The sequence below is a fragment of the Dermacentor silvarum genome, chromosome 1, assembly GCF_013339745.2.
Source record: "Dermacentor silvarum isolate Dsil-2018 chromosome 1, BIME_Dsil_1.4, whole genome shotgun sequence".
NCBI classification, from domain to species: Eukaryota; Metazoa; Arthropoda; class Arachnida; order Ixodida; family Ixodidae; genus Dermacentor; species Dermacentor silvarum.
Genome location: NC_051154.1, coordinates 125,197,387 through 125,269,475, shown reverse-complemented (window position 1 = coordinate 125,269,475; position 72,089 = coordinate 125,197,387). Strand labels below are relative to the sequence as shown.

The 72,089-nt window shown below is 46.4% G+C and overlaps 1 protein-coding gene across 1 annotated transcript; it reads left to right on the top strand.

Moving 5' to 3' along the window:
* The first annotated feature begins 27,113 nt into the window (after positions 1-27,113).
* Positions 27,114-40,836, top strand: LOC119435999 (transcription initiation factor TFIID subunit 3). Its single transcript, XM_037702717.2, has 4 exons — positions 27,114-27,231; positions 32,675-33,758; positions 37,222-37,394; positions 40,697-40,836. Exons 2-4 carry the CDS (start codon positions 32,786-32,788, stop codon positions 40,781-40,783), a joined length of 1,233 nt encoding a protein of 410 aa, XP_037558645.1. The 5' UTR covers positions 27,114-27,231; positions 32,675-32,785; the 3' UTR covers positions 40,784-40,836.
* Positions 40,837-72,089: the final 31,253 nt, after the last annotated feature.

Here is a 72,089-nt window from a genome sequence, read left to right as displayed (position 1 = left end):
GCCTCTGTGTTTAACTTTGTTTTCCACTTTTTCTTGTAATCTCCAGAACAATTTATGAATGTCTAAAGTGCTGTTAGAAAGGAAAGTGTGACCATACTATACAATATGCTAATAACCTTGTGTTGATTTGTCTTGCCTTTGTTATATGCTAATAAAAACATGTTTCATATTGTTTGAAATGTATTTTGTATTGAAGTTTTCGTTGAATCATCATAATGGCTGGCAATATTTGAGACAGCCGCTGCTGGTAGTGTGCCAACACTTTGCTGTTTCCATCGCCCAGGGAATAGTTGGGGGCAGGTGAAGGAACAAGTGTGCGTCCATTTCTCTCATGTGAACCAAAGTGGCTGTTTCAGATGCAATAAGCGCCAACAAAGTGGTGGCCGCCAAGAAAACTTATTGGAGAGAAGCCGTAATTGAACCTCGACTCATAGGAAGGAAGCTCAGAAGAAAAATAAAATTGAAAAGATGAACTGCTCAGTCTCACAACTTCAGATAACATAAGTTTCATGACATTGAACCAGGCTGCCATTTTGTAGTGAGGCCTTTTCCAGTGCTATTCCTTCTCGCGCTACATGCTACGTCAGTGGTCAGAGTAACTGCTTTAATAATGGGATCAGCTGGTCGTTAACGGTAGATGATAACAGTGGCATAGAATCGAGCGGAAGGTATCGCTACAAAATCATGGCCCAGTTTCAGGAGTTATAAATGAATGCTCCTGGAGCAAATCAGTTGGTTGCTATATGTGTATGAACGCCTGGAGAGCACTTTCTGCGCAAATTATGTGCTGATTTATAGAGAACCGGAAGACTGGAAAATTCTCGTGACACTGCCCAGGTGGTGCGTCGGAGCAAGAACTATCAATGCCTCATGTGGCAAGTTGAGTCAACATTGGCATAAAGGAACCGGTCACGACCAGATTTTCTCTCTCACACCTGCTTGTACTCGCGCCTACGCACAAACGGCTGGCAATTCCTGAAATGAGGCACTCGTGGGGCTGGACTGCCTGCATTGTTCTATCATCGAAACTGCATGCGCGCTCTTGCATAGAGCAGCGAATATGACACAAATTTTGCTTTGCGATTTAAAGCAAAATTATTCGCTTCCACCAACAACAAATGTTGTACGCTGCTTAACGCGTTCCTGGCATAAAAGAATGTGTCTTTTTCTTTTCTTTTTTGTGCTGGAGTAGCAACATTCGAAGAGATGGAAACACACACAAAGTGTTTCTTTGGATGTCACCACGCCGTATATGAAGTTATGCTTTGACATAGCAATTCAATAGAGTCTGTGAGGACGACTTGGCTAGGTATTCAAGTAGCTCGCTATTTCATGGCATTGCTTAGACGTTCTTGCGAGCCCTCAATTTTTGCTCACTTTAGCGTGCTCAAAGTGATTAGCTGCTTCTCTAGCTAATGCATAGAGGTAATGATGAAAGTGTGCCCATTATATTCATGCTACAGAAATGCCACTGTATTTCGCTGGATCACTGCTACTGCGGCCAAACATTGAAGAGAGCTAAATGGAAAAAGCTGGCAGATCCCACGCCCTGTGGGAATCGATGTTATGCAAAGCAGTGTGCGGGCAGCCTACCAAGTTAACGAAACGACCATGAGAGCAAGATATCTTGTAGGCGACTGTTTCATGACCTACATGACACGCATGCCATGACATTCATGTCATGCGTCCTCAGGAGTCCCTTTAGCTACGCCTGAGAGACATTAAGGCGAAAGCCTTAGTCATGCTCATGACTGTGTCACGGCTGTTGATCGACGGGGTATACAAGCTGGTTGGTCGTCCCGTACTCACGTGAACACAGTGAAAGAGTCAGAGTTGGGAATAAACAAAAAAAGAAACAAGATAGTTATCGACTGACAACGATACACAAATTAATAACATAAAATAATAATAAAAAAACGCAACTTAATATAGCTCAATGATGACGACAAAGAAATATGACGAGCAATTATCAGTGGATTTAAAAATGAAACGGTGCGGATCAAATATACAAGAATACACTTGAACAGTAGTTCACTAAAACAAAGTTCAAAAGAAAAATGATGCCATACGCATTGTCGAGCAGCAGCAGCAAGTCCATAAACCTTGTGAAGTCGGCGCGCAAAGCTTTCCCGAAGAATGCCGGCGAGCCGATCTTGTTGAGGTGGATGCGATTGCTGGGCTGGGTTTCCCGGGAGTCTAGATCTGACGACTTCCCTCAAGCAGGTTGAGCTAACTTGAGGCGAACTACCGTGAGCTTCGTTGCAGATGCTGGTTTATCGTCTCGTACGTCAACTGGTTACTCGGAGTTCCGACGCGGCTAGGCGGCCCAGGCGATACTGGATGGCACTAGCCCCCCGACTGCTTCTCAGCAGATTACAGGTTCAGCTTCTAGATTGATTAGCAGGGCCTAAAACCTGCGCTTAAATAGCCTCTCCTTTCCCTAGTTCCCTATGTTGGGGAACTGCAGGTATGCAGAGTTCACCTAATTATTTCATGACTCCTCCCAAAAGTCTTGGTCGCACCCCTTTTAATCAGGGGCGAGGGAACGGTTGATTCCCCCATCGCTGTCCGAGGTCGCGCCGCCCGCACTGCACCACACAGACACACACGCACACTCGGGTTCGTTGACCAGCACAGAAGCAACAGTGGCCGCCGGCCATACGGCGCCCGTTAATCGGTGTGTCACTTGACAGTTTTAGCAGAGCACCGCTTACGCTCCGCTCCACTCAGATTTCACGTTCTGAGATACTGCAGGGAACTGCCTAGATTTTGCATTTGATAAGCGCGTCTTGCCGAGACGCGAGCGACGCGCTATCAACTCGGCTGCAAAACGACGAAGAGGCCAAGTAAACGCTGTCACGCTCCGCTCAGTCGGCTTTGTAGCGGAGCGAGGGATGCGGTCTTCGTTCCGCTGCCAGTATGAGCGTTGTGCGCAAGCGCAATTTCGTTCCCGCTAAGCGGTTGTGTGGCATTTGCTAGGATATGAGCCAGTCTAAGCGGAGCGGACAGCAAGCGCTCAGCTAAAACACTCTACTATCTCGAAACTATATGAGTATGCCGCACTGTGAGACCACCACGTTTTTGATGCCCGTTAATCGGTGTGTCGCTATCTCGAAACTATATGCCGCACCGTGAGACCACGACGTTTTTGGTGCCCGTTAATCGGCGTGTTGATGACTCGAAAATATATGCCGCTCCGTGACACTATGACTTCGACCGGGGGTTTACCCAGAATTTCAATTTTTTGGGGGGGGGGGGGGGTGTTACCAGAACGCGGGTGGGTGTTGATACAAAGTTATTGGTTATTTCTTTTTTGAGCGAAAGGCGGGGGGGGGGGGGGGTGTCAAGGTGCTAGCGTTCTTTTTGCCACATTGTTTTATTTAATTAAGGCTGGACGCTTTTTTTCAGCAAATAGTTACGGAAAAGCTGCTATTTAGCAGAAGTACACTAATGAACCTTTTAAGCAAGCATTTTAAGCCACATGTTACAAGGGAGTTTATCCTTGGTGGTGCATGTCGAGATGATGATGTTGCGAAAAAAATACAACAAAGGTGGAGACAGGCATACAGACAGGCAGGCACGAACAAACGCTGTATAGAAGGCCAAAATCTGTGCCTCGCTTTGCGGGATTATAAATTCAATACTATATTTAAACACCCATGTCATTCTGTCACGTTTGAAAATTGCTGCATAAAGGACAGTGTTTCGAGTTTTCATTTGATTGCACGAAGTTTATTCTTTTTTTTCTATGCAGAAAAAAGTGAAATAAGTTCTTAATCAGCAAGTCTTGATAAAACAAAGTGCAGACATTTTCAAAACGAAGTACAATTTCATTTTGCACAAGAAAAAAACTAAGAACAAAAAGTATATATGCGCATCATGTCCGCTACAATCCAGTACATACAGTATCCAAACAAACTACTAGGTCCACCGTGGCTGCCGCATACACGAAATATTAATAAAAGAAAAAACTGGGACTACACAAGCTATACCGTGCCAAATAGTTGCACCGTGTCAACTCGCACGTATTTTCAATACCCGACGTGGTTTCTTGCCCCACATCATGCTGGCTCAGTCCACAAACCGCAAATATTCCTCCTTTTCTTCTTTCATTTCTAATATTGGAGAGACTTCGGATAGTGTATTTAAAAAATTTTTTTACCAGGATGAGTGCCTGTCGTTAAGAGGGGGGGAGGGGTTGGTTCAGAATAATTTTTGGGGGGTGTTGGGATCCTCCTGGGGGAGTGTTAGGGAGGCGTTGGGGGGGGGGTTGTATAAATGCCTGACTTCGACCATCAACCTTTAGCCGTTTCCTTCACTTCACTTAGTACCACATCCGAACCCATTCCATTGTTTTTTGAGTGTTAATATTTTTTTGCTGAGTCCTTGTCATTTTTGCTGAGTCATGGTCATGACCATGACTTTTACCATCATCCTTTAGTATTTCCTTCACTTAGTGCCCACGTCCGAACTCATTTCAGTGGTTTTTGAGTGTTAATCATTTTTCGCTGGGTCTTTCTCATTTTAGGTGGCTGTTTCATGACCTATATGACACGCATGTCATGACCTATCATTTATGTTGGTCATACACTCTTGTCATACTACGTCAGTTTTGGTACATACCAAGTTAACGAAACGACCATGGGAGCACCAAGACGGAGGCGGATAGATATAGATAGATAGATAGATAGATAGATAGACAGACAGATACTGTCAAAGTGGCAAATGTTCGCTAAGAAATGCTTCGCATTTAAAACTAAGATTTAGGGGAGCGTTAAGGTAGACATAAATCCGGATTTTGTAATAGAGGCCGCCCTACGGTGAACCTCTGGATTGGGCAGCACCCGTGTATGGGCTACACCCCCAACTTAGCAGCCCAAAATTTGGGAGAAAAAAAAATTTCAACGGAGAAGCAATAACGTTTGGTGCCCCGATGCCGCGTGCACGCATTGGCGAATTTTCGCACGCTGCATACTTGTGCATGCCGCTTCTAGATGGCGAGTAGTGGCAGCTAGTACCTAGAGCCATCTAGTAGCGGCCCTTACACAGGACCGAACCAAAAGGTTTGGTCCTGTGTAAGGGCTGCACCTTGTTAGAATTATGAAAAAAAAAAGTCCGACTCTTTCACGGGTCTTTACGGTATTATGCATTGCAGCGCTATCTCAAGTTGGTGACAGGTATCACGCTAACCCAAGGTAATTGAAAAATATGAATGGAATTACCTCATCTCGAGTTTCAAATCAGACTGAATCGGTCCGGTTAGCCAGACACCTCCACTCCATGTGAAACGGTACCTCCCAGCTGCAGGCGCATACCTTCACCGGATGCTGAACAGCAGCATGCCATGACCATCAGTGCGAGATGTGATAAAGCCTATGAAGCATCGGCGGGGGAATTGAGTGAGGCATCTGATCGGCCGGAGCAATCATCTAGAGAAGACATGTATTTTACTTTAATCTCGGCTTATCAAACAATTTTCTCGCCCTAACATGGCAACGAGGACAGGATGAACAGGACATCCTAAACAAGCCTCTACGGACAGGCAAAAGAATGACCGTCCTGCGATGCCATTAGGAATGTCGACATATGAGCACCGAAAATCCAGTCGCCGGGGAACAAGGCCCACGACACGGAACGGAAAGCGTAAGCGTCGGCTCACGTGTTTCTAAAACATTGTGTTATTGAACATGCCAATACCATGCTGTGCCCCGACCAGTTTCAAAGCTGCGAACTGCGCTGTCTTACTGCGCTGCCTATATATTCCCCATCCGTCCCATAGTTGCGCTTCTGCTGCGACATGTGGCGGGGCAAATTAGCCCTGGCTGGCAAACTAGCCCTGGCCGGCAAACTAACAGAAGCACATCTATAATGGAATGTGAAGGGATTCACCCAGTGAAACCGTAACACGTGCGTTTCATAGAGCAGCAGTGACCGTAGGTAATGTACACCTTCCAGGGGCGCTTGTATTTAAAGTGGACAGAAGCGTCAATCGGTCAGCAGTCGAGATAAGCAAGACATTGGAGTATTGGTGGGAAACAATCAGCGAAGAGATTGGTACGACCGGTACGACCGGATGGTACGAACGAATTTCTGCCTACGCCACAAGCAGTGGCGTAGGCAGAAATTTATTTCGGGGGGGTTCTCTGCCGACAACAACCGTGCCTCACCCTCTCGCTCGCTTTCTCTCTCTCTCTCTCTCTCTCTCTATATATATATATATATATATGCTGAGCAACTAACCCTGAGAGTGTTAGTGGTGGCGCTGGCTAACACTCCCAGGTGGTTAGTTGTAGCAGTGAGGCCGGCGCTGGGTGAACGCGCGTGGCAGCAGCGGAGTCCAAGTGGAGTTCGCTGCTGCCACGCAATGACGTCACCAAAAAGAAAGCAGTTTAATAGAAGACATGAAATGCTAATATTATCGTTTTGTTTTTATATACACTATGTCTAAATATATAGCGTATTTGATTTAATGCCGCATTTCCGGCGCCCAACGGATGGCGGTACGATGCGCCGCTGCATAAAGCCCTTGGAAAACCGCTACAGTTGCTTTTGGTGAAGTGGCATTGACCGTTTGGGCATCTCGTGGCATCCCATGGTGCAGTTTTTGCAAGTTTCGCGAGCCAGCAAAACCAGCGCAGCACTACGCGATAACGGAACTACTGAAAAGCACAAGCGCGGGCAACGGAGAGTCGAGCAAAAACGAAACCTTTCGACCGCCTGCGTTGTTGTCAACGCTGTAATGTGAATGAGTTCTTTTAAGCGTCCTCCAATTCTTATGGTGTTTTGTTGTATACAGTAAAAGCTCGATGATACGAATCTCACGGGGTCACGAAAAATATTCGTATTAGCCGAAATTCGTATCATCGAAACACAGTTAAAACTACTGTCGAATCTCGATAATTCGAACTCGAAGGGGCCCGAAGAATTAAAAGGACGTATTTTTTGAAGTATTCGTGCACCATAGCACGATGCACGAACGGTTCGAGTCGTGAAATATCGCGGCGCGCAAGCGCATAGCAAGCGCGGGCCACGAAACTGCCCACGCCGGCTAACGGTCGCTTCCCGATAACGACAGAAAACGAAGCTTCAGGGAGCGAGCGGGCGGCGCCGGCACACTGGTGCGCGCGGAGACCGTCGAAGGTGAGGGAGGAGGGCGGCAGGGAAGCGGATTTCGCCGCGTCAACTCCGCCGCTTCGGTGGCTCCCCTCGCCCTCCCTCTCATCTCCCTCGTAGCTCTCTCACCTTCGACTCCGTGCGCACATCTCCGTGCGCGCCCGCCGCCGTGCTGGCGCCAGCTTATTTTAGCCGCCCCCTGAAGTTTCGTTTTCTGCCGTTATCGGGAAGCGAGCGTTTGCGGGCGTGGCAGTTTCGTTGGCCCGACTGTGCCTCCGCCGCTGCTTCCCTCTGCGCTGCTGCCGCAGCGTGCAAGGTCAACATGTGACTAGAAAATAGAGGAGAAGTGTTCACTGCCATTTTATCCGCGTGGCTGAGACGTCGGCACTAGTGTGTGCTAGAATACGGTTGTCTAGAACACTCTAGTCGGCACGTACACGCTTGTTCCGGCGCGATGCAGAAACGGCGACCTTGCAATTTGAGAGAGAGGGAAATTTCCGCCGCGGGTTCTTTTTTTTCCCCCCATTTGAGGGTTCTCTCCTGAGCTTTTGCTCTATGGCGGTGTCGGAGCAATGCCGGTCGGAGGCGCCGCCGCGTTATTTGGCGCGCTGCTAAGAGCATTGTCGGTACGCGGTATGTTCGAAGTAAGCGTGTTCGAATTAACGAGATTCGACTGTAGCTAAATTAAAGAGTCAGAGGTGAACTCACTCAGGCACATGTACGTAAAAAGCATTTATTTCTTGAAGCGCCACCGCTTCAAACTCTTCGCGCCCAGTCGCGGAGTCCGCGCTGTCCGGCGCCGCGCCTCCGCACCAAAAGAGGAGAGAAAGCGCGTGACCGCACGCTTGTTCTCTTTCGCGGCCGTCGGTGGGGCGGCGTTTATTCGTATCAACCGACGCAGGCTGAAAATCGATTCGTAACAACCGTTCTCTAGCCCGTTGCAAAGTAATGGGGCTCGGCCGGGACCACAGAAAAATTCGTATCATCTGGAAATTTGTATTAGCCGTGATCGTATCATCGAGCTTTTACTTACTTTGATTCTAGGTAACATTGAGGGGAATGTTGAAAACCGAGCCTTTTTAAATTTTCATCGGGCCCCATGTCGCAGAAAATACGGTGTCGGTGTTGGTGTCAGCCATAGAGTTTCTCACTATAACACCTAGAGGGTAATCTGGCGCCACCGTCTATGCAAGTTTCTTAAAGGGCGCCGTGCCGTCATGGGAATGACGAGATATGTGTCTGCGAGGCTTGTGTTGGCTGGTGTTGTACGAGGCTTCGTCTAAAATGTGGATACGGCTACACAAATCACGCGTTCTAAACATACAATTTACATAAAAGGGTTTCATTCACCCATATTACATCTCTCAATAAATTTTACTCACCTACAATTCAGAATCAAGCAAAGAAAAGCAAGAACAAACGACAAGTTGTACCAAAGCGAGCGAGAATCTTCTCGTCTGTCCTCCAACTTCGGCGGCCAGCTGATACTTTTTACGTTTAATATAATCGTACATACAATAATAAGTCCTCAAAATGAAACAAAACATGTTTTTGTGTAATAATAAAGCTAGAACAGCTTTTTACGTGCTGTTTTAGCAGGAAATTAATCATTGTGACAGACGGAACGGTGCTAGCCAGGCGCGTCTTCAAGGCTTCCTTGGCTCTCCGAGAACGATGCCAATCCGAAGTCACAATATACCGGCATTCCCAAGCATGGAGGAAGAAAAATACTAGGAGGGAGCGTCACATGATTCCTCTAGCCTCGGCAAGCCAACCTCCTCTGAAGCCACCCCTCCCTCTCTCGGGGGCCCTGTGCACGGTGCCTTTTTGGTAGAGTGTACTCTTCTAGTACACTGTACTTTTTGGGTAGGAATAGGCCCACAAGGTTGCCGGAGCATTCGTGATTGTTTGGTAGGCGGTAACGTTTAGTGGCGCCTGCCGTCACAGGCTTGGAGGCCCGTATGCGAGTGGTAGCTTTCTGCTACTGCGCACGTCGTTCTTCGCTTCAAATGCGATGCCTTGAAACGTGGAGCAAGATTGCCTCATGAAGACAGAAAATTTCCAAGGCGTCACTTGCGGTTACCAAAGCGGTTAGTGGAGTTGCCAGCGCTCGCGGCTGGAAAGCCGTCCAGAACGCCCGAGTGTGGTCTATTTTTCCCACGTATTCCTTATTAAGTTTCCTCAAATCAGCCGTTTTGCACCTTAAGCTGCTGTGCGGATTATCTTGCTAATTTTTGTCCCGTTGTCTTGCACCTAGGAAGAAACGAGATGTTTTGAGGGACACTTTTTTTGTCCCATTTTCGGTTAATAAAAGGCTCTGGTGTGCGTCTTTCATTTTGAGAGAAATAAAAAACATTAGCCTGCATTCTAAATGCCAAAGTCGTCGCTGTTTATTCACATTTACGTGCACTGTTTTGTAAGATTGTGTGGTGTGACGACGCTGTTGAGTCACGCCTCGGGGATCCATTTTCCTTATATAATAAAGCAAATGGACCGAATTTGTGCATTATCTAGAGTTTATTCAGCTGTTTTCGAGTGCAAGTATAGCTTCGCAGCAAAATTATGTCCTAGAGATAAACACTGCCAGGGGGACCATTCTTCCTCTGATAGTGTGAAACGGCCTGAAAACTGAATACATGGCGGCAAGGAAAAAATGTCAGCATTCATTTGCACTTGTGGATTCATTGTGTTGCTGGTGTACTTGTACTATGGAAAGCACATTTTTATGACAACATTAATTGTTTGATTCTTTATTCAATATTTATTGCACCTATAGAAGCCAGAAGTTTCCACACAAATGCAGAAGGAAGCCACATTTATAATTTAAATGAACTACGTTGCAAAGATTATACGTAAAAGAAAATTATAAACAGCAAGTAGGGAAACTTATTGTGCCACTGCTCTATGGTATCAGTATTAGCATACTTGTATGCCACAGGACATTTGTATAATAATGTTATACAAAGTAAACTATATCACACGTAGTATTGATACCTTTAATAAAACTGGTCAATAGGATTAGGAGGGGTATTCTGTAAGAGACCACCTGGTGGACTGACCACTTTGGCTGTCGCCATTGGCTGCCGCTTCACGAACATGAAGGTGCCAGCCAGTCTCCTTCGCGCTTGTGAAGTGGGAGCCAATAGCGACAGCCGAAGTGGACAGTCCACTATGTGGACTCTTATAGAATAACCCCCCCCAGCTATCCTTGAATGTAGCTGCAGTTTTGCTTACAATGCCTTGTATGCAACGCCTTCACCACAGGGCTATAATTGTATAATATTTATATCTGCGCTGTACTCACAAATAGCGCGAGGCTTCGGTAATTGTACTTGTCAGAAAAATACACAATTCATTTGCAGAAATCGAAAAAAAAAAAGAGTGGTAGTTCACATAGTCAAAGTTGAAAGAATTAATGTGAAGTCAGACCCACAAACTAAGTATATGTCAACTTTAAAATACAATGCATTTTGCTGCAAGTAAAATGTACAAAAAAAGCTTATGTTGTATCACATACCTAGAAAAATATTAGCACTGTCCAAGCTGAGCCAACACACAGCAAAATTAAGAGGTGACGGCTCTATTACACTGTGAACTTGAAATAAATGCATATTTCACGGTATTTAAAACCCTCATTGAGTGGTACACACCAAATGTTCGTGGTTACAGTGAATCTGGCATCATAAAAGGCTATTGTGAAGCGAATGAACACAGGGAGCAGATTAAATTATTTCGGAAATAGTAAAACCAACAGTATTCCAGGTGACAGAGGCAAATTTGCACGAAGGTCAGGTAAAAGACATACAGGATCCAACTTTAAAAAAATACATTTTCATTCTCAAGATTATACTTAGTTTATGCATAATGCATTGAGAGCATTCACAGCATGTCCATGTCATCACACAGTTTGCTCTAGTGAAAGGTAGGTCAGCTAGCCTACCATCATTGTCATGGTCCTGGACATGGTCATGGACCGTCATGCTCCTCCCGGGTTGTTGGGCGCAATGCCGGTTAAGCGACGCCTTCGTTCGCAACAGCCTTGGCGCCTGTCGGCTAATTAAGCGGCGAGACTCAACTGCTTCACACACTTGAATTCTTTCACTAACCTCGGCGCGCGTTTGCCACACCGACTATGTGCGCATATTCCAAAACCCCCACAGCAGACGAAACCAAAGCCACCGAAGCGAGCTGAGTAGAATCTACCGCTTGCCTATTACTTGAGGGCCTATTTCCCATCATCCTATTCCTCTAAATTTTTTATGACTAGGCTTCAAGATTGTCACGTGATGCTCCCTCCTAGTTTTTTTCCTTCCTCCATGTTCCCAAGCATACCACAGCGCAGCAGCGCCAGATTTCCCTCTAGGTAATATAGTGAGAAACTCTATGACGTCAACGGTGTCCCATAACGCTATTGCGTTCCACTCTTAAAGGTGAAGCTTTAGCGTACTCCAAGTTTTTTATGAAGTTTTAAAGCTACAAGGAAGGCCTCATCAAGTAAAAACAATTGTTCTGTTAGCGCAACATTTTGCAAAACTGGCCGGCTAAATTCGGGGCCATTAAGAAGGAAGGATCTGGCCACATTACACCACGCTTGAAATACGTAGAAGCCGAGAGTCTATTGTGGATAAATAAAAATAATAGGAGTTGGGCGTCCATGCTGCGTACCGCCGGCCGGCGCCGACGCCAAAAATCCGTTGAAAATCGGTTCCTTGTGGTTGGGCCTTAAGGGCACCGAGACTTATGCTCCGCCTTTTGTCAAAAATTTAACCTAGAAGTTTTATGAGTTTAGCTGATCTCTGCATGGATGGCCCCACAAGGTACCAAGCTGCTCAAGCGGCTTTTCTAGCATAGTTACGTAATCTCATAGAGTTACTATGTGTAGTCTGCTTGAATTGTGAACCAAAGGTAGTTACGGCAGCAAACTCGACCGGCGTTTCCGACAGGACGCCATTCCTAAAATTGAATCTAAGGGTACGCCGGCGGTTTTAAACCTTTTTCGCTTTATTCTTGTCACAAAACGTTGCATGCGCTGATTTCTCCCGTGAAAGCCAAGTGCACCGCGCTCTCGTCATGCATATGGTCGGAAGACCTAGCTGTCCGGCCAGACGGGAAATTTCATCATTGATCTTAAAACGCCCAGAGAATTGTTATCAGCATGAGTCCTGGTTTTTCGTCTTGTACCCAAGTGAATTGAGATTGAACGCTATGCAATTATATAAAGCTGATGGTATTTCACAATGTATCTTGCAGTTCCCGATGAACACAACACGTCTGAAGGACGACATTGCTGTGGGGAAGCTCAAGCTTATCTCCAAAGCAGCAAAGAAAACTGATGTGTGGAATAGGTTCTGCCAGATTGTCGACGCCAGTACCCTTTCACCTTCAGGATATGAGCAATGCAAAAGCTGCAAAAGGGCTTCTTCTGTTATGACGCGAGGAAAACTGGACGTCGCATTTAAGTCGTCACGAATTTAAACCGAAGGCCGAATGCAGCAGTATCACATCTTCCTTCCCGGAAAAGAAGTCGGCAGTTCCTGCTAGTGTCAAAGAAACCATGACGACTGCTAGTGTCCGTTGGTGCACGAAGAATATGAGGCCGACGTCGTATCCGGCTTCTTGAAGCTTGCGGATGACCTGGTTGCTGTTGGTGCAAAATATGGAAGCATAAGTGCGAAATATTTGCTTCCATACCCGACAACAGTATCCCGAAAGGCAGCCGAAGTGGCAAGGGCCCTCCGAGAAACAATGAAGCCAGCCGTCAGGGCTGCAGTAGAGGAATGTCGCTGTTCTATGACTGTTGACATGTGGACAGACGATTACAAACAAAAAAGTCAGTAGCCCCCCCCCCCCCCCCCCCCTGTCGAGGAAATGGGGGTAAGCGAAGTTTGTCGTTTCGTCGGTGTTCCTCGGAACGAATTGCACTGACGAGGACCACGTTGTGCTCGAACCACAACTGGTCACACGCACTGCAGCTGGCTCCGAAGTTCCGGTTGAGAAACTCGCGTTGAAACCTGGCCGTCACACCGGGGAAGTTGGCGCTAGCGTTGCCAAGGCGTGCATCACCGTTGTCGATTTCCTGCAGGGTTAGACGACGCTGACGTTTGGCCTCAACATCGCGCTCCCGCAACTCGGGATCCGTGGCTTCCTTCCTTCCCTTTCCCTCCCCGCGACACACCAAACGAACCTGATTAGGTCGCTCACGTCACATGATCCGGTGCTGACGCAGCTTTCCCCGCACCTGCTCTTCCTTTCTATCTTTCTTGTTCCTGGCTCATACCCGCATATGCAATGCGGGCATGCGTCACACGCGAGTTTTTGTGTGACTACGACGCCATCAAAACTTGTGAGCCAATACAAGCTTCGCTTGAAAAAGTATCGTACATAACTGCAACAGCTCACTACGTTGATGACAGCCGGGAGTTACAAAGTGTGGTCATGTTCACGAGTGAATTTTCAGCGGCCGAGAAAAAGACCGGAGAAAACATCGAGAGAGAATTACTGCGGAAAAGCTCAAAGATGGGACTTGATGAAAACATCTTCAGAAACGTAGTATTTGTGACCGACAAAGGTGCTAATATTATCAATGCACTTCGTTCTTACAAAAGACTGAACTGCAGCGCACACATGCTGAACACCGTTCTCCGGCATACATTTGATGAGGTGTATCTTACTGGAAACCTGCCTGATCTCCACGACCACCTTCAGAAAGTCAAGGCGGTTGTTACCTACATGAAGCAAAGTGGTCTCGCCAGTCGTTTGCCTCATGGGGTCTGCCAAGTAGTAAGCACACGAATGAACTCGAAACTGACAATGCTTAAGTCCGTGTACACACAATTCGACGAAAATGAAAGTCTTCTTGAAGAAAGGGGAAGTGGAGTCATGGAGAACCTAAGTAAGGTCTCCATGAAAGACATCACTGACTTGCTGGAGCCATTCAAAGAGGCTACCAAGAAGTTAGAGCAGTACAAGCAGCCAACGTTGCCTCTGGTCCTCTTGTACAACACAAAGTTGAAAAAACACCTCGCTGCTGCGCCCACAGACTCACCGACAGTTGTGGCTTTGAAAAGGAGAGCTACACAATTTTTGCGAAGCAAATTACAGCTTGACGAAGTGCACACTGCTGCCACGCTTCTGAGTCCGCCATTATGTCATCTGCGTGCGCTTGATGAAACAGAGCAGTGCGCAGCGTATAAATCAGTCAGGGAAAAGATGTTGAATCTGCTCGCACCTTCTACTCCTGTTGAAAGCGATGAGTGTGCCTCCACAGTGGCCAAAAAAAAAGAAAAAAAAAAAAGCAAGATGGTGTTTGAAGGAAGAATTTCAAGAGTGGCAAGAGGTTGCAGAGCCACAACAAAATGAAGACGAATTAGACAGATATTTGCATTGCTATGAAAATGAAGAGATGGCAAATGTGCTTGAATTTTCCAAGAGCCGTAAACATGCCTAAAAGCAGAGTCGTTGGACAATCTTTGGTTCCTGCACAAAAACATGTAGTATTTTGCCAGTATAGTGAAAATATGCCGCCCTGCGTTGCCTTGCCCGATTTCATTTTAATGCAAGAATAAAAATAAATTTTAATTGTTGCCTTAGAGTATTTGAACACTTCATTACCGTAGCAGCAAGTAAATTTCGTAATAATCATTCAGAAATTCAAGTGCGTGCTAAGCCATTGTGCAAATCGCTACTGGCTTTCAGTTAGTTTCTTCCTTCTTTATTCAAGCAACTTGAGCAATGTGCTGCAGTTTATCGCATAATTAGCGGGATGTCAAACCAAACCCGAAACGAAAATCCTATGCGAAAGGGAGCTTTGGCAAGAACCGAACCCGAACCGATATTCCTGAATGTGCCTGAACCATGCAGAACCGAACTGAGCCAAAAAAAGTCGGTTTTGTCCGAAAGGCGAAGCATCAATTGCGATAGCAAATTAGTAGAGAGCTATACGGAGTAAGGATAGTAATTTTATCGGCTTTATAAACTTGGACACATTCGCTTACTAACTGAATTAACAAGCATGGTGTCAGCGCGCACAAGCAAACACTCGACGATCCCACTTGAGGACCGCAGACAACCGCTGTCAAAACGTTGGCGTGAGCAAGCGCAGCAGCAGCAGCGAGCGGAGGCTCGTGGGGTGTATCGCTTCAACGGAAACTGAGTGGCGAAAGCACAGCGCATACAAAGCTATGAGCCGTCTGCAGATCGCTTTCAAGATACGGTGCGGGTGACCGGCCGCAGCCGCTAAAAGTACAAGTGCGCAGTTGCGGGCAGAGTGGAAGATGCACCCTCTCCCTCTCGCGTTGCCTTCCCGCTTTCCTCCTTTCGCGTGCGAAAGTGAGTCGCCAGTTCGCCAGTTCCAGCACGACGTCGCCCCCCCCCCCCCTCTCTCCATCCCACTCCCATTCTCCCACAGCCTTTCGTGTGACGGTCGCATTTGCTCTCCGCCGTGCGTTCGCTCTCCGTGAAAGCACGCGTCGCTCGCGCGCTTTCTCTCGCACATACGGCGCGCGGCGACGATTTTATCGCCCTTGGACTTTACACGGAACCTCACGGCGACGACGACGGCAGAAATACGCTTGGAGTGTCTATATGCTATCGCAATAAAATAATGACGGTTGCTGTCTTGCCACGCAACGGTTCAAGCATATGGGGTGACACTGTCGCTAAATAGCTTCGTGATTCTTCGAAATAAATACTTCAGTATTTCAGTTTTACTCTGGCTGCGGCTGCTAATGGGACGGCCGCGTACGGTCGCGCGGGCCCTATATATCTTGAAAGCGATCTGCAGTGCAGTGGGTACAGAGTCTATGCGCGCCGAGGGCTGACGGCTTCGTGTGCGCTGTGTTCTCGCCACTTCGCGCTGAAGCGAGGGGCAACACGAGAGGGCACGGCGGGACCTTCATGAACATAGCAATCAATCCATTGCTCCTTTTTGTACAGGTCACGCTGTGTGCTGCGTCCATACCAGTGCGCGATGCATCGGATATCGCGACAACGATAACCGACGCTCAAGACCACGTGTTCACCTACGGAAGACGGGCTTTCATGATGAGGTCAGACCAGCCAGACGTGACATCAGCGCCGCCACTGGGATATATAAGCCACGCCGACGGGGACCACATCAGAGGGCACGGCGGGACCTTCGTGAACACAGCAATGAATCCGTTGTTCCTTTTTGTACAGGTCACGCTGTGTGCTGCGTCCACACCAGTTGCCGATGCATCGGATATCGCGACAACGATAACCGACGCTCAAGACCACGTGTTCACCTACGGAAGACGGGCTTTCATGACGAGGTCAGACCAGCCAGACTAGAGTTACTGTATATGCTACCGTAGGGAGCATATACAGTAACTCTAAGCCAGACGTGACATCAGCGCCGCCTCTGGGATATATAAGCCACGCCGACGGGGACCACATCAGAGGGCATGGCGGGACCTTCGTGAACACAGCAATGAATCCGTTGCTCCTTTTTGTACAGGTCACGCTGTGTGCTGCGTCCACACCAGTGCGCGATGCATCGGATATCGCGACAACGATAACCGACGCTCAAGACCACGTGTTCACTTACGGAAGACGGGCTTTCATGACGAGGTCAGACCAGCCAGACTAGAGTTACTGTATATGCTACCGTAGGGAGCATATACAGTAACTCTAAGCCAGACGTGACATCAGCGCCGCCTCTGGGATATATAAGCCACGCCGACGGGGACCACATCAGAGGGCATGCGGGACCTTCGTGAACACAGCAATGAATCCGTTGCTCCTTTTTGTACAGGTCACGCTGTGTGCTGCGTCCACACCAGTGCGCGATGCATCGGATATCGCGACAACGATAACCGACGCTCAAGACCACGTGTTCACCTACGGAAGACGGGCTTTCATGACGAGGTCAGACCAGCCAGACTAGAGTTACTGTATATGCTACCGTAGGGAGCATATAGACCTTTTCACAAACCGACGTTTGAGCAGCGCCATTTGCCGACGCGGGCGACGTCTAGCGTCAGAACATGTTATGCCACCATTTTGGACTGTGCGCCTTGCGAGAGCAGGCCGGCCGCACTTCGGTTGTGTGATCTTCGCCGCGCATTATTTCGATTGTTTTCTTCCGTTTCGCTTGTCTTGTGCGGCTTGACTTGTTACATGTTTCACGTGCTCGCGTGAGCGCTCAGTGTGGTGTGCCATGGCAACAGCAAGCCCAGCCAGTGGATGTGGTATTTCGTCGTCAGTAGCGGCGGCAGCCGCGTCTGCTTCGTCGAGACCTGAAGTGATAATCAGCGGTATATTTCATTGTTATTGCTGGGCACATGTGACTGTATCGTCGATTGAATCTGATCACCATTAGGTTTCGCGGTTGAGGGTTGCCTCATTTAGCGAAAGCAGGCGCGTACGTAGCTGTCGGGCAATGCTTAGAACCAGGCGCCGGCGGCCCGACGACGCGTGTCAGTGGTTGGTAGATATGCGGTGGTTACTCCATACGCTTCCGACGCAACTGAACAGCTCAATCATGCAAAATTTATTGGATCTGGTGCGGTGCAGTGTGCTTATAACCAAATGTCAAAGCATAAGCGCGCCGATCGAGCAGCGCGGTACCTGCAGCGAACCGACGCGCGACAGTGATCACAGATGCCAGCGCTACTGATACAGCCCAGGTGCTAGATTTTTATATTTAGTATTTAGTAGTTATTTATTTATACATACTGTCAATCCCAATAGGGATTATAACATGACTTGTTATAAAGATATATTTGTTTACCTATTCTTTACGTTTGTTTACCTGGAATGGCTTTTCTTTCGAATGTCTCAATTTGGAACAAGCTTCGCTCACGGTGAACGTTAACGTAGATCGTGCGCGAAGTTTGTATTGAAGATATCGCGTACGGAAAGAATTGTTCATGTGCGCTATCTCTGAAGCGAAATACGCCAATAATATTGCAGCGTTAGGGCCATCTCTGCTCTTTCTCTAGTTTCTGTGCAATGTTCATAATAAAGTAATGTCAAGTCTTGACAATTGTCGAATAAATACATATGCGTATGACTGCAAACCACTACTGACCGTGAGTGAAAAGCGCTTAGTGGTCAGCGAAGCGGTCACTGCACGCACGTAAGTATTTCACTTGATCGACTGTGCGAATAATTTATTTTTTTCGTTACTGTAATTCTTGAAAGTATGATGCTATTGTCCGCGCGTACCCATGCGAATACCATTTTTTACGTTCTAACTTGCGCGGGCTCATTAAGCGCGTTTCTACTCCATGCACAGTTAGCGAATTACGGTACCCGAAATCTAGCACTTGCGCTAGGCCGCGCTGATGAGGTTGACACGTTCGTTTTTGTATTCTCTTGCTGCCCAAGCACATAGACAACGCTCAAAGATGGGTGAGCTCGATGCAGCACCACACTGTTGAAATTATTAACTTTATGGGCAGGGCCGCGCAGGGTGCGTGTGAACGCAGAGACAATGTTTTGGTGGACACAGGGTCTGCATACATCTTCCATAGGACACGATTTTTCCAGATTGTTGCGAATTGTATTTACCGACTAGTTCTCTCGCAGAGTGCTTCAATTTGTGTTATACCGGTGTCACACGGCCATTTTGATAGCGACCGAGACCGATCTGGATCAGAATGTTCGACCGCGATTGGCTCCCTTCCGCAGATTGAGCAAATAAGCCAATCGCGACCAAGAAATTCGACCCAGATCGGCCTCGATCACGATAAAAAGTGCGCCGTGTGGCCCCCGTATTTGGCAGTGGAATGAAGTCGTGTTTGAAAGAATAACAAATGTAGCCTCTGCCACTACATACGAGAAAATATTGCATCGAAGAGCTGACAATTATCGCAACCTATTGGGACATGTGCCGAAAAAGGTTTACCAAAATGCGTTATTTTACTGATGTGTGCATTGGTTCACCTTAGACTGAAATGCCAAGTCCTCAGATGATGCAGGAAACCGGCGAAACGTGAACATATCACATCGGCAGTGGTCTCGCGGAGTGCTGTGTTGTGGACACACTATACTCCTCAAAATCGTTATTTTCCGCTGGTTGTTTGTGCACCCATAAACTGCACAGTGCTGGCCTGTAGCCTTTTGATGAGTATATATGCCATTATTTACGAGCGTAAGTCATTCGTGACAAAAATAAACGCAAACATCGAAGGAAAGCTACCACTCCGCAATGCGAGCGCAAGGCAAGCTCACAGTTGTGGGGGAGCACACGCTGCCACCTTCTCCCGCGGGCGCTCGCCCGTCGCCGGCGCACGGAGCGCCCGCGACAGCAGCCGGGTGGCGTATTTACAAATGCTAGAAGGTACAGCGGGGGCGTGGCACTGCGGGTCATGTGACTTCCGCTTAACACGGGTTGTCATGGCAATCGTGAAGCCGCAGTGCCACGCCCCCGCTGTACCTTCTAGCATTTGTAAATACGCTGTACCTTCTAGCATTTGTAAATACGCGGTCCGCCGCCGCCTGCAGGAGAATATGTTGAAAACTTGTTGAGTGCGGCGGCCGATGCGGCTTGTCGTACGACGAATCGCACGCAAAATCGCATCGTGTGTCCCGCCCTTTAAGCGCGAGACACACGGTGCGATTTTGCGTGCGATCCGTCGTACGACGCGTCGGAGTCCGACTTGCCGCATACGACGATTCGGGACACATGGTACGAACGACGTGCGATGCGTAGCTCCGCCCACAACCGGCAGCCCTGCATGGACGCTCGGAATACTGCGGAACTTCGCAAAGTGAAAACAAACGTATTTGCACAGTTCTCTAGTTTCGCACAAACGATCACAATAAAAACGCGTCTGTGCGAACAGCGTAGACGTGTTTCCGCAAAGCCGCGTCCGCAGTGTGGGCTCCGTCGACAGCCGCCGATGGCTAGGAGCTGCCAGGCCTAGCTCGCTGGGCCGTCGAATCCGAGACCGGTGTCGCTTGCGACACGACCGCTTGTAGCTCGTAATAATCCTCCTACGTCGGTCAGCACAACGTGCACACAGTTATGTCGCGCTTAAATTGCGATACATTTGATTTTATCGGCGCGGACGAAAGCGAACGATCAAGCCAGGCGAGCTTGCGATCGCTGGGAGACGGTATATAGGCCTAGCTCGCTGGCCGTCGGATCCGGGGTCGACAGCCCTTGCGATCCGTCCGCAGCTCGTTATAAAGCGCCCATATTCGTCAACACAATCAACGTCTGAACATTTATGTCGCTCATAAGTGGCAATACAATTAGTTTTCCCGACGCCGTTGGTAGCGATGAGAAAACATTCCAGTCAGGCGAGCCGCTTCGCATAGACGACTGTTGCGGCGTCTGCGCTGACCGCTTCCGAATCGATACCACGTCAAAGATTTACTACTTAGCGCAACGTTTTATAACATACACAACTTTGAGTTCACTTCATTCTATAGGTTATTTCGTGTCAGAAACAAAGTGTACCCGATTTTTGTGACGCCGTCAGCGGCAAAGAGGCCAGCGCCTCGACCAGGGAGAAAAAAAAAAAAAAAAAAAAAAAAAAACATCACTGGGACGATCGGAGCGCTTGCTCGCCGGCACCGCCCCGCCGGCTTTACCACGTCACCATGACGTACACGCTGGCGGCGCTGTCATTGGCCGCGGCCGTCCGACCGATCGCACAGTCGTACGACTATATCCAGCAGGTTGGTCGCATGCGGCGGCGGCGGTCCGCCGCCGCCTGCAGGAGAATATGTTGAAAACTTGTTGAGTGCGGCGGCCGATGCGGCGCGTCGTACGACGAATCGCACGCAAAATCGCATCGTGTGTCTCGCCCTTTACTCCGGCGTATGGCGCGGCTGCGCGGGCCCTATCTTGAAAGCGATATCTGTGATGGAGACAGAGTGCGCCGACTGCTGAGAGCTTCGGGTGCGCTATTTTCACCGCTCAGTTCGCGTTGAAGCGAGAGGCAGCACGAAGGTCAATTCGCTGGTGGCTGTCGCGCTTTCTTACTCCAGCGTTTTGACAGCGAGTTTCCGCGGTCATCGGGTGAGATGTGTTCATGTTTGCTTATGCGCGCGTCACACCATGCTTGTTAATTTAGTTGGTAAGCGAATGTTTACAAGTTTATACGGCCGATAAAACTACTATCCTTACTTCGTACTGCTGTCTACTAATTTGCTATCGCAATCGATGCTTCACCTTTCAGGCGAAAGTGCAACTTTTTTACCATTGCTGAAGCTGCGTGTGTACGCTTCACCACAGGTATGCCAAAGGGCGACCCGCTGAAATCATCGCGCGTTATAGCAGATCTCATGGGTTTTACCTAAAACGGTGAACTTAATTGTTTTATTTCTTGTTTTTATACTTATCTTTATGACACAAAATTTATGCTGTGATGATGCAGATAAACACACAATACTGGGTCTTCAAAAACTAAAACCAGCAATGGGAGGCCGCAGGCACAGCGAAGTTAACTGGCAACGAAATATGTATTATTTATATACGCTTCGTGCAATCGCATTGCGATGACTAAGAGGTAAATTAATTAATATATGGTGTTTAACATCCCTAATCAGCAGAGTGGCTTATGAAGAACGCTATAAGCGAGAGCTCCGGATTAATTTCGAACACCTGGGGTTTTTCACCGTGCACCTAAAACACGATAACGACTGTTCTTGCTTTCCCACCAAATCGGCATTCAGGCGCCACCGCCGGGTATGGCTGATAGTTGTTGACTAAATTAATCTTGTATATCGTTCAAGATTACAGTACACACGGCCGCAAAATGAGTACATTCACGTCAACGCAATGCAATTTTTTTTCCGACGACCACTCATTTAAGCGAAGTGTCGTTTTGGCACGGACGGTTCATCTTGTGTGGTAAAATATTCGCTTTGGACGAGTAATATAATTTTTGTGGCTGTTTGATCTGCGGAAGAGGTATTTTTACGAAATCACCATATGCTTACTGAAACATGCACTTGGCAACAATGCTACGTTGTTGTGCCAATAAAACCAAGACGGTTGCGATCGGCTAAACGTTTTTTGCCAACCGGCGCCCACTTCGGAGGTGCGGCTACATGGGAGCCAGTGACGTCGCGCTGTTTGCAAACAGGGAGAGGTTTGTTGGTTAGGCATGAAGAATATATTGTGCGTGTTGCAATGACGACGTTAAAAGTAAAAACGTGTTTTATGCTTTTTAAAGCTACAAGGAGGACCAATTGTGCAACATAAATTAATTTTGTTTGCAACTGACACTAGGTGCACTGTCCAAACGTCTACACTAGAGTGCCTCGATATCAGCGCGATAACAAACTTTAGGACCCGAGCGCCGCGTTGCATCGAGGCACCTTTCTGCGCTGTGGAAGCTGCGCCAAACGGCTGGGCGTCTGCTACGCGCTTGGTATTTTGGTCGCTATTGGCCAACATTGCGATAATTTAGCTTCAATAAACTACTACGTTACTGAAAGATAATTCTGCAGCGACTCACCGCACAGTGTGCTGTAAATACGGGGATTTTTGTATACTTCCTTCTATGCTTGCAGATTTGTCACCGCAGTGGTACGCACTTACGCGGCTGTTTCAAGCACACATTCTGCTCGCGTGCACTTCATCGTGAGCGGAGGTATTTTAATTTAGTTAAGTGTGGCATGGCGAACGTATAAACGTGCTGCAAAATAGAATAAGCATGAAATGGCGCGCATAACCAGGATAACGCTTTGCGCCCTTCATTAACTTTCTTTTATTTCATGCCTTCGATTTGCTTTACAAGACTGCCTCCCGCGCGCTGCTGTTTCCTTCTGAAGATGAAAATAAAATGAGCAATTTATTCCGTATGTTCGCCGGTTCGTACATAGCAAATATACTTGCGGATCAATTAATACGTAGTTGTGATTACATAATGAAAAGAGACAACTTATTACAAGGACGTCAACTTTTTTGTTTTACTGCCATTGAAGGCAATAACAGTTCTGATATTTAAAGTTAATAAAAATACAGTATTTGTAGCACATCAAAGGTGGTAATTTTCAAAACTACGTCAATATAATGCAAACACACAAAACATCGTCATGCACCATAAATGCTTGCTAGTGTACCTAACAATCATACGTTAAGTAAAAAATTACGCCTACAACTATCCCACTGGCGGGCCATTTGCATATCATTGATAGCATGAGACAAGTTACACGTTGATGATTTAAGAGAGGATTCACGGATTATATAACAAGGCTATTGTAACAGTTAAACTTTCAGATAATAAATGAGTAAACTACTGGACCAGTAATAGCTATCTATTCATTTCAATCACGAAAAAAAATTAAATTTGTTTAATAAATGGAAAATTTTTGAAAAGGAGGAGGGACCGGGCAAATGCAGATGACGCGGATGTAAGATTCAGTGCTTGTGGCGCTATGTCTGGATGTCTCCGCATCATATCACCTCCAGGCCACGCTCCTTTCTCTCTTCTGTAGAACATTGACCTGTCATACGTAAAGCCCCTACACCTTTTTAATCATACGGCGTAATCTTAGTGATGTCGTCTCCGCATTACATTCACCACCTCCAGTCTCCTCTCCTTTCTCGCATCTCATATTGACCTATCATACGGCGTAATGTCGTCCCCACATTGCATCACCGATCCCGATGTTCCTTTACTTTCTCCCTTCGCTCATCCCGTGGTTACGCGCCTACGCCGCATTGCTAGGATTTGCATCATCACCTCCAATCTCGCTTTCCTTTACCTATCCTACGAACTGAACTTACTTAAGCTCGCTGCGCCGGTAGCTTTTCAATTTATTGTTTTTGTTCGAAGTAGAACTCATGCTTGCTCGAACCGCATGTAAGCTGTAACGGTTTTATCGGTGCTCGGCTCCGGCTGTTCCCTATCCACGAAGAAGAGCAAGTCTGTATACCGGTTTATAATGTGTATTTGTTGTCTCATGTTATATTTTTGTCAGGCACGGTACATAATAGATCTCTGTATTTGTTGATTATATTTATTATTTACATAGAGCAGGGTTTTATTCCTGAACAATTTTCTAGAGTGATTGAAAAAACATCTTTACGTCTGTACATTGCTTACCTTATTTTTGATTCGGCAGTTATTTATTTATACACCAAAAATGCTGATATTTATGCCTTTAATTTTATCTGGATATCCGAAAAGCCTCTTTCTGTGGGACACCTCCGCGTAAAAACTTTTGGAATAGATTTTGTTTACCTGGCATTGCTTTTCTTTCTAATGTAAGCATTTGATACAAGCTTCATCTAAGCACGGCGAAGGTCGTTGCTGCACGCTATCTCTGAAGCGAAATAAGCTAACATTATTACGGTGCTATGACCGTCTCTACTCTTTCTCTCGTTTCCCTTACGCCCTCTTTTTGAGCTCTTTTCATAATAAAGTACTAGTCGAGGCTAACAAATTGTTGAATGAAGACGTGTGGATGTGGCTGTAAACCACTGGCGACCGTGACTGGCAAGCTTGTGCGAAGCTGTCACTACACGTAAGTACTGCAGTTGACTGCGCGAGTAATTTACTTTTTTTTTTCGTTACTCTTAATTTTTGCATGCATCACCCTTTTGCCCGCTTACCCATGCGAAAAACTTTGTTTTCGTTCTCTCCTTGTGCGCATAACATCATTTTACGCCTTTCTACGCACGCACACTTCCCACATTACCGTTACCGAACTCTAGCACCGAACTAGGCCGCGCTGGTGCCATTCGACACATGATTTTTGCATAATCTTGCTACCCCAGCACTAAGACAACGTTTAAAGACGGGTAAGTTCCATGCCGTACCGCACCATTGAAGTTGTACATCCTCCAAGTGTCTTGCGTAGAAACTGAACGCAAAAGTCTACAGCGCGTAGCAGACGCCCCTCGCTTTCCACGCGCTTCCCGAGCGCAGAAAGGCCACGGGTCCTAAAGCCCATGGAAAAAAAAAAAAAACTAAAGTAGCGCGATTCGTCTCAATGTGCAGGCACCTCCTCTCACGTGCGTTCTGTAGATTGTAAACCAAGTAAGTTGAGGTGCGAAGCCCGTCGAGTGTGGCGCTTGGCCGGAAAGATTGGTTCGCGCAATTATCCCGCTAGGCCACAGCAGATTGGTGCAGATCGCAGCGGTGTATTGGAAGAGGTTCGAGAGAAGGAAAAATGCGAAAAGGTAACGTTGAGTACGGCAATGGAATTTATGTAGAAACAAGGGGCGTGATTTGTGTCGTGCCCGAAAGTGTAAAAATATGCGGTATTCAATCAGTCAATAAACAGAAGTGCTCGCATTGTGTTTAGATGCATGACATAAAGCCTCTGAAAAAGAAAGGTATTTTTTTAGGCTCTTTAAACTGAGAAGTTTATGCCCATAGTGCGGTTACGACTTGTTCACTATTTTAGGGGTACACCGTGTCATGGAAGTGCTTGACAGAACATTTAAGTCAAGTAAACGCTTGTACTGGGAAAACCCATCTCCGCAAGCACACAGGGCCGGACGCGAGTGCATTTGCATGCACACGCGCTCAGCGGTGATGGATGGATGGATGGATGGATGGATGGATGAGGCTGAACCCTTTAAATCGGGCGGTGGCATACGCCACCTAGCAATGACTATTAACATATTTTGTACTTTGTGGTGGGTGAAATTTCACCCCTGCCTGGATTTTAGCCACCAATCAGATAACCTCTGTTTGGTTATTTCTACCCGCTTAAAGTCTATTTTGCCTTCACTGTCCCTAAACCCCAATGCTTTGAAAAAATCAGCCCCGTTGCTTTGCACTGTATATAGGGTTAAGCCCTTTACAGAAAAGTATGAGGTGTTCAGCCGTTTCCTCTTCTTCTCCACACGCACCGCACAACGTGTCTATACCTTGGTACTTGACTCGGTACATCATAGTCCGCAATACTCCCGTCCTGGCTTCAAACAACAAAGAGCTTCTCCTAGAATTATCGTAGATATTTTCTTTGGCAATTTCTTGCTTGAAAGTTCTGTATGTTCCCAGTGCTGATTTCGTCTGCATCCCTGTTTTCCACAGACCCCTCTCTGTTTCTTTAACCTTTTTCTTAACCGCTGTTTCCTGGTTTGCACCCCTCCTGCAGTCCAAATATTTGATTGACAATTTTCTGGTCAGCTTCCTCCATTTGTTCCTCCACGGCTCCTCCATTTGCTCCTCCAGCTTCCTCCACGGTGACGCTACAGAAGGCAGCGCCACTGCACTGGAAATGGACATCCGGGTAAGCTCGGCGGCGCTGAGAAATCGCACGGTTTCAAACATTAACTCTATTGTTTCAAACGTGACGCACTATGTTTTTAGAAGGTCGAGAAAGCGCCACCTTAAGTGTCCGCTCGTTTTTTTTTTTCTTGCTTACTTGGTCGGGGCATGGCGTCTTCCTTAGTTTTGTTGACCGCGTCTGAATCTGTTTTTACGGTGGCTCTGCGCGTCTGCCAGGAGAGGAGGCAGAGGCGAACGGGCGCAGTTGGCGCTACTTTAGTAGAATGACCTAGAATACTGTTATTCTAGGTCACTCTAACTTTAGTTTTTTTCCAGGGGCTTTAACGGGTCCGGCAAAGCAGCGGCGCGGCAGTTCTCCGTAAAAGCCTGACGCAAAAGCCGGCGCTTTGGACACTCTCCCAGTATTTTAGGTCACTCTACCGACGGCAGTAAATGGCGGAAATGGCGTATGCAATGTCACCACTCCTCCGCTCTGGGGCGGGCGAATTGAATTTCGCAAAAGGTATATGCGTACCCTTCAGACGCGATTTTCTTTTAAACTAAGTCTTTTCTTGGCACAAAGCAGGCGCTGCGAGTTTTCTGGAATGGTATTTTAACAGTCCACCTTGACTTCATATTTGCCTTTAGTGTCCCTTTAAATCCTTTCCTTAAAAAAAAACAAAAAAAAACGTTTCTATTAAAATAGATCGCATGGTATGCTGTACGGGGCGTGTATGTGGCATATAAACGATGATATAGAAGACGACGATGATGAAGTCAGATAGTGGGTATGCGCCACAGTTTTCAAGTCATCATCATCACACTTAAAAGGGCTCACAGTTTTGCGCTAGGTCATCCGTATTTTGACCTCCCGACTCGTTCTCTTGAAGAGTGTCGCGCATTTCTAGCAGTGGGCGAGTGACGTGAACAACTGCGGGCGCCAGCACCAATCCCTGAGAATACCACTCAAGTAAGAACAGGCACGACCTCAGAAGAGAGCGAGTGCACATAGCAGGACACTGCACACGCGCTCCGGCGGGAACCGCCAATGCTTTGTTTGAGAGCCGAGTGTGTGCAGTTACTGGCATGTGGCACATTCGTTTGATTAACGCGTACAGGTCACGCACGCGCGCAAAACCTTGCTTGCCATGCTAGTACAGATGGCTTAAGTTGGTGGCGCGCTGGTAGCGCAATACTTTCAGGTGGCTTGCGCGTGACGAAACGAACGCGATACACTGCCGTGCCATAATGTATTTCATATCCCTGCAGGATATAATACGATTTTATAAAAGCGCAGATTTTCAACGCTGGCTTCAGCGTTAACACGGTGACGTTATAGTGCAAGTCTTCTGACTTTCGCACCTGTGTAGGTTGGCCTTTTAATAGGAACCGTTCTGCTAATGTTGGCATGCACGCCTTCTGTGCAGCACTGCGTGTTGAGGACTGTTAGTCACTCGGACAGGTCATAGAGGTCGTCGTTTTATATATCGTTTTCGACAAAAATCTGGGCTCGAATCCACAAAGCTTTTCGTTCGTAAGTGCTGCACCTGCTATTGGCTGGCTGCCTTCGCCAACAATATAATATCTGACAGCTTGATTGGCTGGCAGCTGCTCTTACGAACAGCTTTCGCGCAAGAACATTTCTGTGAATACGGGCCCTGATTACTCAAACATGAGTCGAGCCAAGCTTTCTTTTGCGAAGTTGCCTTAAATGTCGCGAAAAATGAAACCACTTCTTACGTGCAAGCGAAGTACTCAAGATGCCACTAAACATTTAGAAACCACTGGGACTGCTAAAAATGCTACAGTATATTTCCCCTTAATTGAGAAAGAGACTCGAGGCACTGAAAATCTCAGCCCTCTATATCACAGGTCCTCGAACTTTCAATATTACGCACCCTGGACAGTAGTCTTCGCTTCGCGCAAGGAATTTACGCCAGCATACCTGACCAACATATAGGCTTTACTAAATATGTTTGTTGCTGAAAAAAAAAGTCACAGGCCTGCGCGGCACACGCAGCAGTCACAGCGTAAGCTGGCTGAGCGGCGCAAGAGTAGCTCCAATTTCGGCACCACGCACAACAGGGTCTACGCGGCAAAGTGTCTTCGCCTCGATTTTGACGAGAACGATCTGAACTGTCCACCCGGCGTCGACGGCGAGCTACGGCTTGTAATGCTCTCTGCACAGCAGTCTGCTTAGCCCGATGATGCCTGGTTGTAGCCGCGCACGTAGCTCTACGATTCGCTTCTTCAGCAGCGGTTCGTACCTTGCGAGGAGACGCCATAACGTGTACCGAAGAGGTACCCAGAATACGTGGCGCACATCAAACATCGGGATAGCGTTGATTGCGCGCCTCGTCTGAATCGCATCCCGTCGTCTGCGCCTGCGTGCGCGGCGGTTGCAGGCACTTTAACTAGATGGCGCCACCATACTGGCGGAGGCTGGGGTCATCTGCGCCTGCGCGCCTGCCTATAGGGCGCGTCTGCCTGCTTATAGGGAATATTTCTGCTGCCTGATAGCAAGCGCTTGCGTGGCTCAGTGGTAAAGTATCCGACTCCCACGCAGCGGGCCTGGGTTCGATCCCGGCGGGAAGCGGGTACTTTTTTTCGCATTTCCGGCGATAGCGGTTACGGCCAAACGCAGGCGGCGGCATTATCGCGAACCGAAACGGCTATTGGAATGAGCCCACAACAGCTTACGCTGTAAAAAAAACAGAACACATCCATGACTTTTTATACGTGAACTATAGTTGCTGTTTTATTCTTCCGTCCCATAGATAAGTACTGAGTAAGTGAATAAAAAATGTACAAAAATTATGAGGCCGCATATGTTACACTGAGTGAGGTGTATGCAGAAGCATTGTACCACTTGGCTACACGCACGACACACTCCCACGGCATGAGAATTCCCAGATGCTCAGATGGCTATTAATCAGTGGTATTTGGGTGTATATGCTTAATTGCGCGCAAAACGTGCCGCCCGCTGCTCAGGGGCCTAGGCGCCACGATAGGCCTTTGCCAAATCGACCGCGCGGTGAAGTTGGTGGGAGACATCGGCGCTGCTCAGAATTTTCGCAAGCCGAACCATTCAAGTAATTACGTCACCTCACTTCCAACGCTGCTGCAACGTCTGCTTGCATCGGACGCGGCGCAGCGTTCCAGGCAGTGTCGGCGTAAGTAAAAGTACCGCCATCTACTCTTTCCTTCGCCGTCTCCTCTCCTAAAGCGCTTGCTTTCTTCTTTACTTGCGAAAGCAAGTCGACGGTGGCGCCCCTAGAAAGTCCTCGTGGAAGCTTTCAGGCCGGGCCACGGCCGGACTCGACTCCACCCTCCGCGCGGAGGAGAGTCGAGTCCGGCCGTGGCCTGGCGCGCGCCGCGGCCGCCGCCGGCGACTGCGGCTGCGAAGAGTGACTTCCAACATGTCTCTGAGGCGGAAAAACAAAATATAAAGAAGTGAAAGCGCGCGCTATCATCGTCCAATCCGAGATACAGGAGAGAGAGAAGCGGCGTTGATAAAAGGATGACGGTGCTTTTCCTATATAGGGACTTTATGTCGGCGTGGTGTTCCAATTAGAGAGTTCCAATCAATTGGCGTCGCTCAATGCTCTGCGCCCACTATGTTCATTCCTCCTCTTCCAACCAACTGGCGGCGCTCCAACACCCTCACCACTCCGGCGGCGCTCTTCCTCACACAGCGCGTGCTCACACTCCTTTCCAAAGGGGGGAAAGACATACCTTATCGCGAAACCCCGCTGCTCCTCCTCAGGGTGGCTAGAATGGCGCCCATCTTGGAGTCACTTTTACTACGACCTTACTGCTTAGTATATTGAGCGCAGAACACATCCGCGGTAATGTTTCTAATAGGTTAAAAGAAATGCATTTGTACTTGAATTATTTGCCACTACTCTTCGTGCTTACAACTGTCGCAAAGGTTGTAGCAATATTTCAACAACCTTCACATCATTATATTTAAACATCACGATAAAAAAAAATACAGATGTCGAGGGGTCGGGGGCTAGAAGCCACAAAACGGCTTGACGAGGCCTACGGTCCCTTTAACTTGGTGCAGACGGACGGGAACGTAAGCGGAAAGCAAAAAATATTGGATACCTTTACAAAAAAAAAAAAAAAAGAAAGGTGAAGACAAAATGTGTAGCAACAAAAATTATCATGTTACACATCAAATGCGTGTTAACACAAAGTAACACAAATGTAACTCAAGGTAAAGAAAAGGAGGAATACACACAAAAATATAGCAATTTTGGTTTAATCAAAATGTAGTCGAGAAACATAAGGCCAAATGCGAAAGTGCACGTAAGTACAGACATAAAGATACTACAGCATATTTTGCAAGCTGCTTATTCGTGGCTTTAGTAGAATACACGAATTAAGGAACACAGTTTAAAAGGTATGGCATGAAAAGTCGCAGTTCGATTGCCATAGCATATTAGTAGACAGCTATACGAAGAAAGGATAGTAGTTTTATCGGCCGTATAAACTTGTAAACATTCGCTTACCAACTAAATTAACAAACATGGTGTCACGCGCGCACAAGCAAACATGAACACATCTTACTCGATGACCGCGGAAACTCGCTGTCGAAACGCTGGAGTGAGGAAACGCGGCTCCAACAGCGAGCGATTTGACCTTCGTGCCGTCTCTTGCTTCAACGCGAACTAAGCGGCGAAAACAGCGAAGCTATCAGAGCTCACACTTTGTCCCTATCACAGATCGCTTTAGGGCCCGCGGGGCCGCGCCATACGCAGCAGCCACCGGAGTCATCAGCCCCTAGCCGCATTTCAACTTTGAAGATATTACTAAATTCCTCTTTTGCCGACAGAGGTAATAGAGAGTTTTATCCCATCCGTATACGTATTGGAATCGTATAGGTATTAGTTTACGGAATCCCAGAACACCAGTGACGTAAACAGCAGCAGCACCTCTGGTAGCGTCATCTTGTGGTGGTTTGTATAACCGTATAGTGTCAGAAACGTTTTTGTGTTTCATGTTGCTCTCGACGAACGAAACTAAAAGAGCCACTATGCATTCGTGAATGTGTCTGCCAATACATTTATGCCACCAGATAAGTTGCATCATGGTCTGTCCTTGCAATAATAGGATAATGCGCTGTGGTTGAGCTCAATGTCTCAAATGGGACTACCAGTGCGGACGGTGACGTCTACATCTTCGGTATTCTGTAGATATTAACATGTCATGCAAGGTGAAACTCTCTAATGACGCGCACGTATGTCAGGACGGACTGCGCTCTCGCGGAGATGATTTCGCGGCACTTCGCTTGAGTGGCGCTGACTTCAGGTTGCGATCCCGATTGTGGCCTCTTGGTGAATGTTTGGAACATTGCCAATAGTCCATGATTCGTCGTACAGTGTCTAGAGTAGGAATCAAACTTAGAGGGGACATTTTATTTTTAGTATACGAAGGGGCTAGGCGATTGATCAATTAACCTTCCACCTAATAGATTAATGCTATAAGCGTAATGAATGAAGAAATTTCGGCTTTTTTTCCGGCTCTCCCTTTTCACCTTGTGTATCTCGTGGTGAAATAAACAAGTTGATGATGATGATGATGATGATATTCGTCGCGATTAATCGGTTGAGGTCGCATTAGCAAAATCAAGCAAGCATCGACGTCGTCACTTTATTTGCTCAACAACAGGAAAGGAAACGATATATATATATATATATATATATATATATATATATATATATACAATGTTCTGAATTAGACGAAGCCTGAGAGTCTCTTCGATGAACAGAAGCCACCTAAGTAAGCTACTGATGGTGGAGGGATAGTCCAGACTCTGGCTGCAGCTGCTATTGCGTGGACAGCGGCCTTTTTTTAAAATCTTTTTTTAACATATAGATAAACAAATAGGCGTCTCAATATGCTCGATATGGATGCGTTTGATATATAGATAACCTGAATGTCCACTCACACAAAGTGACGCTGACGTGAGGTTGAAGCCAACTGTCGATTTGTAACACGGTTTCTTTTGTCTTCAAAATGTATGAGTATAAACGACCAGTTTTGATTTATTTTAGCTCACGCATACGTAAATATGATTATTTGATTTAGAAGTTCGGAAAAATTGGGTAATTTTCTTTATAGACGCCCAACGTCTATACGGTCAAGCGAGGATTCAAGTGAGGCTTGCTTCCCTGTTTCATCTGTTTTCTTCTTTTTTTTATGACAAAAGTCCCGATGGCTACACGTCAGGCAGACATAATAAATTATTACAACCCACTGGCCTTCGCATCTAACGACCTGAAATAGCTGGTCAAATACTGGTTAGATGTCTTCTTTAAGTTATACGCATATTTGTACACACCGAATATACTTTGACACGATAACAAGCGCGACAAATGAAATGCGAACTCTTTTTATTCTTCAAGGTAAAGAGGCGACAGACCAGGGGAAAGAGGAAAGCAAGTCACTAAATGGTGAGCTACTGATTGCGTTAGGCAGCAAAGGTCAGCCTTCGAACAGGCGGGAACGGCAACACGATGAGCACGAAAGAAAACAAGGGTAAGAAGGCGAACAAGGACAAAAAACAATCTAGCGGAAAAACGAAGGAAGACGGGAAGAAGCGAACAAAGTCATCCAAACGGACGAAGTCAAAAGATTCGTCTGCCTCGAAAGCGCCGAAGTCAGGGAAGAAGAAAGATCGCACATCAAAGAAACGCGGCGACAAATCACGCGACGGCACAGGGGCACCCTCCGACGGTAAGCCAGCCTCGAAGAAATCCAAACCACGCCAGCAAAAGACAGCCTCGAAAAAGGACGCGCCGAGCAGCCAGAAAAAATCAAAGTCCTCCAAGTCTCGCAGAAAAGGTGGAAAGGGCTCGAGCGTTAAGCGAAAAAGTGTCTTTAGCAAGATATATAGGAGACTCACGGGCTCCAAGAGCAAGGGAAAGAAATCGAAGAGAAAAACGAGCTCAAAGAGTGGCAAGGTGTCTGAATCGTCTAAACTGACCCCGGCAGCCAGCTTGACGCAGCCTACTGGGACATCAGACGTGAAGCAGCCTCCTCCTGAAGACCTCGTTTCGTCCAGCAAAGTGCCAGATCATAAGGAAAGCGCGCCCGAAGACAAGGATCTCAAACAAAAAGCATCCGAGCAGACGACGCCGGATCAGAAAGCACCAGAGGCAAAAATTCCAGATGAAAAGATACCGGACGAGAAAAATGAAAAGAAGCCAGCGGAGGTTAGCGGGCCTAGCAACGCTTCTGCTCCGGAGGCGAAAGCGAGTTCGAAGGACGCCGGGGGTGTCGACGCACCTGAGCAGACGAGCAAGCCTCAAGACCAGAAATCTCGCGACGCTGAGAAAGAGCCTATCGAAAAAGTTGATCAAAAAGGCCCAGCTTCTGCACCGTCTACAAAGCAAGGCGAAGAGAAGCTGCCTGAGACTTCAAGAGAGCCGGCACCAGTGCAGCAAGACAGGACAGCGACGTCGCCGCCGGTAAAGACGGTAGCGTTGGGTATGTCTCACAACTAACCTAAATTTCCGTGCAGCGTGTTTCGATAGTTAATCCTAAAATCAGTGCTTAAGGAATATATATATATATATATATATATATATATATATATATATATATATATATATATGCACAAAGATTTAAACATATGCAAATGCCACGTAGCTGGACAGAACCACGGTAATGTTGTTTGCCGCCGCTTGGAGATACTTGGAGATTATTTTCTTGCATTCCGCCTAAATACCTAATTAGTCTTCATATAATTAATCAACTTCTCAAATATTATAATTATATGAAAAGTTTCAATGAGAAAATTGTAGAGAAACATGAGAAACTCCCGATACAGCTTTCTGTTGCAGTACGTGCTACATAAAGGTGTTTTTCCGAGCGTCAAAGAAGCCCGCGAATACACGCAAAGTGCCTCGAGCGGCCAGTCGCGCGGCAATTATTCGTGTTGTTACCGTACTCTGAAACCTCCTCCACTACCCTCTCTCATTAGTGAAATCGTACGAGATGACGCGTGCGCTTCCGCCAATAAGAGGACAGTTAGGTCACGTGACCCGAAGCTTGGCTCTCTGGAAAACCACTAAATTGTGTTGCCATCCGCGCATCATGGGCGGCGGAACACACCGATTGTGATCGCAGTATTGTGCAAGCTTTGGCACGGCGCGGCCACGCCTCGCATTTCTCTGTGTGAGGCGGTGACGTCGCGGCCGTTTGCTGCTGATTCGCGTTAAACGGATGTGCTTACGAGAGCGCCGGCGGCTGTGGCTCGCTCGACGCGCTACTGCGCGCCCGGCTGCGCCACTGTGTATGCTTAGAAAGCCGGCGAGCACTCTTGCATCGGATAGGAGCGTATTACTTCAAACAAGAACTTTATAAAACATAATTTGCACTGAAATGTCATGGAGGAAGCAGGACCTTCAGACCCCCAAGCAATTGGGCGAGCTTGAGATCGGGCGTGAAAACGCTAGCCCGCGCCACACCTAACGCTTAAACATTCGCGGTACACCCTTCTAAACGTCGTGTAATCTTGAAGACAAGGTCTTCTTAGCTGACTTCACACGTATTTGGCTTATCAAGGTGTCTTGTAACCACTTCCAGAAAAAGACGGCTCTTTCGCGCCTCCAGAGCGTCGTAGCGAGTCGCAAGAGGCATAAAAAAGTAGGTCTCGTGAAGCGAGAATTTGTCGCAGATTATGTAAAATTCAAGCTCTTAGACTGCGAAGGCTTAGGAGTAGGTTCAACGGCGAATATCTCAGCAGCATTCGGTTTGCAGATGACATTGTCCTATTCAGCAACAATGGTGACGAATTACAACAAATGATTGAGGACCTTAACCGAGAAAGTGTAAAGTTACGTTCACGCCGAAAGCGGAGCGGCCAAGCGGCCAAGCAGATTTTCAAAGCGGCGAGGCGGCTGTTCAGCCCGGCCGGGCTGTCTAGCTGCCCGCGCCGCCGAGGGAGGCAGAGCATCTCGCCATTTCACGGACGTGCCGCCACCTCGAACTTACCAGTCACGCCCAAATCCTGCGCAATTAATCTTCTTCCATAGCTCTTTCTTACAGTCGGCTTCCTTGTACCTTGGGTTACATTTGTCGTACGGGACCGGGTACTGCTTGATTGTGTCAAGCAGCAGTTCCACGAAGAACACAGCCGGCTCAGACATGGGGAACACAATTTGCATTCTTTCGGCCGGATGTTTACGTTTGTTCACCAGCGCTTCCGCCGTCTCGCGTTCTGATTGGCTGCGGCCAAAGCGGCCAACTTTTCCGCGCGGCAAAAATTGGTCCGTGCGCAATCAAGCCAAGCGGCCGCGGATTTTCCTCAATGAGGAAAATCCGCGGCCGCTTCGCCGGATCCACCTGTCCGCTTGCCCGCTCCGCCTTCGGTATGAACGTGCCTTAACAGTGGGATTGAAGTTTAATATGCAGAAGACAAAGATAATGTTCAATAGCCTGGAAAGGGAACAAGAATTCAGGATCGCCAGTCAGCCTCTAGAATCTGTAAAGAAGTACGTTCATCTAAGTCACTCACAGGGGACCCTGATCACGAGAAGGAAATTTACAGAAGAATAAAATTGGGTTGGAGTTCATACGACAGGCATTGCCAAAACCTGACTGGGACTTTACCACTGTTGTTTAAAGGAAAGTGTGCAGTCATTGCGTTCTACCTGTGCTAACATATAGGGCAGAAACGTGGAGGTTAACAAAGAAGTTCGAGAACAAGTTAAGGGCCGCACAAAGAGCGAGGGAACGAAAAATGTTAGGCATAACGTTAAGAGACAGGAAGAGAGCGGTGTGGATCAGAGAACAAACGGATATAGCCGATATTCTAGTTGACATTAAGCGGAAAAAGTGGAGCTGGGTAGGCCGTGTAACGCGTAGAATGGATAACCGGTGAACTATTAGAGTTACAGAATAGGTACCAAGAGAAGGGAAGCGTAGTCGAGGATGGCAGAAAACTAGGTGGGGTGATGAAGTTAGAAAATTTACAGGTGCAAGTTGGAATCAGCTAGCGCAAGATAGGGCTAATGGGAGATCGCAGGGAGAGGCCTTCGTCATGCAGGGGACATAAATATAGGCTGATGATGATGATGTAAAATTGGCGGTACGGGTGTAATTAGCGCCTGTATAATAGAAAATTGACCACACTGCATTTTACCCCTGTAAAGGGTGCACCGCCTTCGATATAGAAATGTTGAGGCAAAGTCGCCGTATGGCACACTTTTGGGAAATGGAGCGAATTCGCTTGGACTAAGCAGTGCTCGCCCGTGGAACATGTGTCTGGAAGGTGGCTCCTGCGGTGCCCTCAAGAAGCGAAAAATTAGTCGCAGAGTAGATAAAATTATTGGCATGGGTGTAATTAGCGTCAATATAGTCGAAAATTAACTACATATCACCGTAGACTACAGATTTTCCAGGATCAGCCTACCTGGGTTAATCAAACAAAGAAAGGGTCAACCAAGTGTCCACGCTAAAGAAGACAAGGTCGACGTAACTGCGCGTGAAATGCGATTAGAGTAAGATACGAAATGAGTGAAAAATGCACACGAAATAGAACGATATAATAAACATTATTTCATCGAATCATTTGAACCACCATGTACGTTGACTTTGTTTTCTTCAGCGTGGAAACTTGGTTGACCCTTACTTTTTTTGTTTCAGCAAATATACTATGTATCGCTGCGGTAGCTAATTGTATGTTTGTTCTGCTGCTGCTGCTGCTGAGCACGAGGCGACGGTATCTAAGCACGGCCGCTTCGGCCTTGTTCCGATGAGAGTGGGATGCAAAAAACGTCTACGCATATTGATTTCGCGATATGTTGCGAGCCCCTGGCGGAAACCTCGACGTACTACGGCGTCCTTCATGGCAGCCCACTGTGCAGCCTTTGTTACTTTTTTAGCGAATGTGTACTATATCCTCGCGGAATGCCAGTGAGGTGCCCCGCTTTGCATGGTGGCGCAGAGGCTGTCCAGAGTGACAATCGCGCTCCCAGCATGGTGGAGGCGGGCCCGATTGGCGGTCGACAGCCGGAGTCATCCAAGCCCCACGAGGAGGTCATCCAGCCAGAGCGGTTGCCCATCAAGGACGAAAGCTGGCCGGACACCGCAGCCAGCACGACCTTCACCTGTCCAGAGGTATGTGTCACGTGCTTATGTTGTGGTACGAGCCGCGTAGTCTTTGAGACGCCGATACAACGATAAAAGTGCGGGCCATTTGTCACGGGCCGCGCGACCGGAATGTGCCCGCGTGGATACTACATGCCTCAGTGTCTGAAAACCTCGAGCGCTGACTTGCTGAACGCAAATTGAAATCTAAAGTGTAGTGTGTTGTGTATTGTGCTCAAGTCCGCACACCCCAACAGAACACCTGAGAACACAAATCCTCTCTGAAGGCGCGGGATCAAATCCCGACCGCGGCGGTCGGATTTCGATAAGGGGGGGGGGGGGGGGGGGGACTTCCGTTAAGTGCATTGGGTGCACATTTTGAAATCCAGGTGGTCAAACTTAATCCGGAGTCCCCCGATATGGCGTGCCTCATAATAATATCGTGGTTTAGGCACGTAAACCCCCAAAATGGATCAAAGGTTCTGTAGAAATGAGTATTACAAGTTTGGATTACAAGCAATAACACGGCCATGGTTTTGTATGGCTGTGCGACTGAGCAATTAACCTTCCGAAGAGTTGATCAGTGTGTTAGTTGAGATTAAAATTTGTTCTACGTTTGATCTTTTAAAGTCACATAATTGAGGAGAGCGTGGTCTGTTATAGAATTCTACGTGCACGAATGTTGATGATTCTGCGTGCACATGTGGTTATGGGTATGTCATGTCTAGCAACCTGTCTTCTCGTCAGCAGGATACCGAAAGCAGTTATTGTATTGATCATTTGCCGGCAACGCTCAGCGTAAACCGCAAACCTGAGGTTACGGGCATAACAGAACGGAAGATTGGGCAAGTTGGTTTGCACTGAGCATGGTCTTAAGTAACGCTAACTTATGAAATACAAGAACGAAGATGGGAGACACACACCAAGCGCAACAACTTTCAAGTGAAGTTTATTAGAAAAAAAAAACAAGAAGATTTAGTACATACACACACACACACACACAAAAAAAAAAATAAAACGGAACCGACCAGAAAGCCAACAGTGACATCATACATTATCACGGGTTGTGCATGAAATCAATCTCTTCTTTCAGCAATGATACAAATGTCTGGATTACGCACGTGTCACCACTACAACACATGTAATAAGCCTCGGCTATCTCCTTTGTGATCATGTCATGATACCTATCGATCGTGTCACGCTGCCCAAGAGAAACAAGCATAAGGAAAAGGGAGAACTGCTCATATTGATGAATGTTCAGGTTATCGAGTACCAGAAAAGGCTACTGTGCCGCAGGCCAAAGTTCTGCCTAGAGCCGACGCTGCATCGCTTTGAAAAAAGTGTCGCTAATAAGGACGGTTACACGCTTTATACAGGAAGAATACAGGACTAGGTGCGCTGTCGACAGTGGTAGTTTCAAACGTTGCGTCCGAGAGGACTACCTTAAAAAAGCCGCTCTCATCGATGGTGGAATTAATGATCAATAACAGTTTAAGACCTATAGTGTCCGACAAGGAAGGTTTCATTGCGATCATGCATACTGGTTTCTTTTCGGAAAAAGCGTCTTCTGCCTTCGGAAAGAATTTTAAATCTATCGACGTTAACCTGTCCAAGTTGAAAGAAACAGTTTGCGCTTTACTGAGCGGGTACAACTTAAACGAAGTTCTAAAGGAAGTAAAAATGGCTAAGGGCTTTGACTCTCTAAGTGTTCTTTAAATGAAGTCCCATAAACCTGGGCCGCTATTTTGTAGCGATGCCTTTAAAGTAATAATGCCTTTTCGCGCTTATCGCGCTTTGTCAGTGGTCAGAGCGACGGTCTGCTCGCGTTATCAACGTTGATATCGTGAGCGGACCGTCGCTCTGACCACTCACAAAGCGCGATAAGCGCGAAAAGGCATTATGACATTAAAGGCATCGCTACAAAATACCAGCCCTGATATGCCTTTTAGGAGCATTGTATCGGAACGTGGTACTTGGCAGCGCGCAATGTCTCTCTATTTGCAGATGCAATTGCCGGGTTCGGATGTGAATGATCCGTGCTTAGCTCCTAGCTCTGAAATCGTGGTTCAGTTCCTTTCCGGTGGCAGCATTCAGCATCTAGTTGCGTTTAGCATAGATATGGAAGATCTGTTTATTGACTGCCCCAAGGTCCCCTTTTGCAAAGTGTCAAACAATGTATAACAGAAGGCAATGATGAGCAGGCATTTATAAGTCCTGTGGTGTTTCTGTTGACACGTTTCTTAGATCCTGAGCTTCTATTTATCTTCGACTGTCATATCATGGGGAGGTTCTGACTCCATCCAGAGCTCCGGCGTGTGTATAGGATCGCAGGTTGCTCCCGTGCTTATCAAATCTTTCTGGCCAAGGCAGACAGGCGTATTGAGTCTCTGTTTGGTGGCCTGGCAAAAAGAGGATTGCGTTACGTGGATGACTACCTTGTGTTTTTTGAAGCCTCTCAACTTACCATTCAAATGGTAAATATAAAAGTGTTCTGGGAGTGTGGCGAAGGTTTAAAGTTCATGGTGCGAAGTCCCAAGAAGTTTGTAACATGCAAACATGGCGTTGTATACAGAATACCGATGACATGTGGCAGGTGTTATATCGTCCAAACTGGCCGTTGTCTAAGCGTGCGATTGCGGGAACACAGCTATTCCTTAAGATGTCCGCCTTGTTCACATCTGGTTCAGCATTGCACCACGTGCGGATGTGAACCAAAGTTTGAAAGAACCACCATGTTGTATACACATCATGACACGATCACAATGGAGATAGCCGAGGCCTATTACATACGTTGTAGGGGTGACACGTGATTAAGTCAGACATTTGTGTTATTGTTGAAAGAAGAAATGGATTTCATGCACACCCCATGATAATGTATATATCACTGTTCGCTTTCTGTCTCGTTTCGTTTTTTTGTGCACTAAAGCTTCTTGTTTTCTTCCAATTAACTTAAGTAGAAAGCGCTTGGTGTGTGTCTCCCTTCTTCGTTCTTGTGTTTCGTCAAGTTAGCGTGTAGTTACGGGCAAAAAAATTAAATAAATAGAAACATCGTGTCTTCGCGATCACATCTGAAATCGGCGGCACTGACGTCAAAAAAAAAAAAAAAGACACGGGGATTTGTTACTAAAGTGATATTTATGCAGGTCACACGCTCTCGTGTCGTGCGAACGTGACCAAGCTTCTGTGTACTGTTGGCAGTTCTACTATTATGCCGACGCAGTTTCGCAGTGAGGCGGTGATTCTTTGTCCATGGCTATATCCACTTGCAAAAAGCTTCTTGAACTAGCTATTAAGATGCTGTATAACCTGACACTTTTTTTTCTTGATTTCAGACGCACACAGAACACACAGGAGTGATCAGTGTAGACTGGGCATCACTCCAAGACTTCCTCTTGCCAGAGTTTGCTGGAGTACTGTAAAGAAATCGCCGAGAATAAAGAAAGGAAAGATTGAAAAAAGGTGCAACTGGAAAAAAAAAGGAAAACAGAATCATTTTATGTGTTAGACCAGCCTCTCTGTTATAGCAAGCCAAATGCAAACGATTTCGATATCAGCTTCGTTTACACGATCGGCGACGCTAACAGTTCCAGCTATAAGTCGGGATGACCTGGATAACGACTTGGCCTGGTCGCTATTATATGTATTTTGCCAAGCGGGTCACGTGATTCAACACACTCCTTGCAGGCATGCTGACCAAGTTCACCCGCACCGACGCTCCCTATACCGACGACTCGCTATATAGCGTTTACATGATGAATCTGACTATCTAATTTCGGCCCGACAAGCCAACTCACCCTTACTTTATGAGGTTCGTTCAAACATAATCCCATAAGCTTGAGTGTACACCCACGATCAAAAGTTTATAACTATGTGGCCTGCAATAGCGATTTGCCTCGCTACTTAATACGGCACGTAATAGCAACACTAAGAGGAACCTTCGCTCGGGGCCTCCTATCTAAATACATGGGGACGGAAAAATAATTTTTCTCGGCAACCACTGCGCCAAGTTTCATGAATTTTGTTGCAATTAAAAGAAAAAAAGTTTATAGTGATTGTAGCAAGCAGATTTTTATTTATGTTGTCCATTTTTTAGTTGAAATCGTTGAAAATTGCAAAATTTCAAAAACGATAGTATGAAGTTCACAACTTTTACTCAGCAATGAAAAACGACATCACAATTTTGCAAACTATACACCTAATAATACATCTAAACAGCACAGTTTTTGTGATATGCACCGCTCTCAAATATATGCGACACTAATATGTGACTAGGACTTTTTCGAAGCCTTCATAAATATTGTAACAAATTCACGTAAGCTGTAAAATCCTTAAATAAAATTTATCCACCTTGGATGCTATAACGAATGCAGTTTACAGAACTCCAATATCTGTTTTTGGGGCGGAGTTACGGATTTGTAAAGTTCGTGCTTCTATTTTATTTTAAACTTACTAATTCTCGGCCACTGAAAAAGTCCAGGCCCTAAATCAAAATTATTCTTTATACAGTCACTAGATTTTAGCTTTCTCTCTCAAATTCAACAAATGTTGTAGAAATTGGTCCAGGGGTTGTCTCATAAAAACATTTCTGCGTTTTACAAGCATTTGAATAGGCGGCATCGGAGTTGACCCCGAGCTTTAGAGCTTATTCTTAAATTAGTCTTCAAGACTCGTTTTGCATTTATTTGGCGGTTGGCTATTTGTGGTGGAAATATTAAGCTAAACAGTGTACTTTTATTTGTAATATTGTGTGCTAACCTCGGCGTTGCTACGGCAGTATGACGTCGCGGATTTCAGACCATTTTTGAACGTATGAGCGGTTTTTGTTCAGAAATATTTGGGAACTCACTATAGGTTAAATCTTTGGTTTCTTAAAATGAAATGTAATCCTTGTTTATCTAGCCTGAGCTCCAACGCGTTTAAATGTGTTTTGACATGCCTGGTCGACCGGGTGAACCCATTTGTTTATTAATTTATTTATTTGATATATAGTGGGAAACAAGAAATACAAGGGGGAATATATATACTATATAAGCAGCATGTGAAACATAACAAATCAATTATGATTACCATTGTTATTATAAAGGTAGCACGTTCAAAAATGGGTCCCATTTATACAATATTAGCTAGTGCGTTTTTAAAGAGCTCATGGTTTAGAAATATGGCAACATTTTCGGGAAGGTCGCGACCTATAGGTCCCGAGTGTTTTACACCCGCCGTGGTTGCTTAGTGCACGCTATGGTGTTGGGCTGCTAAGCACGAAGTCGCGGGATAAAATCCCGGCCATGGCGGCCGCATTTCGATGCATGGGGGCGAAATGCATAAAACACCCGTGTACTTAGATTTAGGTGCACGTTAAAAAAACCCAGGTGGTCCAAATTATTCCGGAGTCCCCCACAACGGCGTACCTCCTAATCAGATCGTGGTTTTGGCACGTAAAAACCCCATAATTTTCCCGGGTGTATTACATGCTGGTAATCGAAATTGTTCTGACGACCACGATTGACCTAGCCTTTTAATGTCTGCACGAACCCGACGCTCACACCCACGCCAGTTTCTGTCGGGATCATGTAGAAGCCGCTACAATTGAATAATTTAAGGTTTTTTTTGTGTGTGTTTGTGTGCGTTTTTACTAGGTTTTTACTAGGTTTTACTAGGTTATAAACTAGGTTTTTACATGAAGAATTCAGACGAGTGATTTAACACGGTTCAGCTGTGTTTTGCTACTGTCGGATGAATGGACACATTAGCCTCACTCATATAATGCCGACTGTTGCTGGTCGAGCCAGCTGGCGGGTCAAGCGAGGCTACCCCCGCTCGTGTGTGTGGCAGACATGCAGAAATTCGGCCGCGGTGAAGAAACTCCGTTGTTTCCACGGCACAGGCCACGTTCAATCGAGAACTGAATACCGTGGCAAGTGATGTTTTTCGAGTGAGAAATTATATTTTTTTGTGCGCGCTGCGGCAGGCGGCATCACTTGGCCTTGCACTTGATTCAGTGTGCTTGTTTCACTTTCAAGCTTTACAACTTTACAAGAACGCTGCGGCAACTATTCACCGCGACCAAACTTTTGACCATGGTCACTCGGACTAGCTGACCACGGTCAGAAAATAAACGACAACCATTCAGGCTGTTGATTATCGGCTACCTGCCGATAATCAGCTGCTCCGCATTTCTTGTCACACTGATCTCTATTCTCTCTGTTGTCTGACAATCCGAACGTGACAGCCACTTTTTGGCCGAAAAAGGTACTGGCCACCCGCAGTGCACTCTACGTCAGGGAGTCAGCTGTCCTCGTCCCAGTCAAACCGCTGATGGTGGTGGTGATGACATTGATGATGATTTATTGGCACCCCCTTCGAGACGTGACGGTGCCACTAGTCACCTAGGCTGCTAGAGCTAATCAGGTAATCTACACATGCTTATCAGTCTAGCTTCTTGCCTATATTACCTTACTCTTTCCTTTCTTCCTTAAAGCCATTATATATCCCTCGTACCTATGCCAGTAACGGATACGGTCCTCTCAATTGCCTGTAAATTTCTTCCCTGATATTTTTACACCAATATTCTAAACGTCGCTTGCTTATCTCGACTGCTGACCGGTAAATGCTGCCATCCGCTTTGAATCCCGAGGCACCATATGGAAGGCGGACGTTACCTATCCGTCTCGCTGGGTGAATACATTCGCATTTCATTAGGATGTACTGAGTTGTCTCTGGATTTGCTGCAGCAGGCACATGCCTCATTCTGTTGCGAATACTTGCTCCGGCATTTTTTTATTGCCTTAGCCAACCAATTCGTGCCTCAAATAGCAAAAAGGTACTGCACGAATTGGTGTTATCGTACAGGTTTTCGTTTTTTTTAATTTATATTTCTTGCCATACTTGTAAATCTCCACGGACTTTTAAACATTTTTATCCTTTGTATCCAATTTACTGTCTCTGTTTCTCTCGCTTTCTTTATGATGACTTCTGGTCGTGTATTTACACTTTCAATTACCCCATACTTGGTTGCCAACTTTCTTCACCTCTTACTCTAGTCCGTGTCCACTCTTTTGAGGTACAGATATAGCCACCATTTATTCTCATCCATGCCCCTGAGTCTTTCTTTAAAACTAATTTTGCTGCACTTCCCTGATTTCAAAGGTCTAATGATAATGACGATAATGATTTTTCTTGGCATGCCCTTTGAAATGGGGTGGGGAGAAGTAGTCACCTAGCCTTCTTGATTTAATCTGGTTTTACTACATCTATCACTATTTAGCCTTTTGTATATCTGATCTCGATCTTAACTTTCGCATTTAAAACCTCCATCGCTATAATATAACATTACCTACGCTTGAAATGACTCCGGTTCTATCAATCTCTTCCTTGCTTTTCTTCCACCAATACTCTAAACTGCTGACCAGTTAATCCTTCCATCTTCTTTGAATCTCAACGCTTGTGGAAGAGGAAGACTCCCTACGGGTTTCGCTGGGTGAATAGCCTGGCAATCCATTACGATTTCTATCATAATACCACCCAGTTCGTGGCCTATCCCCCTCAGTGGGTTGTGCCAAGTGTTGAGGCATCATCATCATCATCATCATCATCATCATCATCATCATCATCATCATCATCATCATCATCATCATCATCATCATCACGATGTGCCGAGTCGTTTCCGGGCTTTTTTTGCCGCACACACATGTCTCATCCTGTGGCGCATATTTACTCCGGTATGTTTTTGTCCTCAGACAGCCAGCTCGGGCCTCACATAGCAAGACCTCACATAGCAAGGCCCTTTACGTTATCATACAAACTTTCGATCCCTCCTGATTTCTTTCTTGTCGTATTCGCAAATCTTCATAGTCTTTTTTTTTCATACTTTGCATTCAATTTACCGTCTCTGTTTCTCCTACTTTCATTTTTATTACTCCTGGTCGTCTATTTACCCTGTACTTGGGAAATAGACGACCAATGCGGCCACGCGTGGCAAGTGTCAAACTGACCTACATCTTCGTTACAGGTATGCATCTCTACATCAGTTGGGATTTTGGCTGTGAATACTAGTGGCTGCTTATCCCCGTTTTGAATCTCTGAGTGTTGTTCCTACGGCCTGTGTCATGGGTATCGATGTCAGTACATACCGAGCTCGCATTGGTACCTTTGTTGCGTGCCACCCCTGTGCCGGCATGAGATCCGAGCCTTTGAGCATATCTTCCGGGTTTTTACGAGTTTCTTTGCCGAGATTGTCTCTCGTGCTTGCCGCTACGTGCTTCGCCCTGCTTTTGCTTTGTGCTGGAGATGTCGAGGCTAATCCTGGCCCAAGGACGGAAGATGTGCTTGCGTTGATGAACACATTTAACACTGCATATGAAGAACATTTTATTAGCATAACAGCCACTCTAAAGACTATAATGCAGGACATTGCCGACGTAAAAACCAGAGTATGTGCCATTGAGCAGAAGATAAGCAGCGTCCCGATGCTCGAGGCTGACATCACGTCAGTTAGCGGCAGTGTGACTGAAGTTAAAGCAGCCATGTCAACTAAAAATGCGGAACTGAGCGATGTAGTAGATGATCTCACAAATAACATTAGACGGAACAATCTGATTATAAAAGGATTAGCAGAGGCTGACAAGGAGGACAATGCCTCAACCATAAGCATTATTCGCAACTTCACTTCAGGTCGATGAGAAGTGACGCTAGATGAGAATGACATTGAGCAAGCTTATCGCATTGGTCGCCCGCGACTCGATTTCACGCGGCCAATACTGGTAAAGTTCTCGAATTTTAAACTAAGAGACAAAGTCCTCCGAAGTGGGCCTAAGCTGAAAAATGACGTAACTATGGTATGGTTGGAGGAAGACTTCTCGCCAAAAACGCAACTAGCTAGGAAAAAGCTAAGGGATTTTGCTAAAGGTAACCGTAAAGACAAGGAGAGCTTTATGATCCGATATAACAAACTTTATCTGCATGGCCGAACTTACAAATACGATTCCGTCTCTAAACAAGTAGTTCTACTAAACGAACAGGTTGAACGCCCAACAAAGTGACAAGCAACACCCCCTTAACCAAAATCATACGATATTGGGAATCTTTCTCTGCTTGATGCAAATTTTCGTAGCATACTGCCGAAAGTCGATACCGTAAAGGCCATGATTGACACGTGCTCTGCTGATATCATCCTAGGCACCGAAACTTGGCTGTGCGATGACGTCCCGAACTGTGATTTATCGCTTCCAGGCCACTTTTCTGTTTTTCGCAAAGATAGAAGGGAAAGCAGAGGAGGAGGGGTGATGGTCGCCATAAAAAGTGACTATCAACCCGTGCTACTTTGTACAGAGACACCGTTAGAGCTGCTTTGGGTGATGACTCGTTTAAAAGGCGTTACTTATCTCATAGGGGTCTGTTATCGTCCTCCTAGCAGCCAGTCTGATTTTATTGACAATCTTAAAGACTCACTAGACAATATTACTAGCCGGTATCCAAGGTGCATAATTATTCTGGGTGGATATTTTAATTTTCCCGGCATCGACTGGGCAACGACTACTGTCACTGGCTCATCAAACCGGACTGAGTGTTCGCGCTTCCTTCACACCCTGAATATGTTTCATTTAACCCAACTTGTACTTGAACCAACGCGAGGTGAACACATCCTTGATTTATTACTCACTAACCTATCCAACAACGCTAAAACTTACGTCTTAGAGGAAATAAGTGACCACAGATTCGTTCACTGCTTACTCCCCCTTTCTGTTAAAAACAGAACCACCACTAAAAAAAAACGTATCCTTAACTATTCCAAGGCCGATCAAGCTAAAATGAACAGTATCCTCGAAAACTTCGCGCCCACTTTTCAACGCGGCTTTCATTCCTGTTCTTCAAATGTAAATTGGGAGATTTTCCGTGACAAACTAAAGGAAGTTGAACAGGTGTGCATTCCTAAAATATCAATAACAACCAGAGTGGACGTCCCTTGGTTTTCAAAAGAGGTCAGGAAATGTCTTAATAAAAAGAAACGGGCGTACCGAAAGGCTAAACAAACAAACATGGCACGCAATTGGCAAATAAAGAGTCAGTCGCAAAAGTCGAAATTTCTATACAAGAGGCTAAAAACTATTACTTTAATCACACTTTATTAAGAACTACTTTATTATTATTATTTTTATTACGTCTGTCTTGTCCGGGGTACCGCAGGGATCTGTGCTGGGTCCCCTTCTTTTTTTAATTTATATTAATGATATCGCATTAAATATTAGCTCAACTATAAGACTCTTTGCAGACGATTGTGTAATTTATAGGCAAATATAGCTTCTCAACATGATGTAAACTCCTTGCAGGCCGACCTAGTTAAGTTGACCGAATGGTGTCATCTATGCCAGATGGAAATTAATACAGGAAAAACGAAACACGTTTCTTTTTCCACACTCACTAACACGCCCCGTAATCTTTATACGATTGACAATACTCTGATCGAACAGGTTGACTGCTTTAAATATTTGGGAGTATTTTTCACGTCTGACTTAACTTGGGACAAACACGTAGATTATGTCGCAAAAAAAGCCTTTAAAAAGCTGGGCCTGCTTAAGCACCGACTATCACTCGCTAACTCGGAAACGAAAATGCATGCGTACACATCCCTAATAAGGTCTTCTTTAGAGTATGCATCAATCATATGGCATCCAAATAACGCTAGTCTTACAAAACGCCTGGAATCGGTTCAAAATAAGGCTGCTAGGTTTATTTTATCTTAGTACTCAACATACACCAGCGTTTCCCTTTTAAAGCGCACACTTAATTTTTTAAACCTTGACACTAGACGCAAGTTCTTACGTTTGTCTTTTTTCCACTCTTTATATTTTGGTGACTCTGGATTCGCGGCTACACGCATTGTTCCTGTGCATCATATTTCCACACGTACCGATCACATGCACGTATCACCTATTTTTGCAAAAACAGTGAAGTATCAAACTTCCCCCCTTTTATTATCAATTAAAGAATGGAACGCGTTACCGGAAAGCATTGTGACAATAAAGGAAACTGCTTCTTTCCAGACAGCCCTACTTGCCCATCTTGAATCTAGAAATGTGGAGTAATTTGAAGGTAAGGACTATGACGCGATTCATGTAAGATTTCTTATTAGCAGAGTACATAATTATCGAATTGTATTATACCAAGCCGCATGTGGCATTGCAGTGATGTTTTTCCACCTTTTTTTCTTTCTTTTGCAACTGTACGATGTGCCGATTTTTTGTGAGTGCCTTTCTCTTTTCTGTTGTATGTGATGCAAATTTGGATTGTGTAAATTCCCCCCCCCCCCCCCCCCCTGTGTCATGCCCCCAGGGGCCCTTAGGGTATGTAAATAAATAAATAAATAAATAAATAAATAAACAAACAAATAAATAAATAAATAAATAAATAAATAAATAAATAAATAAATAAATAAATAAATAAATAAAACCACTGGAATGGGTTTGGACGGGGGCACTAAGTGAAGGAAACGCTATGACGGTAGCAGTCATAATCATGGGCATGACTAAGTAAAAGTGACATTGACTCAGCGAAAAAAGATTAACGCTCAAAAACCAATGGAATGGGTTCGGATGTGGTACTAAGTCAAGGAAAAGGCTAAAGGTTGATGGTCGAAGTCATAGTCATGAGCATGACTAAGGCTTTCGCGTTAAGGTCTCTTAGGTGTAGCTAAAGGGACTCCTGAGGACTCACACTAGTGTCATGAGATGCGAGTCATGCAGGTCATGAAAAAGCCGCCTACGTCTTGGTGCTCTCATGGTCGTTTCGTTAACTTGGTAGGCTCCCCGCACACTGCATAACATCGATTCCCACAGGGCGTGGGATCTGCCGGCTTTTTTTCATGTTACTCTACAATTTTCTCATTGACACTTTCACCTAATTATAATGTTTGTTCTAAAAGTTCATTAATTAATTAAGCCTAATTATGTAATTAGGTGGAATGCAAAAAATTATCTCAATATCTCTAAGCGACTGCAAACAACATTACCTTGCTTCTGTCTAGCTACATGGCATTTGCATATTTTGAAATTTTGGTGCATGACAGTTGGGACAACCTGTATAATAATAATAATCATCATCATCAGCCTATATTTATGTCCACTGCAGGACGAAGGCCTCTCCCTGTGATCTCCAATTACGCCTGTCTTGCGCTAGCTGATTCCAACTTGCGCCTGCAAATTTCCTAACTTCATCACCCCACCTAGTTTTCTGTCGTCCTCGACTGCGCTTCACTTCTCTTGGTATCCATTCTGTAATTATAATGGTCCACCGGTTATTCATCCTAGGCATTGCATGGCCTGCCCAGCTAGCTCCATTTTTTCCCCTTAATGTCAACTAGAATATCGGCTATCCCCGTTTGTTCTCTGATCCACACCGCTATCTTCCTGTCTCCTAACGTTAGGCCTAACATTTTTCGTTCCATCGCTCTTTGTGCGGTCCTTATCTTGTTCTCTAGTTTCTTTTAGCTTGACGTTCACCGTCTGTTCCGCTCAGGCCAGTGTGTGCACCACGGTGTGGTTTTCACACAGCTGCTCGGCAGGAACACTAATGTGTGTGCGCGCCGCGCTCATGCCAACAGCGAAATGCCAGAACTCTGCCCATGGCTTTGGCGGAGCCGATTGATCACAGCCTGGCGGTGCGCCCGCTTGGCTTCGTCCATATTGCAGCTAACGCACTGCTCGTCCTTGGAGGCCCTCCACGCGCGGGTCGCGCATGCGCGTCGGTACCGCGCGTCGATACAACGGCGACGGCGAACATGCGCTCCTCGAGCGTCTTTATAATTGCTGTCGCAATAAAACAGCTTCACTTAGTGTGCTTCTCGGCTACGGTCGCTCAAAAAAAATTGTTTAACATTTAATATAATCGCTATGGGCAACAACAGCGAGCTTTATTTACCGGGTTTTCAATAATCTTTTCTATTCTTCCTATTCAACTCCAAATAAAGTTTTGTGTGAGAGCAGCTTTCTTGCCTTACCTGTACTGATTCCGTACGTGCTTGTATCGAATGCTGCGTTTCCCGGATCGCACGTTCTTTTTTTCGTGGTCGGGGTTCTTATTTATTTTTGCTATATTAGTTCTCGCTAGTGTACACTCTCTCCTATTTTGCCTACCTTTTAATCCATTTCCCCTCCCCCTGCTAGTCGATGTTCAGCTGCCAGCCGTCGTCTAGGCAGTTACGCTGTGGCCAGCAAAATTTGCTTCTACCCTTCATACTTCTAAAACAACAAATAATAAAATGCATTCTTCATCAATCTGAGCCACACTCAAGGCTCCTGATCGATAACGTACTAGCTACGTTAACAACACCATGGACTCAACGAGTTAACGTGGCGGAAGACTGCCCCTTTTTAATAGGTGTTTAAACTCGAAAACAGAAGTATTTTGCCTTGAACAATCTGTACATCTTGTAAATAGACTTCAACCTTCGAGCAACCTCGCCTCCTGTCTATACTGTGTCACCACCGTGGCCATCATTACCGAGAGACATCTCCAGTGGAGGAGTATGCATATTTAGTCTCGAGTTAGATACTTTTTCCCAATTGATCACTTTACCATATGTTTTCTCCTTTCCCAGCATTGATGCTTATTTATAACAAACTTCACAACTTTTTTCTTTCTCTTGTACCTCTTCCCTCTTAACTGTGCCAGCCTCAGAAGTGGCCTTTATGGGTACTCAATGCACTCGATGCATAAAATTAATGACGTTCGCATGCAATGCTTGCTGATATCGCGCCATAAGAACGTGATGTGGTTATTCTGTACACTAAAGCACGGTAACAATGGTTATTTCATTCACCTGCTTTGATTCATACCGCATGTGTAAGGCCAATAAAGGTCGTGCTAGGTGGGATCAAAGCACGGCGGTGCAATGACCATGGTGCGTGTATTCCAGACACTAGGCCTCCACAGTGGCTTGCGCCATTGAAAAGGCTAGCTCTTGCATGCAGCAGTACATATGCCACGGCCTCCCTTGGCTTGGGCTCTATAACACCTATACAGAACCGAGATACGTAACTTCTCGAACGCGCGACAGCTATACTGTGGAGGCCGTTGCTTGCTGTGCTTCCCGGTGGATGCAATAGGGGACAGCCGGTACTGATGTATCATAAAAGCCTCAGGCTGACACCCGCATGTACGGCTGCTGGCCGAACGGGATCCGATGGTTGCAGCGCTTTTCATGCTTTTTTACCGAGTAGTTACTCTCCAAGTCTTTGGCCTTCATGTAGTTTGTCTCTCTAACTCTGCGATGTAGCAGTTCACAATGCTAACAATGGTCGCATGCTGTCACAAAGAAGCGCGTAATCCAAGCGCGCGCCGCGAGTCACGCAATCCAGCGAAAGAACACGCCGGCCCCACGGCAACCTCAACAGAGGGGGAGAGCGCATACGCCTCAAACAGCAACGCGAACAACAGCGCCTAGACGTCTAGAAGAGCATCGACGAAGCGACGTTAACCGGAGAGAGAGAGCGCACGCGCGCGCCGAGACACCTTCTCACCCGGCGAGTCGAAAGAGATAAGGAAGAAGATGCGGTCACTGACCAAGTCAAAGTAATACACAGAGACGTTTCGGGACCCGTACGGGTTCCTTGTTCACACTAAGCAGGCAAGAGTCGTAAGTCGCTTTTTATACTAAAATGTGACGTAATGAGCGGGTGTAGCTGGCAGGGAGATTGCCATCTGTCCTGTTGATAGTGTCCTCCGTGGTCTGAATAAACACTGATTCTAATAGTAGTCTTGTGGCCGGATTCTTCTCCTTGGCTATTATAGTGGTGTTATCCCAATTGATGCAGTGACCGTGATTATCGGCGTGCTCTGCCAGTGCGTTCGACGCTTTCTTGTTGTTGCAGACGTCCCTCCGATGTTCCTTTAATCTTCTGGTGAAGTTGCCAGTTTCGCCGATGTAACTGCAGCTGCAGTCTGCACATGGTATCTTGTAGACAACACCAGGGTAGCTCTTGCTGTCTAATCGAGTTTGTTGGAGGGCATGTGCGCAACGCGAAGGTCATACCTTGAAAAGATACGGCTTAGAGCTTCGCTGACCCCAGGAACATATGGAACGCCGGCGCGTCTTCGGAACGACTTGCCCTGGGATGGCCTGGGATGGAGGACACGATCTTCATTAGTCTTAATAAATTTCTTTGGGTACCCGTTCGTCATTAATTCGCGATGGATTGTCTGAAGTTCTTTCCTGATTTCGTCAAAGAGATAACTACAGCATGAGCGTGCGCCAACAGCGCGAGTCATCACCCCTCCTCGACAACACTCGGACAGCGGCGGTCGAAGGTACGAGAAAAGCCTCGAAGATTCCCAGGCTTTGGCCATGCTACGAGATCACGACTCCGATGGGAAGGTTCGAGAACGCCTGTGTAAGCTATATAACCGCCGTGCGAGAATCAGCAGGGAGTTCAGTCCGCACCGGTGAAGTGATGTAACGTGAAGACCGAGCGTCTGCGGAAGAAAGGGATTCCCCGGCAAGCTAGTCGACGAGTTCATCGAGCGTCTGCATTTCGGGAAGAAGTTCCTTCGAGATTTGCCCCGAGCTACGCCGAGATCGTCTGAATCCAAGACCAACACGGGTGAATACGATTGGACACTTAGTGTTCCTATTCATTTTGTAATTTACGTGTTGGACTCTTAGTGCTTGTCGTGAATTATTTTTCTTATGTTTGTTAATACCCATCTGAATTGTATTGTGTTGTGTCTAGCCTAAGTGTGCAAGTGTGTGTGTAACTGCCTTGTGTGAAGAATATATTTGTTGTGTTTTGACAACTCTGGGCTCTGACTCGGTCTTTGGACAGCAACCGGCGTTCGCTGGCGCACCAGAGGGCCCATTCTTAATTGTCCTTGCTTTCGTGGGATTATTTTCGGAAGCTGATAAGTCGGCTTTGGAATTTGGTCCGGCGTCTGCGCCTCGTTCACGGGGTCTGTGACACATGCCTTGTAGGAAGTTGACGACGCATACAACTATACCTGACACCTTGAACGCGGTAACGCGGTTATGCCTCGAAAGCATAAAACGTTTGTCGGTTTCCGGAGGACGCGAGCTCAGTGCATGGAGTACGTCATAGGCAACGGAAACTTTGTTTCCTGCAAGTGGCGAGATTCCGTACAGCTACGAAAAAAACAAACAAAAAAAGAAACATGTCTTGCGTTCGCTGCTTGAATGAACAAAGAATAAATAACCCATAAAAAGGTCACTCGCACGAGACACCTATAACCACCATCCTGCGCCAATACGAGTACAGCTGCTAGTGGTTGTGGCCGCTGTATGCAGGGGGGCCAGCTATGCACAACAGGATGATGAGAGGGTGAGACGTGACAGGAACAGTTGGTGAAGAGCGAGTATGGCTAAATAGGGCGAGCTAGTATTGCAGTGAAGGCTCATATCCTGACTGCTTGTCACCCTGCAGATGCTGAGACAGCAGAGCCCCCGCGGTGAGTTGCAAGATTCCTAAGTTGTTACGCGTGTTCCAAGTGAAGAGAGAGAAAACATTTATTAAAATAAAGGGGAACCGCAGGGTCAAGCGAAGACTGCAAATAATTCATTAAATAAGTGTAGAGAAGATAAGGAGGTTTTTTTTTCATCGAGGCATTACCGGCGCCGGTGAACATAAGAAACTGTGACATGTTAACTGATTATCTATCTTGTTAAACAAGTAAGCTTACTAATTAACTTTTAAATTAATCCTTTGAGAAATGCGCAAGTCATGCCCGATTAGTCATAAGGGAGTTTCAGAAAAACGTTCCCAAGTGGCTTAACACGCAAAAACTCAAGCCCCACTTTGGTCGTTTTGTGCATCCTTTACTAATAACCACACATTTGAAGGATAATAATATAATAATATATAATAGCCGCACGTTTGAAGGATTATATGCACCTTTGTTTATACGGTATCGCATCCCGGCCATGGCGGCCGCATTTCGATGGGGGCGAAATGCGAAAACACCCGTGTACTTAGATTTAGGTGCACGTTAAAGAACCCCAGGTGGTCGAAATTTTCCGGAGTCCCCCACTACGGCGTACCTCATAATCAGATCGTGGTTTTGGCACGTAAAACCCTACAATTTAATTTTTTTACCTTCTTTTGTACGCGCGGCCAGTAGCGTCCCCTAACTTTAAGTTCTTTATTTCTTAAAGTTCTTGGAGTCGCAAGGCCGTAGCAACACTTTAGAAATATTCGTCCTCGCGCGCTTGGCGAACTCAATGCATCGGCCGTATTAACAATAATACTTCCTTACATGCAACGGAGCAAAACAGTGTGCTTTGCGCATATTTTCGGGATGAATGTCTCGACTCTCGAAACTGGTGGTAGCCTTAGGATTACAATTAATTACAACAAGATACTTTAAAAGCATGTAACTCTTACAGCGTCATTTTGCTTTGACAAATAAAAGCACTAGTTTTCCCTCGGACATCTCTATTGGACACATCCGACCTACTTTCCCTTATCCTATCTACTTTTGTTTCTTCTTTTTATTCTATGATGGCTTGCCATAAGGCACAATGTTTTATATGTACTATATGAATACGCTGTAAGGCCTGTTGCTGTGTATTAATTCAAGGAATGTTTCATGCTATCTGTGTCTATACTGACGGTGGGGTATAAGAACGTGTGTGTCCTGCTGGTCAGCAGCAGTGTGGTGAAGGTGGGCACCATAGTCTTGATTTCAGTGTAACTTCACACTGATACCTGTGCTGCGATTAAAGGTGTATATAGTCTCGCAGACTTCCGTTGACTTGTGGAACTTTTGAGCTCTTGAATGGCCACTATAAGGAGCCTGTGAAAACAGGTGCCTGACTGTATATAGGCAATGACAACTTGCATGGTGTCGTGGACGGCTTCACTTCAAGTTCCATCACCAGAGGGCTGACCACAGATAAAATTATGTGTAGGGCTAGAAAATTAAGTCTACCACCATGTGTCAAGGTATAACAAGATCCCTATAGACGTGGAAGGGATTAGCCTATTGTAAGTCGAAGATAACACTCTCACCGGTGATATTTTCTGCAACGCCGCGTCTGCCCAATCCTTTCTTCGCCAATCCAGTTCAAAAGCAATGGCAACGAGGTAAACAATACTAAACAAGCAAGTGAAGGACGCATTCCCTTTTGCATTTCCGTAATCTGTATCACACCAAATCGATGTACTCCAGAGCTGACACAACACCCGATGCCATACTTTACAGGCTCCTTGCATATGGGCTGCTCATTACACTGCGGGGCATAGGCCGCTTCATACTCAGTACCGCGGCACCCGTCTTCCCATTAGCCTCGTTAAGAAGCTCCGTGCGTCTTTGTCCAGTCCCCGTCAGCCCGAGGCGAGACACTGCAACGGGGCTTGTGCAGCGTTTTCGAGGAAACACGTGGGGCGGAAGTTACTCGCGGACACTGTGGGGCATGTTTCTCGGCACGTTTCGTGATCAAACGGAAAAGAAAACAAGAGCGGATGCGCTTGCTGCGTGGTTCAAAATGCACGGCAAGTGAGGGAAGCGATATATGTCACGCAGAACTTCCGGCGATGTTTCTCGTCGGCTGATTGTATTCCTTCTTCATAGTACCGGCGCTTCAGGCCAGCAAACTCATAGTAATATAGGAAGCAGGTCGAAGCAGGTCCTGGGATATAATCTATCACTTCTGCCCCGGGCCCATGCCTGAAATTCTAATGCGCTAATGGGGCTTATGAAGTATCGATAGCCAAACTCAGCAGATATAGGGCTCTGCACTATATATATATATATATATATATATATATATATATATATATATATATATATATATATATATAATTTGTTGGTGCCCATAAGGGCCGAAGTTTGCCTTCACAAACTCGAGTCACGCCCCAAACACTGATCACCAATTGATTTTAGTTCACCGAGTATGACCAACTTCCCAGGTTGTACCTGCTTCATTACACTGATAATGGTAGGGATGCAATAATGGCATCAGTGAGATCAGAGGACCCCGAGTCTCAACATCCCCTACCAAATGGAGCATCGAGGCACTGCAACACTTTTTGAACACAGTAAGAAAGCGTTCGAGATTTGTAGGCAATGCTGCCAAGAACATCTGAACCAAATTTTGTCCCGCTGCATGCAGAAGGGAGCCCACAATCTTGTATAAAAGATCTCTCTCTCTCTCTCTCCTGATGACTTTCGAGGCCCCCTCTATTATGTATGCCCCGTCCATGACGTCGTAGACCCACGACAGCCCATATAGACAGCTCATGTCGTTGTTGTTGTTATGGTTGCTATTAATTTTCAAACATATATATATATATATATATATATATATATATATATATGTGTGTGTGTGTGTGTGTGTGTGTGTGTGTGTGTGTGTGTGTGTGTGTGTGTGTCCTGTCTGTTAATTCCTTTCGAGGTTTGACGTCACCTACGGTGTCCGATTAAGTGCAATAAAACAAACATGCGGCACAGGTTGTAGGGGTATGCACGTAGTGCTAACAACGATGCATACATATACATTCTGCGCATCGCGGTTGCTGCACACCTGCTCGGCATCCGCACTCCGGTTCAAGCTCGAGAAAACAACAGACGACGACCATACACTCCAAATAATTTATTACGCTTGCAACTAGCGTGAGTTCGCTCGCCCAGCACGATCGAGGCTCCACTGGGCGAACGGCCGTTTTGAGACGCGAAGATTCCCACATCTGGGCGAAAGCATGCGGGTATGTACAGGGATGTCAACGACGATACGCTTCTGCACTCCGCTCACCGCGATTGCCGCGCGCATGCTTGAAAACTTCACTCCCGTTCAAGCTCGAGGGAACAGTGATTGTCATCAACGTGTGCACTCGGAAAGCATTTATTACGCTTGCAACTACTACTTCGAGCAGGCCCGCGCTATAGCTGTAGATAACATCACTGAGGGGTTCCTCGAAGAAAATGAACTAAGAAGGGCTATGACGGAGAAAAGGGGGTAAATAGAGGTTTCCAAATTGATTACCCGCTGGGGTACGAGCGGTCAAGACATCTGCCACGCCAAAATGTAGGTGATTGCACACGTGCGGGAAAAAAAGCTGGAGCAAGCGGCGGCGTAGCCTATACCACGCTCACCACTCGCTCGCATCTAGCTGTGCCACCATAGGAATGCCAGGATTCGGTGGATATAGCTGTGCAAATAAAGTTTATAAAGGAAAGAATGTTCATGGAAAGCCCAAGTTCGCCCGCAATATATCATTCCTTAACGTTTATTCGCATGCAGGGTGTTTCAACTAACTTGTGTCAAGCCTTCAAAAAAAAAAAAAAAAAAAAAAGCAGGGGCCGAATTCACGAAGCTTTCCGATCCTAATGCTCGTTACCACTGATCGGCAGCCTTCGCTAATAAAACGTTTAGCATGAAGAATCGGCTGCAATTTGCTCTTGCGAACAATTCTAGCGTAGAGAGAGAGAGAGAGAGAAAGCGCGCGCGCGAGAGAGGAAAGGCAGGGATGTTAACCAGAAGCAAGCATGCTATAACGTGCAGCTATTCCAATCTTCTATTCTATTTCTGCCACTAATGCTCCACGATTGGTGAAAAGCTTTTCGGGCCACCCCCGCTTCGCCTGTTTGTCACGCAACGTCACAAAAACCGGGATAACTTTCCATCTGATGTGACGTGCAAGCATTGATTTGCATGATTAGGCCAAACACAAGGAAAAAAATTCTTGCTGTTTATATGCCTCTTTTGGCCACGAGACCTACGCTATTGGTCAAAACTTTTCGGGCTGCGCCCACTTCGCCCGTCTGTAACACGCCGTGTACGCGCTAAAGATGAATTATTATGCAGAACAAAACTGGGCCCGAATTCACACAACCTTCTTACGCTAAAATTGCTCGTAAGAGAAAATTTCAGTCAATCCTGATGCTGGACATATTATTAGCGAAGGCGGTTGGCCAATGGCAGAGAGTACTTGCGAAAGGAAAGCTTTGTGAATTCGGCCCCTAATTTTTTTTTTTTTTGGGGCAGCCAGAGACTGCCCCATTCCTAAAGAAATAAAAAACGGCTAACCACCGATCGCTCTCGCACTGCAGGGTACTCGGAGCTGCCGGCGACAATGGATTTTTCTGCGTATCATAAAGATTTTTGGGTGGCAGTATAACGTTATCAAGCCCTTTCGGCACGTGTGCGACATCGTCACTATATGTCCCTCACCCCCTTCCCTGTACAGTGCTGTTGAGGTGCCCTCCCCCGAGAGGCAGTTATGGCGCTGTACTTTTCTGTTCTCTTCCTTTTAAAATCACTCACACACACACATCGTTCAGCCAACTCTTCCTCGCTCATGATTCGTTTTAGCAGTATTTTTAGCTTTCCGGGTTTCACGCCGCCGCGATTTTGGACTAGACACCACCGGCACTGCCCTCCTCATTTGGTTACCTAGGGCCCTTTAACGTAAAACTACTGCAGTCTCTTTCACAGCGAAGCTGGTACGCCTCTAGATGGCCAGGATTTTTCGTGTCCGCGTGCGCGGTGCTCACACAAAAATGTGGTCCGATCCCGGAGACAGTGCAATGAAGCGGGAAGCCCACAGTGTGTTCCTTCTCCAAGAGGCATCACATGACGTCATCAAGTGACGCCATCACTTTACGAAGACGTCATCGCGATACGTCACGTTTGACATGATGACGTCATCATATTGCGACATCAGGCGATATCGTCACGTGACGATGCCGTTATTCTCGTATATATTCGAATTACAATCGGATGCTATCATGTCTGCAGCTTGTGTGGAAGTCGCACTTGCGCTGGGCGGAGAGCTTATAGGAGAATGAGGATGCACGCTGCACTTTCGCACACGTGCGTGCACGCGTGACTTATACGTGTGCACACAATATGTATCTGTCCTTGATGCGTGGGCGCTCTGCCCGTTGCATCTGTGGCACAGCGTGTGCTGGGACCGTAATCGACATTATGGCAAACACTGTCCAAGAACCTTACATCCACCCAGCGGCCGCGGACACTCAGACAGATCTCAAACGACAGCTGGAAAAAGGGCTTTGTCTTTGAGCTTCCGCGTAACAGAAAGATGTTTTCTCGTATATTCGAATTACAATTCGAAGTTATCATGTCTGCAGCTGGTGTGTAAGTCGTACTTTACGAATTCTGTGACGCAATTTACTTTTAGTAAATTAGTTTAGTTTAGTTTAGTAAAATATGAACAATTAGTTCAATAAAGCACTTGCGCATGGCGGAGGGCCTAGAGGGATGAGCATGTATGCTGTGCTTCCGCATTCGTGCGTGCGCGCGCGACCTACGTCGCTTGTGGTAGTGGTGCTTGTCTAACGTCGTCTATAACGTCGGCAACAGCATCGCAGTACTATACATTCACTTTCACATGGTGGAATGGAGGAGGATTTTTTTATTCCAATCTCCTGACGTCAAGCTTACGTAACTGCCGACACAAGCATCGGATGGCAACCCGCAGCGTTGTTTGAACCGCCCAATCAAACTATCTGCTCGTTTATAGGAGGTCACTTTTGTTTGCTTTCAAAGCGAATAGCATCGCCTGCCTTGACTAGGACCGAATTCACAAAACTTCACACAATTCGTGAGTGATATTTGCCATTGAGGGGCCGCTTTTGTTAATGTTATGTGCAGCATCAGGATTGGCTCGGATTTTATCTTACGAACAATTCTAGCGCAAGAGCTTTTTTTTAAAATCAGACCCAGATGCGCGCTAGGGGAACGTAACCAACTCAGCATTGTTCATTTGCCTCTTAAGCAACTCATGTGGCCGAACAGACAACTTGCTGCTGGCTGCTGCCTGGCCTAGTAGACAACTTGGGTCACTGGGTATGCGCCACTAGTTCAGTATTTTTTCGATGGCCATATATCATTAATTAACAAAACATTCAAGGGGAACTTAGTTACCCCTACGTGGATGAATTCGAAAACATTGCGGCCACGTTAGCAGAAGCGCGGCGACGTCCGGTGGCGCCACTGGCGGAGTCACGTGACTTGAGCGGCCACGTCAGCAGAAGCGGCACGACGTGACTAACGGTGTTCGTCACAAGGTGCGCACAACGCAAGGTCGTGGGTTCGAATGCCTTACTTAACTCTACCTTAATTAGATGTGCCTTAATTATTTCGCCTTAATTAACACCAATGGTCGTGAGTTCGACTCTCACCAAAGGTCGTGTGTTCGAGTGCCTTCATTAACTATACCTTAATTAAAACTAAAGGTAGTGGGTTCTACTCCCACTAAAGGTCGAGGGTTCGCAGGCTTTTCGGACCATGGCGTGTTCACGCCAAGGCCGGATTTTCCGCCTCATGAGCCACATAAACATAAACCGCCAGTCGAAACTGAACCTGGCAACGTTCAACACGCGCACCCGCTCGAGTGAGGCTAGCTTAGCAGAGTCATTAGTGAAGACGTTAGCAAGCGAGCCGAAGAATATAAAAATTTAATCAAACTTCGAATGAAAGACGCAGTCTTACCCCGCAAGAATACCATAAGAATCCTCGTTTTTTTTTTCTACAGGACAATGGTAAAGCAACAACATGGGTGCAGAAGCTGACCGTACAACTGGAACAGATCCTTGCAATGATGCGTAGAATAACTAGACAAAAGAGAGGAATGAAAGAACATGAACTTCGTAAGGTTATAGAAGCCTTGATCTTTTCTGGGATAATGTACTATCTACCATACGCTAAGATAACCAGCACTCAGCGAAAAAAGATAGACACATTATAATTAGAAAGTGTGATAGACTTGCCCTGGGAGTTCCTAAGTTCGCACCTAACCATAAAATTGAAGCAACCGGCCTCTTTAACTCACTAGAAGACAGAATAGACATGAACAATCAAGCACAAATACAGAGACTTAAATCATCTCATCAGGGTCGACGAATACTGAATAGATTGGGATACGAAACCGCTAACTTACCCCCAATTCCCCCGAAACTACCACCATGGGATGATCTGCCAAGGATAACCGTAGATGCCATTCCAAAAAATATGCACACGGAAAAGAATCAAAATAGGCGCTTAAAAAGAACAAGTATAATGCAGAGGACAGAGGATAAAAGCACGTACTACACAGATGCCAGTCATAATGCCGAAATCAGCAAAGCAGCGGTCGTGGGCCATGACTCGACGCTTGTGAAAAATTACTTGGGAGTCCCAACGCCTGACGACGCGGAATTGCTGGCAGTAATGCTCGCCATAACGGAAATGACACATACATCTGACACGATCACAATCCGAACAGACAGTCAAAGCGCTTGCAGAGACATTCAAAATGTTGACCTTCCTTATCACATACGCACAAAGCTCCACATGTACATGCATGCTCACCCCCTTCTACGCATACGTATACAATGGGTTCCAGGCCATCAAGGATTGCGAGGAAATGTAAGAGCACACCAGCTCACCCGCGCAGAAAATCCGGGACCTCCTATCCTTTGGCCTGTTGAAGATACTTACAACCCCAGAAAAGAGCAGAAGATACAGCAGAAAGAAAGGATACATATTTTGAAGTCTCGAAGGGAAGCATCAACAATTCTCAACACACCCTCCTACACGAATTCGAGAGAGGACGCCTCAATCATACGAAAAGCACAAACACACACATTACTCACACCACACTATACGCATTATATTAACAGGGACTCAGGCTCCCCCACTTGTAAACAGTGCGGGGCCTATCTATCAAATAAACACATCTTGTGGGAGTGCCCTGCAAACTCCATCTTCGAAAAGACAATACTTTCCAAATTACCACACAACCAGCGTCCTGGCAGCTGGGAGGAGTGGACCACTCCCCCACGTAGGTTTGAAAACTATGGTGGCCGCTTCTGGTGCAGCACGTCAAGAACGTGCTGGGCCAGGAGGCATGAGCCTACCAGGAGGCCCGGGCTTGGGCTTTAGTTCCTTCGGGGCTAATAAATGTTATTTCTCTCTTTCTCTCTCTCTTAGCAGAGCTGTTTGAGGAATTTTCAGGCTTTGCCTGGGATCTTATTGGCCTTAGTGAGGTTAGAAGAACTGGTTAGGCTTATACAGTGCTCACTAACAGCCGCGACCTCTGCTACAGAGGTCTTCGAGATAAGAAAGAATACGGGGTAGGATTTCTAATCTATAAGGACAAAGCGGGCAACCTTGATGAATTCTACAACATTAATGAAAGTGTATAAATCGTCGTAATCAAGCTGAATAGGAGGTATAGAATGAAGGTAGTACAAGCCTACGCTCCAACCTCCAGTCACGATAATGAAGAAACAGAAGTTTTATGAAGATGTTGAATTAGCGATGAGAAAGGTACAACCTCAGTATAATGTAGTCATGGGCGACTTCAATGCAAAAGTGGGGAAAAAGCTGGCTGGTGAACAAGCAATTAGCAACTACGGCATCGATTCTAGGAACACTAGAGATGTTGGTAGAATTCGCGGAAAGGAATAGACTCCGAATAATGAATACCTTCTTCAGGAAGCGCAGCAGCAGGAAATGTACCTGGAAAAGCCCCAATGGAGAAACAAGGAATTAAATAGATATCATACTCTCTGCCTATCCCAGCATAGCATAGGATGTAGAAGTGTTAGGTAGGGTAAAGTGCAGTGACCATAGGTTAGTGAGGTCTAGGATTTCTCTCAATTTGAAGAAAGATTAAAATTAGTCAAGAAGAAACACGCCAACCTAGACGCAGTAACGGTAAAACACCAATTCAGGCTGGTGCTCACAAACAAATATGCCACTTTAGAAGAGGAAGATGAAGATAACATAGAGGTAATGAATGAAACCGTAACTAGGCTGATTTCAGAAGCAGCAATTGAAGTGGGAGGTAAGGCACCAAGGCAACCATTAGGTAAGCTCTCCCAAGTAACAAAAGGCCTAATACAGAAACGACAAAGCATGAAAACGTCCAAATCAAGAAGTCAGAATTCGTTGCACTGTCAACACCTATCAACAAGAAGAAAGTAAGGGATATTCGAAATTATATTGCGGGAAAGATTGAGGAAGCAGTAAAAAATGGACGCAGCATGAAATCAGTGAGAAGAAAACTTGGCATAGCACAAGGCAAAATGTATGCAATAAAAGATAAGCAGGGTAATATCATCGAAAATTTCGATGATATAGTAAGAGCAGCGGAAGAATTCTATACTGACCTGAACAGTACCCAGAGCAGTCACGCTATCTTCATTCGAAGTAGTGATGACCAGGATAGAGAGGCTCCTTCTATAACTATCGATGAAGTTAGAAGGGCCTTGCAAAACATGACCCGGGGGAAAGTGGCAGGAGAAGATGAAATAACAGTCGATTTAATTAAAGATGGAGGAGATGTTTGAAAAGCTTGCCGCACTTTATACGCAAAGCTTCATGACTTCAAGTGTACCATAGAACTGGAAAAATGCAAACATTATACTAATCCATAAGAAGAGAGACGTTAAAGAATGGAATAATTATAGATCCATTAGCTTGCTTTCAGTATTGTATAAAATATTCACCAAGAAAATTTCCAATAGAATCAGGGCAACACTTGACTTCAGTCAATCAAGAAAACAGGCTGGCTTTAGGAAGGGATATTCTACAATGAATCACATCCATGTCATCAATCAGGTAAGCAAGAAATCTGCAGATTGCAATCAACCTCCCTATATGGCTTTCATAGATTATGAAAAGGCATTTCATTCAGTAGATATACAGGCAGTCACAGAGGCATTGCGTAATCAAGGAGTACAGGAGGCATACGTGAATATCTTGGCAAATATCTACAAAGATTCCACAGCTACATTGGTTCTCCACAGAAAAAGTAGTAAGTTACCTATCAAGAAAGGGGTCAGGCAAGGAGACACAATCTCTCCAATGCTATTCACTGTATGCTTAGAAGTATTCAAGCCATTAGACTGGGAAGGCTTAGGAGTAAGGATCAACGGCGAATATCTAAGCAACCTTCGGATGGTAGATTACATTGTCCTGTTCAGCAACACTGGGGACGAATTACAACAAATGATTGAGGACCTTAACCGAAAAAGTGTAAGGGTGGGGTTGAAGATTAATATGCAGAAGACAAAGATAATCAAGCAGAACTTTTTGTTGGGCTAGTTGGTGCATGTTACTGAAGTACTAAAGCGCCAAACAGACGACACCGTGTCCGTGTCTCTTGTGTCGTCTGTTTGGCGCTTTAGTGGATCGGCAGTCAACCTCTAGAGTCTGTAAAGGAGTACGTTTATCTAGGTCAATTACTCACAGGGGACCCCGATCATGAGAAAGAAATTCACAGAAGAATAAAATTGGGTTGGAGGGCATACGGCAGGCATTGTCAAGTCCTGACTGGGGGCTTACCACTGTCGTTGAATAGAAAAGTGCACAATCGTTGCATTCTACCGGTGCTAACATATGGGGCAGAAACTTGGAGATTAACAAAGAAGCTCGAAAACAAGTTAAGGATCGCACAAAGAGCGATGGAACGAAAAATGTTAGGCCTAACGTTAAGAGACAGGAAGAGAGCGGTGTGGATCAGATTGCAAACGGGCATAGCGAACATTTTAGTTAACATTAAGAGAAAGAAATGGAGTTGGGCAGGCCATGTAATGCGTAGGGTAGATAACCGGTGGACCATTAGAGTTAAAGAATGGGTGCCAAGAGAAGGGAAGCGCAGTCGAGCTTGACAGAAAACCAGATGGGATGATGAAGTTAGAAAATTTGCAGGCGCAAGTTGGAATACGCTAGCGCAAGACAGGGGTAATTGGATATCGCAGGGAGAGGCCTTCGTCCTGCAGTGGACATAAAAATAGGCGGCTGCTGCTGCTGATGATGATGATGAGCCACATACTGCTCTCGCAATAAAATAACTAACCAACTTTTTAAGTATTTCTTTAAACGCAACCCCTTCGGTGTAGACTTTGTGGAGCCGTATTGAGATATTTTCTTCTATGAAAATTGCTGTGGTTTTTACAGCGAAGGTGTTTATGGCTAGGCTTCCGTGCATTTTTCGTGTGCATGTGAAAAAATGTGTGTAGATCCTGGTGATAGTGCAGAAAGGGTCCAAACGCAATGGCACATACTCGTGTGGACTCCGGGTGGTGGGCTTCGGGACCTGTAACGCGCCCTTGAACTACCCTTGTGACACCTGGGACCCAAAGAGGTCCCAGGAACACGGGTGTGATGAATGAAAGAAAATGACACCGACGACGACGAAGTGTGCACGCGTTCTTTCGCGAGTGGACCACGCATAGGAGTGATCCCGCCAAAACAGCGATGGCCCAGTGGTATTTCGAAGATGCGTCGTACCACGATTGGGCCACTTATGGCGAGCGCGTGGCGAAATGCTTCGTGGCGAGAGACGCGCCTAGTCAACGGGAGACGCAAGACAGCAGGCCGACGCGTCGGACGCCGACAATCAAGGCTCCAGGGAACGCGGCCGTCCCTGGTGCTGCCGCCCGACCGTTGCCCTTGGCCAAGGCGTTCGCCAGCACGAGTAATGCAGCTCAGAGCGTGGCGTGGCCTGCTGTGATACCACTTGCCGCGAGCATTGCGGATCGCGGGCGAGACGTCTCCTTGGCCAGCTGTTCGGCGCAGCAGCGTTCGTGGCCTGGCTAATGGCCTCATATGCGCCGAGCACTGCGGCTCGAGCGCAAGCTGTCCGCTGGGTAGGCTGACCGTTCCTGCAGCGTGCACTGCGGCTCGGATGCAGGCTGACTGCTGAGCGGTCATTCCCGATTTGTCAAGAGCCATCTTCTCCTCACCGTCCAACATCGAGGCATGTTCTACGTCGTGACGTCATCCTCCTTCACTCCGCCAACCGCTCGTCTCTTGTCCACGTACTGTGAGCTGCTACATGTTTTGAACTCTGTTTCTCGAACTCATAGTAACCTAATTCCTTTTAGCATATGATGTGTGTCATGTGCGTAACGTTCTGTCCGGGTGCACTTTGCCTTTTATCATAAATGTAGTTTGCATTTTGCATCCCGAGTCAGACTGGCTTTTCCTGCGTCCTTTTTCCTCATCGCGCGGCACGACAAACGAGTGTGACGAACGTTCCTTTCATAAATTATCTTTACAACGGGTAACGATCAGACGTCTACGATCAGATCGTAGCCCAAAAGGCCAACCCACGTCGGCCATGTCTATGTTCGCACGGCCCTCTCTTTGTTGGCGTTCCAACCGCTTGCATGCCTAGTTTCCTGCCACTCTCCCGGGGCGGCGGCACCGTCGCGCGTGTATATAAGACAAGGTGCCGTTCTCCATTTTGAATTTCACTTCTCTCGTCGTAATGGGGAGGCCGCGTGTAGTGCGCACTCCCGGCGACGATTGCATTCTCGTCTCTCTTCTTAGCGTCGCTCTTCGTAGGCGCGTTGCGTTGCTCCTTGGGATTCCGGACTATACGTGGCCTCCCCATTCTGTGTCACCTCTGTGTCGTGTGCTAAACAGCTTCGCTGGTCATCCACCTACACAGAGTGGAATGGCTCATTTTTTTAAAAGAGGTTGAGACATAAAATTTGTAGCTTGCGCGTTCTTTGTTTCAAACGTTTCTTATTCTTCCAGAAAGCATGATACACGCTCGAATTTTCATATATACTCGGTAAATAATTTAATATCGCATTATTTATGTGAACGATTTTCGGTTTAGGTTTCTGAGCACCGAGTTGGACAGTGACGTCACTGTCTAGGAAGCTTGGTCACTTGGGCCCACAAAGCTCTGACGCGCGCACTGCTGCATCGTCTGCTCTCGCACACACGTCCTGTACCAGTGCAGGCAAACAAAACCACGCCGACATTTGTCATGGCTAGTTGCGGCAGCTTCGATTCCGACTCTACATCTGCTTCCGATGCGGCTCACTGCACTGTTGACTCGAGGCTCTCTAGGCTTACCCGGTGTTGTGGGTCACCGCTCATTGTACGCCACTCTAATGTGGTATGACGTCACTAAAACTTTCGTCTGCTTCCAACGCAGTGACGTCGGTGTCAATCGCGCTAGCGATGGGTATCGATCTCGAGAACGAGCATTTAGGCACTCTTTGGAAGCGAATTAAAATATATTTTAAACGTTTGCTGAGTCCAACACTTCATGTTGAGTGTCCTTGCATGCAGAGGAAGCCCACAGCGGGCTTTTTATAGCCTCGAAATTTGGTATCTCAACCCCTTTAATATGATTGGTATTCTTTGGGAACTTTATCCACTTTCCGGTTTGTTCGTTTGTATCTAACCTATTTCACCCAGTGACCCAAGTTGACTACTAGCTTGGGACACTAGGTATGTGCTGGCTGCTGTCTTGCTGAGCAGACAACATGGGCCACTGGGTATGCGGCTGAATAGACAACCTGCTGCTGGCGGTTCTCTGGCGTAGTAGACAACTAGTTACGTGCTCAAGCAGACAACTTCGGCACTGCGTATCTAATATTTGTATGGGGCCATTCTTGGCCAATCCACCAGAATAGGTGTTCCAAGGCGACACAAGGGGTGTGTAACCTTAAATATATTAAAGCGATAGCGCCCCATCCGCAACAGACACCTGAGCGCAGCCGCTTAGTGGATAGCCATTACAACAAAGTCGCAGCCAAGGCCGGTATATATTTTTGTAGCGATGCGTTGTGCTATATTCTGTGCTAGTCTTATCATCCACCGCTCACGGCCGGTTGATCCCGTTGATAACGTGAGCAGACCGTCGCTCTGACCACTGACCGAGCGCGAAAAGGCATTAGCATCGGAAAGGCATCGCCACAAAATACCGGCCCAGAATACTAGGTGTAATGGAGGTTGCTACAGAGTTTCAACTGGGTGCAGTCATTACAAGATATACTGTATCGCGGTATCATTCAGCATTATGTTTAGCATAGAGATTGTTACTTCGTGTGTCTGCTGATGTGCCCATCAGGTTTTGTGATTCACGGATGGCATGGGGATATATCCATGGGGATACAATAATCATCACAGAGAGCGCGCCAGAACTGGGGAAAAAAGAAGCATCTGAAAAGGGACAAGAGCACGTTAGTCCAATTCAATCTGCAGCTTGCGATGCCATGTAGATTTGTTGCTTACTATTTCGCTTTACGCCTCCGGTGGGGGGGGTGCATCATGAGGCAGTTTCCTCAGGGGCTGAATTCACCAAGTGTTCACCGGCCGCCTTCGCTGATAATATGTCCGGCATCAGGATTGGCTCAAATTTTCTTTTACGAACAACTCTAGTGTAAGAACTGTTTTGTGAATATGGGCCCAAGTGTCAGTTGCGTTCCGTGCGTACAGTGGCGGCTGCCTCTCTGGTGTTCTGCCATTTGTCTGTGGCGGGGCCGTTGGTCGATTAGTTTCTCTAGGTATTCATCTGGGGATGCTCCCGGAATAACGGCGTAGGTGTTATTTTTGGGACGCATGTCACGGCCCGAATGGCTTCTGTGTTAGTATTTTTCAGTAATCTAGCTGCGCAGCAGTATTCACAGAAAGTTATTATGCTAGAATGGTTCGCAAGAGAAAATTCCAGCCAACCCTGACGCTGGACATAATATTAGCGAAGGCGACCGGCCAGTGGCAAAGAGCACTTACGAAAGAAAAGCTTTGTGAATTCGGAATCTGTCCTGAGGTTGCGTTAACCTTAGGTGTCGCGTTGCACATGTTATAGAAGCCGAGTTTCTATACTTCTGTCAGTGCGCCGTCAGTGAGGGCAGAAATCCTCCTCATGAGACGTACGTATCTACAGATGATATCCTTAATTGCTACCTGGATACAGAGAACTGCAACTCCATCTTATGAAAGCGTTACTTGCAATACTTCCATTTCACTGCATTCCGTATGTGGCTGACATCTGATTGTTAGGTGCATGTTCGTAAACCCTCGTTGGTTTTTGCGGAACGTGTTGCTGGCGATTCACGTACACGTTGTTTTCTCGTCGGACAGTTCCAAACCTATTTTCCTATAACGTGGGTGTCCATGTTGTCTATAGCTTGTTAAAGACGTATTTGCTGCTCCCCCTCGCTTGGGAGTTCGCTCCACCGTCGCACTATCAATCACACTATAGACAGTAAAATTCTATCCCCTTCGCATTAAGTTCCCATGTATACAAGATGGCTGGGTGCCAGGGGCGATGTTAAATGTTGTCTGGAAGAGGATGCATGGATGCCTCAGAGGTGCCTATATAATTTGAGAATGGTGAAATGTTTTTTAGAGAAGAAGCCAAGTTATCTCAGCTGACCGGTAATCAGCTGCTGAAGCACGTCTCCGACTGCACAACCTGAAGCATAAACCATGACGCTCGCTTGGAGCACTACATCTGAACAAGAAGGGTGGCTGCAGAAAGTCGTTCCTTTGCTGTGACTATAACAGAATGTGACCAGTTGAGAGACAGAAAGAGGGATGGAAGGGAGGCTGGAAAGGTAGGAAGGTCAACCAGACGCACGTCTGGTTTGCTACCCTACACCACGGCGGACTTCATACCATACCCTTCACTGAGAGAAGAAATTAATAGGCGAAATGAAAGACGGGCGAAGGAAGGAGGTACTGTAGCAGTATGAACATGTGTGGCTGTCCATTACGCCTACACTATAGGTATCTGAGGCCAGTGGATTTCATAGGATGAAGTAACGCCTAAGTTGCTTTGTAAGCCTGTGCCGCATGGGGCCATGATCCAAGAATCTTTGTCTCGGAAAATTGTCTACGATCTAGCCGTTTAGCACTGTCAGAAGAATGTCGAGTTTGACTTTATAACGATGACAAAAACACTATACGTGTTCGATTGTCTCTTCAGAGTTGCGTGAGTCACACATGGGTGAATGCCATTCCAACAAGAAATTAGTAGGCTTTCGTAAAATCCACCTCTAACCGGAGGTCGGTACAGTAAAATTGCACTGCTATCCAGGAAAAGTGCGATAGCATTTTCCGCTTCAAATGTGTTCAATGTCATTAAGTATGTGAAGGCAACAATATTTTGTCGCGACTCATAAATTTTTCGTTTTCTCCTTTCCCCATTGAATTGAAAGCCTGGATAAGCTAATCGACGTGATAGACGATGAGAAAATAAGAATTCAAAATGAAATTACCCATATCGCGATATCGTTTCTACTGACACCTGCTTGAGATTGCGGTGCTAGGGAAATTCAAGGAAAGAAAAAAGGAACGCGTAGCTTCGACGACTACATTGATTCGGAGGAACCACTCCAAGCTCGACTTGTCTTTCTTCCTCATTAGTCGTTTTATTGCGATAGCAATTATATTGACAGACTATTTTCAGACTTATTATATTATCAGACTATTTTCTGTTTTATGCCTAATTACACAATTCATTAATTAACCAACTTCATTAATATTATATTCAGAGCAAAAGTGTCAATGAGAAAATTGTAGAACGTCCTGGAAAATTCCCGATCCAGCTTTTTGTTGCTCATGAGGTTGGGCCTGCATAACACGGTGGACGAACTGATCGAGGGCCACCTCTCCAGCCAGAAGCATCGCCTAAGTCAAACGAAGGGTGGCATAAGAGTCCTGAAGAAAATCGGCTGGGAGGAGACGAGACAGACGGAGCGAGGACAACTACCAGACGTCTGGCTAGAAGCAATCAAGGTAAAACCACTCCCCAAGAACATGAGCCCAGCACACCACAGCGGCAGACGGGAGGCCAGAACAAAAGCTTACAGCAGGCTGCTGGCTGGGCAGAAGGGGGTAATCTTCACAGACGCCTCCAAAGACAGAGGAAAAAGCTGGGCGACCGTAACGGTGACAACCACAGAAAAGCTGCTAACGTGCGCGACGGTAAAAACAAACGATGTCGACGAAGCAGAAGAGCTGGCAATTGCCCTGGCCCTCACTATACAAGGCAGGACCAGAGTGGTCACAGACTCGCAACAAGCGTATAGGAGCTTCCAGACGGGCTGGGTGTCCCGGTTGGTGCTTCGGGCGCTCAAAAGCAAGGAACCCCCGAAAGGGGAGGAGATAGAATTAATCTGGGTTCCGGCCCACTCCGCAGTGGAGGGCAATGAGTTTGCCCACCAGCAGGCCCGAGCGCTATCACACCGAGCCGCAGCCGCGGAGAGGGAAGAGGAGGACGCAAGCCAACCACTGGTCACGTACAAAGACATAGTAGAATATCACAGAAACGGGAGACAGAGCTTCCCCGAGCCACACCTCAAGTTAACGAGGGAGCAGCAGACAACATATAGGCAGATCCAGACAGAGTCATTTCCCCACCCCCGATTACTAAACCGCATGTACCCGAGCCAGTACGGGCAAGAATGCCCCGTGTGTCACGAGCCAGGTACACTCCAACACATGATATCAGAATGTAAATTTAGCCAACAACACTCACCACTCCTCACCATTCCTAACCCCAACATGATCCCCCTACCCATCCAACCCCTTAGAGAGCGTTGGAAGATCTTGCTGTCCAACCCCGCCCTGGACGACCAGCTTTGGCTCGTAACCAGGGGCCAGGCGGCGAGAACAGCATATGGATTCCCGTAAAGTGGGCACCACTTCCATCCGGCGCATGCGCCGGAAAGTTTCAGTTTCATTCGGCGCATGCGCCGAATGAAATAAAGTTTTTCATTCATTCATTCATTGCTCAATATATGCCACATAAATGTTTTTCCCAAGCCTGAGAAATGCCCGCGAAAGCCCGCGAAAAGTGCTGCGCTTTTATAGTGCAACTGACGGTGGTCTGCTCCGGACCACCGTCAGTCGGACTTCGCCCTTCGAAGAGGCAGGACGTGTCTCGAGTGAGTTCCCTAAGAACACTTTGCAATGTGGTGAACGCGGTTTAAATCATGGATCCAGTACCTCAAGGAGGTGCGACG

Coding starts and splice junctions, on each gene's coding strand:
- LOC119435999 (XM_037702717.2), top strand. CDS start 32,786: ATGAGCACGAAAGAAAACAAGGGTAAGAAGGCGAACAAGGACAAAAAA. Junction 33,759..37,221: donor GGTAAAGACGGTAGCGTTGG/GTATGTCTCACA, acceptor ATGGTGGCGCAG/AGGCTGTCCAGAGTGACAAT. Junction 37,395..40,696: donor CGACCTTCACCTGTCCAGAG/GTATGTGTCACG, acceptor TCTTGATTTCAG/ACGCACACAGAACACACAGG.